The sequence below is a fragment of the Salvelinus alpinus genome, chromosome 34 (assembly GCF_045679555.1).
Source record: "Salvelinus alpinus chromosome 34, SLU_Salpinus.1, whole genome shotgun sequence".
NCBI classification, from domain to species: domain Eukaryota; kingdom Metazoa; phylum Chordata; class Actinopteri; order Salmoniformes; family Salmonidae; genus Salvelinus; species Salvelinus alpinus.
The window spans coordinates 22,345,950-22,418,038 of NC_092119.1; the positions used below are offsets into that span (position 1 = coordinate 22,345,950).

The 72,089-nt window shown below is 41.6% G+C and overlaps 1 protein-coding gene and 1 pseudogene across 1 annotated transcript in view; one reads left to right on the forward strand and one right to left on the reverse strand.

Annotated features, from left to right (window-relative positions):
* Nucleotides 1-9,030: 9,030 nt before the first annotated feature.
* Nucleotides 9,031-34,353, reverse strand: LOC139563762 (proton-coupled folate transporter-like; annotated as a pseudogene).
* A 36,999-nt stretch (nt 34,354-71,352) lies between these two features.
* The window catches only part of crim1 (cysteine rich transmembrane BMP regulator 1 (chordin-like)), a 184,881-nt gene continuing 184,144 nt past the window's right edge, over nt 71,353-72,089 (forward strand). The window contains exon 1 of the mRNA XM_071382060.1: nt 71,353-72,089. This exon is cut by the window's right edge and continues 188 nt beyond it. Coding sequence (XP_071238161.1) covers nt 71,977-72,089 — 113 coding nt within the window. The 5' untranslated portion in view covers nt 71,353-71,976.

Here is a 72,089-nt window from a genome sequence, read left to right on the forward strand (position 1 = left end):
TAAATGCACGGCCACTGATGATCAGCGTTTCCACTCCTCAAAATGCATCCTTGAAGTGGGAGGCAGGTAGCCTAGCGGTTAAGGTCGCTGGTTCGAATCCCTGAGCCAACTAGTGGAAACATCTGTCGATGTGCCCTTGAGCAAGGCACTTAACCCTAAATGCTCCTGTAAGTCGCTCTCGATAAGAGCATCTGCTAAATGACTGAAATATACATTTGTATCCATTATATCAGGGACTGTATTATTTTGTTGTCAACTGCTTCAGTGCTAATGTCTGGTTAGACCTAAAAAACAATGAATGACTAAATGGACTGGGTAATGGGCCTGCTGGCGTACTGACACACTTCACAATAGGCTACTTATCTACTTATGTTGTCAATAAAATAAGTGTAGGGATATGGCTGTATAATGACGTGAAAAGGCATAGTTCATCTGTAGCGTTAACAACAACATCCCTGTAGAAATGCAATATGCACATGCTGTAATACGGCAGTTGTTTTTGAAACATTTTCTCTGAAGATGAATGGAAAGGGCTCCCTGCTCTAGAAGCTATATGACAGGAAATTAAAACATTGTCATACCACAGCTATAAAGAGACAACATCAGACACTTTAACACTACTTGGTAGACCACCTAGAGTAAAGAGTGTACTGTAACTATGTGCTACTACTGTTACAGCAGTCTGTTGGATAGCTGGAATTGAATGCAACTTTTAAAATACAGGTAACTGACAAGATAAAGGAAACAATTGAGTAAATGAGGGAGTCAAAGTATTTTGAAAGCAGATGCTTCCACACAGGTGTGGTTCCTGAGTTAATTAAGCAATTAAAACATCCCATCATACTAAGGGTCATGTATAAAAATGCATTGCCAGTTGCCCATTATTTTGGCTACCATGGCTAGAAGAAGAGAGCTCAGTTACCTTTAAAGAGGGGTCTCATAACAGCATAAGGAGTTTAAATTGTGTGTGCACGTGTGTGTTTGTCTTCGTCACCAGATCTCAAACCAACTGAACACTTATGGGGAGTTTCTGGAGCGGTTCCTGAGACAGCGTTTTCCACCACCATCAACAAAACACCAAATTATGGAAGAATGGTGTTGCAGCCCTCCAAGAGAGTTCCAGATACTTGTAGAACATATGCCAAGGTGCATTGAAGCCATTCTGACTTATGGTGGCCCAATGCCCTATTAAGACACTGCCAATATTTTGGTAGTTACCTGTAGATGTTCCTCCAAGTTGAATTCTATCTCCTTAATTGGAGGCGGATATTTGTCTCTGTCTCTATAAAAGAAAAAAAAGCTGCATAATGCTTGTTCTCAGCTCTAATTGTGGAGTGTCAGTATGTGTGTGTGTGTGTGTGTGTGTGTGTCTGTGTCTGTCTGTGTCTGTGTCTGTGTCTGTGTCTGTGTCTGTGTCAGTATAGAGGCTTATCAGGGAGTCTAGAGAGAGGTTTTAATACAGCCTTTCTCAATGACCTTCTTCAGGTATGGTGTCTAACCTTTTAGTATTTTAAATGTATTATCCGGTTATTATTACTTCCTTTATCAGCTCAATCAGAACACTCCATTCTGTAAGACAAATTCAAAAATCTATCTTTCTCTCATCTCCCCTTCTCTCTGTCTCTCTCTCCCCTCATTTCCCTCTCTCCCTCTCCCACTCTTCATCTCTCCATTATCTCCCTCAATCCACCCATAATGCAACTTTATCTATGAAAACAATTCTGTCACAATAATTTGTACAGGAATGTGAGAATGTGATGAGAATAACTTAGTTTTTAGGATAGGCGTCCCGCTAGCGGCACACTCTCACACACCTCGACAACATCCGTTGAAATTGCAGAGTGCCAAATTCAAATGACAGAAATAGTAATATTTAACATTCGTGAAAATACAAAGTGTCATACATCAAAATAAAGCTTAACTTCTTGTTAACTTCTTGAGGGCAGGGGACAGCATTTTCACTTTCGGGAAAAATATCATGCCAAAATTCAACTGCTTGCTACTCATCCCCAGAATATAGTGTAGCGACCCGCACAGACAGCTGTGTGTTATGTGTTAGGCTAGGAGGTGGTTGTGTTGTACTGACCAGTGCCCAGTGTTCGCGGGGTCCGACATGTCAATCACCCTGCTATCTGCCAATCACGGGAATGCCTGGAATGTTCTGATGCCGGGCATCCTGGCGGTTGGCGGAGTGGCGTGGAGGGGGTTGGGCAGGGGGATGGAGCATGGGAGGTTAAGACCCGGTTTGGCCTTTGTTCTCTCTCTTTTTACGTCTGGGCTTCACAAGAGAAGGTCACGATTGGCTTGTGGGTTATCTGTCATTTATTTGGCGTGGGCTACGGCCAAACAGTAGCCTGTGTAAAGTTGGTTTAATAAACCGTCGATTCGCAAACTCAATCCTATGTCTGGACAATTGTTCATTTATGATCTAGTCAGGTCATTACAATAGGATATGCATATTATTAGTAGATTTGGATAGAAAACACTCTGAAGTTTCTAAAACTGTTTGAATCATGTCTGTGAGAATAACAGAACTTATGTAGCAGGCAAAACCCTGAGGACAAACCATTCCGAATTTGTATTTTTTTGATGTCACTGTCTTTTCAATTAGATTTTATAGAGACACCAGATTTCTAATGGACTTGCTTGCAGTTCCTACCGCTTCCACTGGATGTCACCAGTCCTTGGAAATTGGTTGAGGTTATTCCTTTGTGTAGTGAAGAAGTAGGGCTATCGTAAATGAGGGTCACATGAAGTAAATATTTTGAGAGAGTCACGTTACGAAAAAAGTTGCGTCAGATTGTTTTCTTTTTGTATTGAACACAGATCATACCGTCTTCAAATTGATCGATTATTAACGTTTAAAAATACCTAACGTTGTATTACCAAAGTAGTTTGAAATGTTTTGGTAAAGTTTACATGTAACTTTTGATATATTTTGTAGTGACTTGGCGAAAGTTGGAAGCTGTGTTTTTCTGGATGAAACAGTCCAAATAAATTGACATTTTGGATATATATCGACGGAATTAATCGAACAAAAGGACCATTTGTGATGTTTATGGGACATATTGGAGTGCCAACAAAAGAATTTCGTCAAAGGTAAGGCATGATATATATTTTATTTCTGCGTTTTGTGTCGTGCTTGCAGTGATGAAATATGCTTCTCTCTTTGTTTACTTTTGTGCTATCATCAGATAATAGCATCTTATGCTTTCACAGATTTTTTGAAATCTGACATGTTGGCTAGATTCACAACGAGTGTAGCTTTAATTTGGTATCTTACATGTGTGATTTAATGAAAGTTAGATTTTTATATCATGTTATTTGAATATGGCGCGCTGTATTTTCCCTGGCTATTGGCCGGTGGGACGTTTGCGTCCCACCTGCCCCAGAGAAGTTAATCCAGCCGCTGTGTCAGATTTCAAAAAGGCTTTACGGCGAAAGCATACCATGCAATTATCTGAGGACAGCGCCCCACTTACATAAGCAAACAAACATTTTCAGGCCAAGTAGAGGAGTCACAAAAGTCAGAAATAGCGATAAAATGAATCACTTACCTTTGATGATCTTCATCTGGTGGCACTCACAAGAGTCCCTGTTACACAATAAATGTTCATTTTGTTCGATAAAGTTCCTCTTTATGTCCCAAAAACTCTGTTTTGTTTGGCGTGTTTTGTTCCGTAATCCACTGGCTCAAAGGTGGTCACAACAGGCTGACGAATACATCCTAATAGTACCGGTAAAGTTTGTCGAAACATGTCAAACGATGTTTATAATTAATCCTCAGGTTGTCTATTGTCTAAATAATTGATAATATTTAAACCGGACAATAGCGTCTTCAATAGAAAGGAAAAACAATGAACGGTGCGCAATCGGTCATGCGCGCAAAACAGCTCTGGTTCATTCTACAGTCCACTTAGAAAATGGCCTCATTCTTCCTAATTTTTCAGAATACAAGCCTGAAACAATGTCTAAAGACTGTTGACATCTAGTGGAAGCCATAGGAGCTGCAATCTGGGTCCTAACCCATAACATACTGTATAGGCAGGCAGTTGAAAACTACACACATCAAAAATATCCTACTTCCTGGATGGATTGTCCTCAGGTTTCTGCCTGTCATATCAGTTATGTTATACTCATAGACATCATTTTAACAGTTTTGGAAACTTCAGAGTGTTTTCTATCCAAATCCACCAATTATATGCATATCCTAGCTTCTGGGCCTGAGTAACAGGCAGTTTACTTTGGGCACCTCATTCATCCAAACTTCCAAATACTGCCCCCTATCCTAAAAAAGCTAAAGGTCCAATACAGCCATTTTAATCTCAATATGAAATCATTTCTGGGCAACAATTAAGTACCTTACTGTGATTGTTTTCAATTAAAATGGTAATAGAGAAAAAAATAGCTTCTTGGCAAAAGGCAATTTTCTCAAGCAATAATTTTGCTAGGACTGTCTGGGAGTGGTCTGAGTGATGGACCTAATTTGAGGAGCCTAATGGGATGGATAGGTAACTTGAAAACTAGCTGTTATTGGCAGATAGGTTTGAAACTGTCTATGTTATTAGTCTATTACCGCCTGGTGATGTCACCAAAACTCCACCCAGCAAAACAAGCGTTTTCAAACAGCTCTTACACTAAAAGGGTATTCTCCTCATTTTCACAATTTCACATTATTATTAGAACCTCATTTTGTGGAAATATACAGCACCAGTCAAGTTTGGACACACCTACTCATTCAAGGTATTTTTTCAAACTCTGTTCTACATTGTAGAATAATAGTGAAGACATCAAAACTATGAAATAACATATGGAATCACGTAGTAACCAAAAAAGTGTTAAACAAAGTATCCACCCTTTGCCTTGATGACAGCTTTGCACACTCTTGGCATTCTCTCAAACAGCTTCATGAGGAATGCTTTTCCAACAGTCTTAAAGGAGTTCCCACATATGCTGAGCACTTACTTGTTGGCTGCTTTTCCTTCACTCTGTGGTCCAACTCAAATCAAATCCAATTTTATTAGTCAAATGGCCTGAATACAACAGAGCATTTCACCTTACAGTGAAATGCTTACTTACGAGCCCCTAACCAACAATGCAGTTCAACAAAACTACAGATAAGAATATGAAATAAAAGTAACAAGTAATTAAAGAGCAGCAGTAAAATAACAATATCGAGACTATATACAGGGGGTACCGGTACAGAGTCAATGTGCAGGGGCAACGGTTAGTTGAGGTTATATGTGCATGTAGGTATAGTTATTAAAGTGACTATGCATAGATGATAACAACAGAGAGTAGCAGCGGTGTAAAAGAGGGGGAGGGGCAATGCAAATAGTCTGAGTAGCCATTTGATTAGGTGTTTATGAGTCTTATGGCTTGGGCGTAGAAGCTGTTTAGAAGCCTCTAGGACCTAGACAGACTTGGTGCTCCGGTACTGCTTGCCGTGCGGTAGCAGAGAGAGCAGTCTATGACTAGGGTGGCTGGAGTCTTTGACAATTCTTAGGGCCTTCCTCTGACACCACTTGGTATAGAGGTCCTGGATGGCAGGAAGCTTGGCCAAAGTGATGTACTGGGCCGTCCGCACTACCCTCTGTAGTGCCTTGTGGTCGGAGGCCGAGCAGTTGCCATACCAGGCAGTGATGCAACCAGTCAGGATGCTCTAGATGATGCAGCTGTAGAACCTTTTGAGGATCTGACAACCCATGCCATATTTTTTTGTTTTCTCAGGGGGAATAGGTTTTGTTGTGCCCTCTTCACAACTGTCTTGGTGTGCTTGGACCATGTCAGTTTGTTGGTGATGTGGACACAACAACTTGAAGCTCTCCACCTGCTCCATTGCACCACACGGCCAGGTCTCTGACCTCCTCCCTATAGGCTGTCTCGTCGTTGTTGGTGATCAGGCCTACCGCTGTTGTGTAAGTAGGAATCAGGAGGATAGAATTATGATCAGATTTGCCAAATGGAGGGCGAGGTAGAGCTTTGTATGCGTCTCTGTGTGTGGAGTAAAGGTGGTCTAGAATGTTTTTCTCTCTGGTTTCACATTTAAAATGCTGATATAAATGAGGTAAGACTGATTTAAAGTTTTCCTGCATTAAAGTCCAATGCCACTAGGAGCGCCGCCTCTGGATGAGTGTTTTCCTGTTTGCTTATGGCGGTATACAGCTCATTGAGTCTGTGATGGTAAATAGACAGCTACGAAAAATACAGATGAAAACTCTCTAAGTACAGTGGGGAGAACAAGTATTTGATACACTGACAATTTTGCAGGTTTTCCTACTTACAAAGCATGTAGAGATCTGTCATTTTTATCATAGGTACACTTCAACTGTGAGAGACGGAATCTAAAACAAAAATCCAGAAAATCACATTGTATGATTTTTAAGTAATTCATTTGCATTTTATTGCATGACATAAGTATTTGATACATCAGAAAAGCAGAACTGAATATTTGGTACAGAAACCTTAGTTTGCAATTACAGAGATCATACGTTTCCTGTAGTTCTTGACCAGGTTTGCACACACTGCAGCAGGGATTTTGGCCCACTCCTCCATACAGACCTTCTCCAGATCCTTCAGGTTTCGGGGCTGTCGCTGGGCAATACGGACTTTCGGCTCCCTCCAAAGATTTTCTATTGGGTTCAGGTCTGGAGACTGGCTAGGCCACTCCAGGACCTTGAGATGCTTCTTACGGAGCCACTCCTTAGTTGCCCTGGCTGTGTGTTTCGGGTCGTTGTCATGCTGGAAGACCCAGCCACGACCCATCTTCAATGCTCTTACTGAGGGAAGGAGGTTGTTGGTCAAGATCTCGCGATACATGGCCCCATCCATCCTCCCCTCAATACGGTGCAGTCGTCCTGTCCCCTTTGCAGAAAAGCATCCCCAAAGAATGATGTTTCCACCTCCATGCTTCACGGTTGGGATGGTGTTCTTGGGGTTGTACTCATCCTTCTATTCCTCCAAACACGGCGAGTGGAATTTAGAGCAAAAAGCTCTATTTTTGTCTCATCAGACCACATGACCTTCTCCCATTCCTCCTCTGGATCATCCAGATGGTCATTGGCAAACTTCAGACAGGCCTGGACATGCGCTGGCTTGAGCAGGGGGACCTTGCGTGCGCTGCAGGATTTTAATCCATGACGGCGTAGTGTGTTACTAATGGTTTTCTTTGAGACTGTGGTCCCAGCTCTCTTCAGGTCATTGACCAGGTCCTGCCGTGTAGTTCTGGGCTGATCCCTCACATTCCTCATGATCATTGATGCCCCACGAGGTGAGATCTTGCATGGAGCCCCAGACCGAGGGTGATTGACCGTCATCTTGAACTTCTTCCATTTTCTAATAATTGTGCCAACAGTTGTTGCCTTCTCACCAAGCTGCTTGGCTATTGTCCTGTAGCCCATCCCAGCCTTGTACAGGTCTACAATTTATCCCTGATGTCCTTACACAGCTCTCTGGTCTTGGCCATTGTGGAGAGGTTGGAGTCTGTTTGATTGAGTGTGTGGACAGGTGTCTTTTATACAGGTAACGAGTTCAAACAGGTGCAGTTAATACAGGTAATGAGTGGAGAACAGGAGGGCTTCTTAAAGAAAAACTAACAGGTCTGTGAGAGCCGGAATTCTTACTGGTTGGTAGGTGATCAAATACTTATGTCATGCAATAAAATGCAAATTAATTACTTAAAAATCATACAATGTGATTTTCTGGATTTTTGTTTTAGATTCCGTCTCTCACAGTTGAAGTGTACCTATGATAAAAATGACAGACCTCTACATGCTTTGTAAGTAGGAAAACCTGCAAAATCGGCAGTGTATCAAATACTTGTTCTCCCCACTGTAGATTGTGTGGTCTACAGCTTATCATGAGATACTCTACCTCAGGCGAGCAAAACCTCAAGACTTCCTTAGATATCGTGCACCAGCTGTTGTTTACATATATGCATAGGCCCCCGCACCGTGTCTTACCAGAGGCTGCTGTTCTATCCTGCCGATAGAGTGTATAACCCGCCAGCTGTCTGTTCTTAATGTCGTCGTTCAGCCACGACTCTGTGAAATGTAAGATATTACAGTTTTTAATGTCCAGTTGGTGGGATATACTGTACGTGCTTTCAGTTTGTTCCATTTACTTTCCAGCGATTGAACATTAGCTAGCAGAACGGAACGCAAAGGCAGATTAGCCACTCGGCGCCTGATCCTCACAAGGCACCCTGATCTTTTTCCGCAAAATCTCAGTTTCCTTCTCCAGCGAATGACGGGGATCTGGGCCTGGCCGAGTGTCTGTAGTATATCCGTCCCATCTGACTCATTGAAGAAAAACTCTTCGTCCAGTTTGAGGTGAGTAATCGCAGTTCTGATGTCCAGAAGCTCTTTTCATTCATAAGAGACAGTAGCAGCAACATTATGTACAAAACAAGTTACGAGCAACTGATTGACTAAAATGCATTAAGAAGGAAAGAAATTCCACAAATGAACTTTTAACAAGGCACAACTGTTAATTTAAATGCATTCCAGGTGACTACCTCAAGAAGCTGGTTAATGCCAAGAGTGTGCAAAGCTGTCAACAAGGCAAAGGGTGGCTACTTTGAAGAATCTCAAATATAAAATATATTTTGATTTGTTTAATACTGTTTTGGTTACTACATGTTTCCAAGTGTTATTTCATAGTTTTGATGTCTTCACTGTTATTCTACAATGTAGAAAATAGTAAAAAATGTAAGAAAAACCCTTGAAGGAGTAAGTACATTTTTTGACTGGTACTGTTTAAAACACAGATAATCACGTTTTCGACTGCACTGACCCTTTAAAAAACAAGGTTAGCACTTGATTTTCACACTTGATTATCGGAAATATATATTTTTAATCGAGGAGACTCTATTTCTGGCCTCCTTCCCATTCCTATTCCTATTCCATCTGTGGTGAACACTAGAGTTACATCCCAAATGACACCCTATTCCCTATATAGTGTACTATCTGCAGTATGTGGTGTGTGTTGTATGTGGTGTGTGTTGCCTACAAGTGTGTTGTAGGCCTGTGTTTAGTCTTGTATGACTAGGTGGGTTTCTATGGCCGGCGTCTCACTGATCCACTTGTAAAGAGAGAGAGAGAAGACATTGTTTCCTGGAGGACCTGAGCACCTATTCGTCACACCAAATTATCCACCAATGAAACCCTTCCATTTTAATTTCTCCTGAGGGATCTCCTTATTCTCCCAACACAAGCCCTCTGAATCTCATATCCCGTATTTCGTCAAATGGGGGTTTTATGGATATTAAAGGGGGACATAAGATTACTGAGTATAAATTCTTAAAGGATATACCAATTGGGAGTGGTCCACAGATACAACACTTTCTAATACTGTAATCTATTATTAACGTAATCTAAATACTACTGTCATCATAGTGTTATATCGACCATCATGCATTTCAAGGGTTGTTCATTACGCTATTCTGTTGGAAACATTACTTCAATGTTAAGCTTCATACTAGATATTTGAGTTCGAAAACAACATGTAGCATAATTTATGACTTAGTAATATAACATACTGTATAATGAATTGTATCAGACATATTTCATTTTATTATTTTATATTTGAGCAAAAAATGTAGTGAAACTACAGACAAGCCAATATCACAGTGTGTATGATACTTGACCTTTACACACCTAATCATTCAAAGAATATCACCTGGATGAAATCCAATTTAGAGAAGTGTTGGCCAATTAACTATTTGCTTGTTGTCGGAGCTGAGATTGGCGGGGGTGACTGAATTGATAACTAATTGTTGCTGTCAGATGTGTATATGCCGGTGACTGCATGTGGGATCATTTCTTCCTGACAGGTCCCAACGATGTGCCTTCATTTCAGTCTTAATGAGAGAGTGTACATGCGGAACAGAAGAGCATTAGGATGCCAAAGCCACACAGCTAATCCAAACAGCCTTCTTTCTGTTGTCATTCCTTCGCTGTAATAACACGGGCACAGCTGAGGCCAAATTAAACCTGTAATTTTAAGTCATCAAAAAATGATAATTGTGGCGGCACGCTACAATGCTCTCTGATTCTGAGCCTGGTCAGACAGTGCAGTTGGTGCTGATGAAGTAATGTTCAGTGACATTATACAATATACACACAAAAGTATGTGGACATCCCTTTAAATGAGTGGATTTGGCTATTTCAGCCACAGCTGTTGCTGACAAGTGTATAAAATCGAGCACACAGCCATGCAATCTCCACTGACAAACATTGGCAGTAGAATGGCCCGTACTGAAGAGCTCAGTGACTTTCAACGTGGCACCGCCATAGGATGCCACCTTTCCAACAAGTCAGTTCATAAAATTTCTGCTTTGATAGAGCTTCCCCGGTCAACTGCAAGTGATATTGTGAGGTGGAAACGTATAGGAGCAACAATAGCTCAGCCTTAAAGTAGTAGGCCACAGAATCTCACAGAACGGGACCGCCAAGTGCTGAAGCGCGTAGCGAGTATAAATCATGTGTGTTGCAACACTCACTACCGAATTCCAAACTGCCTATGGAAGCAACGTCAGCACAATGACTGTTCATTGGGAGCTTCATGAAATGGGTTTCCATGGCTGAGAATCCACACACAGTACTAAGATCACCAAGCGCAATGCCAAGCATCAGCTGGAGTGGTGTAAAGCTCGCCGCCATTGGACGCTGGAGCAGTGGAAACGCATTCTCTGGAGTGATGAATCACGTGTCACAATCTGGCAGTCCGGCGGACAAATCTGGGTTTGGCGGATGCCAGGAGGGTGCTACCTACCCCAATGCATAGTGCCTACTGTAAAGTTTGGTGGAGGAGGAATAATGGTCCAAGGCTTTTTTCATGGTTCTGGCCAGTCCCCTTAGTTCCAATGAAGGGAAATCTGAACACTACAGCATACAGTTACATTCTAGACGATTCTGGGGAAGAACAGTTTGGGGAAGGCCCTTTCCTGTTTCAGCATGACAATGCCCCCATGCGCAAAGCGAGGTACATACAGAAATGGTTTGTTAAGCTTGGTGGGGAAGAACTTGACTGGCTTGCACAGAGCCCTGACCTCAACCCCATCATACACCTTTGGGATGAATTGGAAAACCAACTGCGAGCCAGGCTTAATCGCCCAACATCAGTGCCCAACCTCACTAATGCTCTTGTGGCTGAATGGAAACAGGTCCCCACAGCAATGTTCAAACTTCTAGTGGAAATATTTCCCAGAAGAGTGGAGGCTGTCATAGCAGCAAAGGGTGGACAAACTCAATATTAATGCCAATGATTTTAGAATGAGATTTTCAACGAGCAGGTGTCCACATACTTTTGGCCATGTAGGGTACCGTGTGAGTGTCATTGCATCCTTGTCATTGAGCGTGTGACAACTGCAAGTATCATGTGTGTCATCACCGGTCCAATTACCAGCTTGGTTTAGAGTTATTGGTTGTAGCCTAGTGTTTAGAGCGTTGGGCCACTAACCAAAAGGTTGCTGGATCAAATCCCTGAGCTGACAAGGTAAAAATCTGTCATTCTGCCCTTGAGCAAGGCAGTTAACCCACTGTTCCGTGGATGTCGATTAAGGCAGCTCCCTGCACCTTTCTGATTCAGAAGGATTGGGTTATAAATGCGGAGGACACATTTCAGTTGAAGGCATTCAGTTGTACAGCTGACTAGCTATCCCTCTTTTTACATTGTAATATCCTGGATTACAATACTGGTGTCGTTACAATATATTTGGCCAAATGTGTTGAATGCATGGAGTTGGTCTTCCCTTTATTATATTAGATTAAGGCTATGAAAGGCAATCTATCTCAACCTGTTTTTTTCTATTGTTGTACTAACCAGATTCTTAAATTGTTGAAATAAAAAGGATTTATCTATTCAACCAGTAGAAAAAATGCACAACAACTCACAACAACATCTCCTATGCCTGACATGTTCAATACCAATTGTATGACAAGTCTTTTGTCAGTCTTCTAAGTAGTTCCCCATTGAGAGTGGACTGTCACTAATCTACCAACAGTAGGCTGCCAGTCTGGCTCTGTATTATCCATGTCTAGCACAGGAAGATCCAGGCAATCAATCAATAGAGAAAAAGAGAGAGAGAGAGAAAGAGAAAGCAAAGAGAGGAGAAAGAGCAGGGAGTCAGGCAGCTATGGAAGCAACCCTGGCCTTACATCCAGCCCTTATTATCTCTGTACTAGTCAGCTAGAAGAAGAAGAAGAAAAAGAGGAAGAAGGCAATTACTGTAAACATAAAGAAAGAAATAAACAACTACAATAACAAGTCCAAAAGTATTGACCCAACAGCGATGCTTATTTTGCCTGGAAGCTGAGCAGGAGGAGCATCTCTCTGTCAGGCTGAAGGTTTGTGTCTGTGTCTTTAACAAACTCAAATCAAATTAAAGTTTATTTGTCACGTGCGCCGAATACAACAGGTGTAGACCTTACAGTGAAATGCTTAAAGAGTGGAGGCTGTTATAGCAGCAAAGGGGGACAAACTAAATATTAATGCCAATGATTTTGGAATGAGATGTTCGACAAGCAGGTGTCCATAAACTTTTGGCCATGTAGGGTACCTTGTGAGTGTCATTGCATCCTTGTCATTGAGAGTGTGACAACTGCAAGTATCATGTGTGTCATCACCGGTCCAATTACCAGCTTGGTTTAGAGTTATTGGTTGTAACCTAGTGTTTAGAGCGTTGGGCCAGTAACCAAAAGGTTGCTGGATCAAATCCCTGAGCTGACAAGGTAAAAATTTGTCATTCTGCCCTTGAGCAAGGCAGTTAACCCACTGTTCCGTGGATGTTGATTAAGGCAGCTCCCTGCACACAAACTGTATCAATCAATCCACTGTCTCAATCAATGCAATCACTTCAACAAATCTCCATTCAGCAGCAGCATGACTCTTCCCACGCACCACATAGTACGGTACACATCATAAAAAGACAGACAGACATACATGCTGTACACCACAAACAGACACTCAATTGTATAATATCTGCCTTTACCAGATGGCATTGTGTTACCACCACCAACCTAACAGATGCTGAAGAAGTCCTTCTAATTTTATCACACAGTTGCTATGGTATGTTTGTTATCAATTTGAAACCATGATTATCCAAACTATCTGTGGTCAACTTAGTTCTATTTTCTGGGACTTTGCTTTGATTGATTTTGACAAATAACATTAGAATATAATACATTACTTCATGTTTTGTATGGCATACTGTACCATTGCCACAGCATTAATTCTAGTCAAAGCTCACTATTTTGTTATGATAAATGTATATCTCGATGGGAATATACCACATCTGCATTCAATTTCCCGACCTGCTTAACCAATAAACAGAGTTTGATTTCCAGGCTGAAAACAATGATAAAACATGGGAGGCTTTCTTAAGCTCATCCATTTCCTCCTCATCAACCATTCAGGGTTTTTTACTCGTGGAGAAATGTGGGGTATGTATACTGTGGGTTGGATCCGTCTTTTTTTCTGAGTGGTGGAAGTAGACATTTCATACCATCTCCATCTCTATCACTCCCTCACATTATTTTGACAAACATAAAATATAATACTTTGTTTTAGGCCAAAATAAATGTCTTAAATGTTATCGCTCTTCTGTGTTCTGTGTTTGGGTAGAAAGATAATTCCTTTTTTTGCTGAGAGAGAGTGTTTTTTTCAGCACTTCTCTCAAACTGTGGTCTCCAACTAGTTACCCACCCATGTATGCACGTTCTCTCTCTCTCTCTCTCTCTCTCTCTCTCTCTCTCTCTCTCTCTCTCTCTCTCTCTCTCTCTCTCTCTCTCTCTCTCTCTCTCTCTCTCTCTCTCTCTCTCTCTCTCTCTCTCTCTCTCTCTCTCTCTCTCTCTCTCTCTCTCTCTCTCTCTCTCTCTCTCTCTCTCTCTCTCTCTCTCTCTCTCTCTCGATTATATTAGTGGATGCTGATGCGCGCACCCAATACCAGAGTTCCACCGACTGTCATTATCTCTTCACTGATTCCCTTTCATCGTCACTTCTTTCTCATCAGTATTTCATGGTGTCAAGATAGAATAATACAGTTAGATTGATAGAATACCCCAGTTAGAATTATATAATACTACAGTTAGATTGATAGAATACTACAGTTAGAGTGATAGAATACCCCAGTTAGAATTATATAATACTACAGTTAGATTGCTAGAATACTACAGTTAGAATGATAGAACACCCCAGTTAGAATGATAGAATACTACAGTTAGAATGATGGAATATACTGTTAGAATAATATAATTTTACTGTTAGAATGATAGAATACTACAGTTACAATGATATAATACTACAGTTAGATTGATAGAATACCCCAGTTAGAATGCTAGAATACTACAGTTAGAATGATGGAATATACTGTTAGAATGATATAATTCTACTGTTAGAATGATAGAATACTACAGTTAAAATGATAGAATACTGTTCAAGCTGCTGCATTGTCTATATTGTCTATCAAGGTGTATTGTGTCTTATGTTAGAATATAACCTCAATATTTGTTATTATGAAAATGTTTGACTTCAGCAAATGTACATTTTTGTTTTTGTATTGCTAATCCATTTCAAAATTTGACCTGTTTTTATCAGCACGTCTCTCAAAATGTGATCTCCAACTGGTTACCCACCCATGTATGCACAGGTGCACACAGTACACATACTCACCCACAGGCATTACCTTATATTTTCACATATTAGAGGGATAGACAATCATCCATAACCTGTCATTAACTTGTACTTCCTGAATTCCAACCCAGCCAGCAATACAGGGAGTAAACATCCCATTAGAGTTGTAATTACAGACTGGGCCTGATAACATAGCTGCTCCACTCCTCACTACACAGACACACACACATACATACACACACCACACACACACACACACACCAACCACCAGATCAGACCACATGGAGCTTTTATTACAGGGACCCCTACATTACCTAATCCCTCCATTACCAAACACAATGACTTAATTATAGTGTCAGGAAGAACATCAAATGGACCGTCACAATCAATTGGAGTTGGTAGTGCCTGTTTATTGTCAGACCTGACCCTGTAATACAACACATTTGGCTCCAGCCAGTCAGAATCATAAGACACGTACTAAATGGCACACTATTCCTTATATAGTGCACTACTTTTGACCAAAGCTCTACAGCCATAGACAAAGACTACTATACAGGTTAGTGTTTAATGGTAGCCCTATGCTTCACTGTTGGGATTCACTTATTGTAGCTTTTAAAGACAGAAGGTCATGTACTGTATTCAACATTCAAGCAATGGCACAAAAGTAAGCTAACAGACATTAATTAATTACATGACAAAATCTATAAAATCTATTTAAAAGCTTCAGAATAAACGTTTCACTGATAACTCAGCAATAATGATAATTCAATTTTGAGAAACCTTACAACAATTAACATTTTGATATGTTAATTGCGTTGGTGTTCCTTTAAGCCAAAGTGAATGCAGCTAAACCTGCATTTTTCCCTACGTACAGTACATAAAGTACACAAATTACTCTTCATCAATCTTTAATGTTCTTATATACTGTATGCCCATGCCAAGGCCGTTCAATCATCACGTGTCAAAGACGGACACTTTCTGACAACTAAAGGTTGCTGTGTGTGTGTCAGAAAAAATCTGTTTGTGAAACCATGCTATTTCATTGTAATATTTTTTGTTAAATTGTTATCAATCAGGTATATAAGGACAACCAGCAGGTGACTAACTGCATTAAGATGAAGAGAATGAGTGTAAAGCCTGCCATAACGATGAAGGGCATCCCTGGGAAGGTGAGCAGGGTACGAGGGTGCAGACCATAATACATGTGGTCTCTACAGACGCAGAGAAGGAGAACATCACACCTGCACGGGTCACAAAAGAGATAAGGGTTTACAAAGAGCGAGTTCCGTCAACTGAATTCATGAAGATTCAGAAGTTTAAATATTCAATGTTTTTGGATCATTGTACTTTCATTGAAAGTGTTGTTTACCTCTAAGTACACACAGTCCAGGCTGAATAACTTAGAACAGAGAAAGACACACAATGATATAGTATCTCTTTGTTACATTGTTAAGCTGGTGACTGTGCTTACAGTACCAACTAGAGCGGAATAAGATGAAGTACATAGAGCAGAGGAAGGGCAATCTTAAGTGGTTCCAACATGGAATACTTATTGATCCGAGAGAGAGACTGGCTGCTAGCTAAGTACTTTTGAATGTAAGCTTAAAAGTGGAAGTGCAATATGCCCTTCAGAATAAAAACAATGGTAAAATAAATGTTCAGAATAAAATGCTGTTGTTTCTGACATGAACACACATTTCTTACATCATTATACAGAGGCACTTGGTTAGTATCCAGACAAGGTAACTATTTAACTCTCTGAAATCTTGATTGCAACCCTAATGTTTTTTAGCCTTCAAGAGCAGGTTATTTGTGGTACAATGATCTGAGGAATAATAAGGGTTAACATTCTACATAGCATTTTGTTTAGATAAAGGGACTGAATAAGAGAAAGGAACAATAAAATGTCACTGTGCATCATTTGTTCATCCAACCATTCTCTGATGTGGCCATGACGGGCTTACAGAGAACACAGAACAGAACATCCACAAGGCTTCGCCATCTGGCCTTAACCAGGGATGTTCGCTGTGCTCAGGATTTCAATTTTCATGAGAACAGAATAACGTTCATCTTTGTCTCAGGAGTTGGACTTGAGGACAGGGGATTTCTGGATCAAGAGTCCAGTGCTAAACTGTCTCTTCATTTCAGTCTTCTTGACATGGGAGTCAAGGGGTGGTTCCTCTTGAGGTTTCTTTCATTCTATGAAGTTTTTCCTTGCCACTGTCATTCTTCTTGCTTTCTGGGGTCTAGGTCAGGTTACTGTGAAGTACTTTGTGAACACTGTACACTTGATGTAAAAAGGGATTTATAAATCAAATGTAAATTATTTGATTGTGCGGACTTCGTCAACCATTTTGAAAAGAAGGTCGACGACATCCGATCCTCGTTTGCTAAGTCAAACGACACCGCTGGTTCTGCTCACACTGCCCTACCCTGTGCTTTGACCTCTTTCTCCCCTCTCTCTCCAGATGAAATCTCGCGTCTTGTGACGGCCGGCCGCCCAACAACCTGCCCGCTTGACCCTATCCCCTCCTTTCTTCTCCAGGCCATTTCCGGAGACCTTCTCCCTTACCTCACCTCGCTCATCAACTCATCCTTGACCGCTGGCTACGTCCCTTCCGCCTTCAAGAGAGCGAGAGTTGCACCCCTGCTGAAAAAACCTACACTCGATCCCGCCGATGTCAACAACTACAGACCAGTATCCCTTCTTTCTTTTCTCTCCAAAACTCTTGAACGTGCCGTCCTTGGCCAGCTCTCCTGCTATCTCTCTCAGAATGACCTTCTTGATCCAAATCAGTCAGGTTTCAAGACTAGTCATTCAACTGAGACTGCTCTTCTCTGTGTCACGGAGGCGCTCCGCTCTGCTAAAGCTAACTCTCTCTCCTCTGCTCTCATCCTTCTAGACCTATCGGCTGCCTTTGATACAGTGAACCATCAGATCCTCCTCTCCACCCTCTCCGAGTTGGGCATCTCCGGCGCGGCCCACGCTTGGATTGCGTCCTACCTGACAGGTCGCTCCTACCAGGTGGCGTGGCAAGAATCTGTCTCCGCACCACGTGCTCTCACCACTGGTGTCCCCCAGGGCTCTGTTCTAGGCCCTCTCCTATTCTCGCTATACACCAAGTCACTTGGCTCTGTCATATCCTCACATGGTCTCTCCTATCATTGCTATGCAGACGACACACAATTAATCTTCTCCTTTCCCCCTTCTGATAACCAGGTGGCGAATCGCATCTCTGCATGTCTGGCAGACATATCAGTGTGGATGACGGATCACCACCTCAAGCTGAACCTCGGAAAGACGGAGCTGCTCTTCCTCCCGGGGAAGGACTGCCCGTTCCATGATCTCGCCATCACGGTTGACAACTCCATTGTGTCCTCCTCCCAGAGTGCTAAGAACCTTGGCGTGATCCTGGACAACACGCTGTCGTTCTCAACTAACATCAAGGCGGTGACCCGTTCCTGTAGGTTCATGCTCTACAACATTCGCAGAGTACGAACCTGCCTCACACAGGAAGCGGCGCAGGTCCTAATTCAGGCACTTGTCATCTCCCGTCTGGACTACTGCAACTCGCTGTTGGCTGGGCTCCCTGCCTGTACCATTAAACCCCTACAACTCATCCAGAACGCCGCAGCCCGTCTGGTGTTCAACCTTCCTAAGTTCTCTCACGTCACCCCGCTCCTCCGCTCTCTCCACTGGCTTCCAGTTGAAGCTCGCATCCGCTACAAGACCATGGTGCTTGCCTACGGAGCTGTGAGGGGAACGGCACCTCCGTACCTTCAGGCTCTGATCAGGCCTTACACCCAAACAAGGGCACTGCGTTCATCCACCTCTGGCCTGCTCGCCTCCCTACCTCTGAGGAAGTACAGCTCCCGCTCAGCCCAGTCAAAACTGTTCGCTGCTCTGGCACCCCAATGGTGGAACAAACTCCCCCACGACGCCAGGTCAGCGGAGTCAATCACCACCTTCCGGAAACACCTGAAACACCACCTCTTTAAGGAATACCTAGGATTGGATAAAGTAATCCTTCTAACCCCCCCCCCCTTAAAAGAGTTAGATGCACTATTGTAAAGTGGTTGTTCCACTGGATATCATAAGGTGAATGCACCAACTTGTAAGTCGCTCTGGATAAGAGCGTCTGCTAAATGACTTAAATGTAAATGTAAATTGTTTGATGTGGGGCTCTGGACCCACCTTGTTCATCTTGTTCTACGTTGGCGGAGGACAGAGAGCGGATGACAGCCTGAGGGTTGCCAGCAGGGGCAGACACTACAACCACTGCATGGGACACACAAGACAGAGGAGCCCTTAAAAAAACACATGTCAAATGTGCTGTTTCACATCTGAATAACTGCAAATTCGATTTTTACTTGCAATTCCACTTGTGAAAATGAAAATCAAATTTGCAGTTTCACATGTAAGAAAATGCCACATTCACTCAACAAAGTAAATGTAAACAAGCACTGTATAGTCTACATTTTTTTGTTAAAACTATAATTCTGATATCATGGAATGTCAGAGTTTGCATCAATAACGTAGCAAATGGATTTGAGATTGGTTGCATTTCTTCCGGCCCATCCCTCAGATTTTTACTGAAACTTTGACAGGGAGTACACTTTGTTAATGTTTCAATTAAAATTTGCCGCTTTAAACATCTTTATATGGTCTAGTGAGTGAGTTACTTTTGTGCCATTAATATCAAGCAAAACTTCTGAAGTCGAGAACAAAGTTCTTATTATTACAAAAGAAATGATGATATTGAAAACAAAAAATACTGTAACCCAGAAGTATTGATATCAAAACTGAATATTCGAAAGAAATCATTTTAAATGCGAGAGCAAATTAATTGTAAATGGCGGCAGCCTTTTATTTCAGTGATAAAAAAAATGATTAAGTAATTATATAGAACGCCTCCCTCTTTCCTTAAATTTTCACTATCTTTGGTTATGTTACCCTGGCCTTTGCTTTCGATACCTTTTTCCACCCTGCATCCCACTGCTGGTTCGCTTCTGAAACTAAGCAGGGTCGGTCCCTGGACCAGATGTAGATGGAAGTGGTGAAAATCACATGAAAAAGAAAGTATATAACATGTAATTTGTTCACACGTGTGTTCCAAAACCCACAGGACGACAGACAGGACTGGAAAACTGGACCAACAGGATAGAGGAGGACAGACAGGGATGAGGGCAGACAGAAGAGGAAAGACAGGACAGGAAGAGACAGGACAGTGCAGAACAAGACAGAGTTGTCTTTTTTTTTACATAATATAAGTTACTAAACTGCTTTATCGATGCACATATTTTAAGCAGTAATATTGTGTCAATTGCTTTGTTATTTTATAATAACATATTTGAAATTGTAAAACATCCTCTTCATTTCTGAAACTGTAGGAGATGCTGTGCGGTAGATAAATAGATGCCAGATTTAATAATGGTAGATCATCACAGCAATGTGCAATTATTGCACTTTATTCCTAATGACTGTAAAAACTAATGGGAGATATAATCTCAGGTTGATTTGGTATTCAGCTCAGGCATGGTAAAGGGGAAGTGAGGGGAAGGCATTCTCCTTTATTAGAACAAACAGTACAAAGCCTACTCATCACCAATGTGTGTGTGTGTGTTTGCGTGTTATGTGTGTGAGTGTGAGATATGTGTGCTTATTATGTGTGTGCACGCGTGTGTGTGTGTGTTAGTCAGACCAACCAACGCCTACCTGGCTATGGGAACGGAGGGGATGACTCTGAAACTGTGCTAACCCTCATTATCCCAGGCAGAGGAAGAGACAGCAGAATGCAGATATCTGGTGAGGCTGCAGCTGATTATTCACACAATGCTTAAAAGAGGGAGAGTGTGTGAGTGCGTGTCCACCTAACAATTTCAACAACAATTTATTTAATGAAGGATATCAATACCCATCCTGTCCATCTCCCACAAGGCCAGCACAATGCACTGTTATCTTAAAGGTGTCTGTGTTTAAACAACTCATCAGGAAAATAACAACTTTACATCCAGGATTTGTCTCTTTTTAATTAAAGCACAGCAGGATCGAAAGTGTATCAACATCATCACAACAACTCCTGTCTAAAATCCAATCCAGTGGCTGTAGTCTTAACTTTGCAGTATAAACTTAATCAGTTGTGAAACCTTTTAAAATTGTTTTATTTTAGATGAGGGGTGGCGACCCTCTTCCCAGTGGGAGAGGCCCTGAATATATAGACTTTTACTCAAACACAGGTTTTACTGTAACACACCTGATATAGCCAAGCAGGGTTCTGGTGAGAAGCCAATTCCTGGAATATGGTGTGCTAGATTAGGGCAGGAGCAAAAGCATTCAGGAGGGTAGCTCTCCAGGGGGAGGGAACCTCTATTTGAGAGCATCAGTCCCTGTCTCAGTGTAGGAGTACTGATCTAGGATAAGTTCTGCCTTTTAGATTACAATGAATAATATTACATGGACAGGGGGGACCTGATCCTAGATCAGCACTGAGATGCTTTGAATACAGGCCCAGAATTGAATATCTACATTCAAATTGTGTCACTTAGCAGGCACTATTATTCAGAGCATTCATCCTATGGTAACTAGGTGAGACAACCACATATCACAGTCATAGTCATATTAGGTCAGTACATCATGAATCCCTACATACACTGAGTGTACAAAACATTTTCAACCCCGTTTACCCTCACAACAGCCTCAATTCGTCAAGGCACGGACTCTACAAGGTGTCGTATGCGTTCCACAGGGATGCTGGCCAATGTTGACTCCAATGCTTCCCACATTCTTGATACACACGGGAAACTGTTGTGAATGAAAATAACAGCAGCGTTGCAGTTCTTGACACACTCAAACCGGTGCACTTGGCACCTACTACCATAACCTGTTCAAAGGCACTTAATAAATATTTTGTCTTGCCCATTAACCCTCTGAATTGCACACACACACACTCCATGTTCCACTTTTCTCAAGGCTTAAAAATCCTTATTTAGCCTGTCTCCTCCCCTTCTGATTAAAATGGATTAAACAGGTGACATCAATAAGGGATCATCGCTTTCACCTGGATTCACCTAGTCAGTCTATGTCATGGAAAGAGCAGGTGTTCCTAATGTTCCCTCACCTCGAAACACCATCTATGTGTTAGTGGAGAAGGCCATGAGGATGAAGACTGCTGTCCTAAAGAGGACACTCACCTTGGCCCGAGTCATCTCTCCTACCACTCTCATCAGCAGAGGAAAGATCACCAGCAGGGTAAACCCTTAGGACAAAACATCACATACCATTAGACATTCTTTATTTTTTAAGCATATTACCGACTGGTTTATGGTTGAATGTATGTTAAAATAATTGGACAGATTCTTGGGTAACACTTCATTTAAAAGGGGCCTTATTACATAAATCAAATCAAATCCAATCAAATTTTATTTGTCACATACACATGGTTAGCAGATGTTAATGCGATTGTAGCGAAATGCTTGTGCTTCTAGTTCTGACAATGCAGTAATAACCAACGAGTAATCTAACCTAACAACTTCACAACAACTACCTTATACACACAAGTGTAAAGGGATGAAGAATATGTACATACAAATATATGAATGAGTGATGATACAGAACGGCATAAGCAAGGTGCAGTAGATGGTATAGAGTACAGTATATACATATGAGGTGAGTAATGTAGGGTATGTAAACATTATATTAAGTGGCATTGTTTAAAGTGGCTAGTGAAACATCTTTTTACGTACATTTTTCCATTATTAAAGTGGCTGGAGTTGAGTCAGTATGTTGGCAGCAGCCACTCAATGTTAGTGGTGGCTGTTCAACAGTCTGATGGCCTTGAGATAGAAGCTGTTTTTCAGTCTCTCGGTCCCTGCTTTGATGCACCTGTACTGACCTCGCCTTCTGGATGATAGCGGGGTGAACAGGCAGTGGCTCGGGTGGTTGTTGTCCTTGATGATCTTTATGGCCTTCCTGTGACATTGGGTGGTGTAGGTGTCCTGGAGGGCAGGTAGTTTGCCCCCGGTGATGCGTTGTGCAGACCTCACTACCCTCTGGAGAGCCTTACGGTTGTGGGCGGAGCAGTTGCCGTACCAGGCGGTGATACAGCCTGACAGGATGCTCTCGATTGTGCATCTGTAAAGGTTTGTGAGTGTTTTTGGTGACAAGCCGAATTTCTTCAGCCTCCTGAGGTTGAAGAGGCGCTGCTGTGCCTTCTTCACCACGCTGTCTGTGTGGGTGGACCAATTCAGTTTGTCCGTGATGTGTACGCCGAGGAACTTAAAACTTACTACCCTCTCCACTACTGTCCCTTCGATGTGGATAGGGGGGTGCTCCCTCTGCTGTTTCCTGAAGTCCACGATAATCTCCTTTGTTTTGTTGACGTTGAGTGTGAGGTTATTTTCCTGACACCACACTCCGAGGGCCCTCATCTCCTCCCTGTAGGCCGTCTCGTCGTTGTTGGTAATCAAGCCTACCACTGTAGTGTCGTCTGCAAACTTGATGATTGAGTTGGAGGCGTGCATGGCCACGCAGTCGTGGGTGAACAGGGAGTACAGGAGAGGGCTCAGAACGCACCCTTGTGGGGCCGCAGTGTTGAGGATCAGCGGGGTGGAGATGTTGTTACCTACCCTCACCACCTGGGGGGGCGGCCCGTCAGGAAGTCCAGTACCCAGTTGCACAGGGCAGGGTCGAGACCCAGGGTCTCGAGCTTGATGACGAGTTTGGAGGGTACTATGGTGTTAAATGCTGAGCTGTAGTCGATGAACAGCATTCTCACATAGGTATTCCTCTTGTCCAGATGGGTTAGGGCAGTGTGCAGATTGCGTCGTCTGTGGACCAATTGGGGCGGTAAGCAAATTGGAGTGGGTCTAGGGTGTCAGGTAGGGTGGAGGTGATATGGTCCTTGACTAGTCTCTCAAAGCATTTCATGATGACGGAAGTGAGTGCTACGGGGCGGTAGTCGTTTAGCTCAGTTACCTTAGCTTTCTTGGGAACAGGAACAATGGTGGCCCTCTTGAAGCATGTGGGAACAGCAGACTGGGCTAAGGATTGATTGAATATGTCCGTAAACACACCAGCCAGCTGGTCTGCGCATGCTCTGAGGACGCGGCTAGGGATGTCGTCTGGGCCTGCAGCCTTGCGAGGGTTAACACGTTTAAATGTTTTACTCACGTCAGCTGCAGTGAAGGAGAGTCCACAGGTTTTGGTAGCGGGCCGTGTCAGTGGCACTGTATTGTCCTCAAAGCGAGCAAAGAAGTTGTTTAGTCTGTCTGGGAGCAAGACATCCTGGTCCGCGACAGGGCTGGTTTTCTTTTTGTAATCCGTGATTGACTGTAGACCCTGCCACATACCTCTTGTGTCTGAGCCGTTGAATTGCGACTCTACTTTGTCTCTATACTGACGCTTAGCTTGTTTGATTGAGGGAATAGCTACACTCTTTGTATTCGGTCATGTTTCCGGTCACCTTGCCCTGGTTAAAAGCAGTGGTTCGCGCTTTCAGTTTCGAATGCTGCCATCAATCCACGGTTTCTGGTTTGGGAATGTTTTAATAGTTGCTGTGGGTACGACATCGCCGACGCACTTGCTACTAAACTCGCTCAACGAATCAGCGTATTCGTCAATGTTGTTGTTTGACGCAGTGCGGAACATATCCCAATCCACGTGATCGAAGCAATCTTGAAGCGTGGAATTAGATTGGTCGGACCAGCGTTGAACAGACCTGAGCGCGGGAGCTTCCTGTTTTAGTCTCTGTCTATAGGCTGGGAGCAACAAAATGGAGTCATGGTCAGCTTTTCCAAAAGGAGGGTGGGGGAGGGCCTTATATGCTTCGCGGAAGTTAGAATAACAATGATCCAGGGTTTTACCAGCCCTGGTAGCACAATCGATATGCTGATCGAATTTAGGGCGTCTTGTTTTCAGATTAGCCATGTTAATTACAAGTATTGTAATTAATTGTAATAATTCATAGTTACACTGTAATAACAACTGGTGGTGATTGCAGTCTGTAATCATTACAATCCCTGTTACAATTAAGGATCCCTGCACAAACCACGTGATAAGTGTTACCTAATTGAAAACCGACCACCTCATTAGCATAACTCTGCAATAAAGGGCTCTAGAGTCAGATGCCCAGGCACAATGGCAAAAACGGTTCACATAAAAAATACTTGAATTTGTTACATTATTTAACGGTGCGTTTGACAATGGGTCAATTACTTTAACCAACATTTTTGGACACATTAATTAACAGTTGTGGTTAAAATTGTGAGATAGTCGTTTGTGGTTGCCAAATTGTAAGCCTATTAAGCTTGGTTGAATAATGGTTTAAATGCATTTAAACGATTATAAGACAAACTTTTATTCCATCATGTAACCTTGCAAGTGTTTCACTATCGAGGAACATTCTCACTTTTGGATGGGATGCATTGGTGGAAGTATTTATTTATGCCAGGAATTAAAGCATCATGTCAAGATCTGCCCATTTGTGCAACATGCTCGAAATAAGGACAACCTCGAATGTATCCACGTGTTGACACTGACGTCATGTGACAGTGTGCAAAGAATGGGGTTGAGAAGGTCAATGTGCAAAATCCAGACATGAAATATTGCTGTTGTAGGTCAAAAACATCAACACAGGCGAGATAAATTGTTTTCCATAGCATTTGCTAGCTAGCCTAGTGTTGCATAGCTAGCTAACTGTAGCCAGAGCCATATATTTAGAGTTAGGCCAACTTATATCATTCAGTTAGTTACATTGCATTATTTAAATATTCCCTATGCAATGTTAATAGAGAGCTCACATTTGTTGGTACCCTTCCTCAGATCTGTACCTCGACACAATCCTGACTCAGAGCTCTACGGACAACTCCTTTGACCTCATGGCTTGTTTTTTTTCTGACATGCACTGTCAACCGTGGGACCTTGTATAGACAGATGTGTGCCTTTCCAAATCATATCCAATCAATTTAATATACCACAGGTGGATTCAAATCATGTTGTAGAAACATCTCAAGGATGATCAATGAAAACAGGATGCACCTGAGCTCAAATTTGAGTCTCATAGCAAAGGGTCTGAATACTAATGTAAATAAGGTATTCCTGTTTTTGTTTTTTTATAAGTTTGCAAACATTTATTAAAACCTGTTTTCGCTTTGTCATTATGGGGTATTGTGTGTAGATTGCTGAGGAATTTGTTTTATTTAATGCATTTTAGAATAAGGCTGTAACGTAACAAAATGTGGAAAAAGTCAAGAGGTCTGTAAATGCATCATAATTCAGAAATCGCATTGGCCCAACTCTCTAAATATATGTCTCTGACTGTAGCTAGCTTGCAAACCTTTTTGGGGGAAAGTGCTAGCAACAACATGAAGAATGTGCATTCACGGGTAGGTAATTAGAGTCTATTGATCCTCCAACCTTTGCAATCTCAGACACCCAGCACACCTGTCCACAAGAGATTACAACCTTGTGACAGTTATTTCTGAATTGGATGCAGCTGGGGGAAAAAAACACTACATTTATGAATTTAGTGGAAACGTGCCCATTTGTAACAAGGATGGTAAGAAGTATTTGCTGTTACACCTCTGTAATTACAGACTGCAACCACCAGTTACATGTTGTTATTACAGTGTAACTATAAATTATTACAATTAACTGCAATACTTGTTATAGTAATTATACATTTACATTATACAATGTAAATGTGTTACCGAAAGTGTTACCGATTCTTGAGTGATAGGATAATACAGATTCTATTATTCCTAATAACTGTCAAACTGAAATTACAGTTGGACTATCAATTTAATGGCCCCTCCTAAAATTACAATTTGGGGGTAAGTCTGCTGTTTGGCTTTTGGCCCACAATCAGGCATTACAATCAGAACCTCAGATTCATTAGCTAGCCAAAATACTGCACCAATTTAAAAATTCTGGGGCTGCCTCTCGTGCACGTTACCTCGAGCCAATTCCTCGTAGTGTCGCCACTCCGCTCTAGCTGCCTCCAGCTCCTCTTTCGATACTCTCCCGGCTGTGCCAAGGGTCCCTTGCCGTCCAATATTTCCTCCCATGTCCAGGAGTCCATTACACGCTGCTTGGTCCTTTGGTTGTGGGTAGTTCTGTAACGAACGTCGTCGGGAGAAGGAGAAGAGGACCAAGGTGCAGCGTGGTAAGTGTCCATATTACTTTTAATAAATACGAAACACTTGAACAAAACAACAAAACGACAAACGAACAGTTCTGCAAGGTGCAATACACAAAACAGAAAACAACTACCCACAAACACAGGTGGGAACAGGCTACCTAAGTATGGTTCTCAATCAGAGACAACGATAGACAGCTGCCTCTGATTGGGAACCATACCAGGCCAAACACATAGAAATACAAAACATAGAACAACATGGAACACCAGACATAGAATACCCACCCAAACTCCCTAACCAATCAAAATAGAGACATAAAATGATCTCCAATGTCAGGGCGTGACACAGTCTTTGTTTTAATATCATACCAAGACAAGTAATCGACCCAGACCCATTGATGTGATCACGAAGGAGGAAGAGGAGAGACGCACAAACTCACACACACAGAGGGTCCCTTGACAGACAGGGAGTGTTAAAATCATTGCTGCTATCGTTTCAGATGGGTAAAGTGTAAATACCTGGTTTGGATGTTTTTTGTGTGCTTCAGGCGATTCAATGCATTTGGTTTATTTTAGTATTTTTGTTTCTGTTTTTTTGATGTTATGTTTCGATTTTAGGTTTTCTAAAGCAAGGTGAAAAGGTAAGTAAAATGTATTTGTAACAGTGTGGGGGCTTGGTGGTATAGACTCCAACTCTGAGCCATGTGGCATAGCTAGTGCATACCATGAAATATCCTCCAATCCATGGCCAGTCACGTTGACAATAGTTAAGAGGAGTCCTGTGATATTTGGTTTTCAAAATCACATGTGGGTAACTAACCTCACAGTAATGGTGGGGGGGTGGGGGGGGGGGGGTGAACTCTGGCTTTACATGGTCCTAGAGTACTGCCACTGTTCATTGCATAATACTACATATCGCAATATTATTTTCTGACAATATTATATGGATATTTGACTCCAAGTATTGATTTTTTTTTTTACTCTAGGTAGTGTTAGCTAGTGCTAGTCGGCTGTACCTGCGCCAAGTTTTTTTATTTCATCCTATTGCTTGTTTTCAGCACTTTTATTTCCCTGACTGATCAAAACTCATTTTCTCATGCTCTCTCTTGTCTCTGCAACAGACATATAGTGAGAAATATGTTTGGTTCATCAAATTGCAATAAAATCGCAGTATCGAATCGCAATACATATAGAATCGTGAGAATCGCAATACATATTGTATCGACAGTGAGAGGAGTGGACAGTGGAACATAAATTATGTGACTTGAGTCATGTGCAAATGTTTTGAAAATATTATGCAATGAACAGTGGCAGTACTCTAGGACCATATGAGGCTAAACGCCATAGGATCAATGTGTTTACAGTTAGAGTTAGTTTTATCAGTGCATCAGTTGAACAAATAAACAAATTGCGGCAAGTGGAAAATCAAACAAATGTAGCTTCAACTTGAAACATACAGTACAGAGCTGGACCTCTAGTTCAGTGGATCAGACTGCAACCATTTTTGCATCATATCAGCCAAATCTTTACATGTTATTGTCTTACTACAGTGTAATTGTCATTGCATTAAAATCTCTGTGATTTTAGTATTTGTTGCTGAGGAAATCAGTCGATGTTTGGGATCTGAAGCATTTCAAATCTTCTCAATCACAATCATGACCCTCTGATGAAGCAAAGACACTTACTAACAGCAGCATCTTTGCAGATTTGAACACGTCATACAGTTCAGTTGTGAACTCCCTGGGCTCGTACATCAAATAGAGCAGGGAGATAGCCTGCTCTCCTGGAGGGAGGAAACACACACGCACACATGCACACACACACACACAGTGAATGATTGCCATGGTAATTAGTGAGCAGGGCTGTTCAATTTGGGTCCTGGAGGGCCGAAATACTTGTGTTTTTTGTTTCTACCTGGTAGTTAATTGCACCGAATTAGTCCCTTTTAAGAAGGAGAGAATGAAAACCAGAAGTGTTTTGACCCTCCAGGAGCGATATTGAACAACCCTGGTTTAGAGAGACATTAAGATATACAGTGGGGAGAACAAGTATTTGATACACTGCCGATTTTGCAGGTTTTCCTACTTACAAAGCATGTAGAGGTCTGTAATTTTTAATCATAGTTACACTTCAACTGTGAGAGACGGAATCTAAAACAAAAATCCAGAAAATTACGTTGTATGATTTTTAAGTAATTAATTTGCATTTTATTGCATGACATAAGTATTTGATCACCTACCAACCAGTAAGAATTCCGGCTCTCACAGACCTGTTCATTTTTCTTTAAGAAGCCCTCCTGTTCTCCACTCATTACCTGTATTAACTGCACCTGTTTGAACTCGTTACCTGTATAAAAGACACCTGTCCACACACTCAATCAAACAGACTCCAACCTCTCCACAATGGCCAAGACCAGAGAGCTGTGTAAGGACATCAGGGATACAATTGTAGACCTGCACAAGGCTGGGATGGGCTACAGGACAATAGGCAAGCAGCTTGGTGAGAAGGCGACAACTGTTGGCGCAATTATTAGAAAATGGAAGAAGTTCAAGATGACGGTCAATCACCCTCGGTCTGGGGCTCCATGCAATATCTCACCTCGTGGGGCATCAATGATCATGAGGAAGGTGAGGGATCAGCCCAGAACTACACGGCAGGACCTGGTCAATGACCTGAAGAGAGCTGGGACCACAGTCTCAAAGAAAACCATTAGTAACACACTACGCCGTCATGGATTAAAATCCTGCAGCGCACGCAAGGTCCCCCTGCTCAAGCCAGCGCATGTCCAGGCCCGTCTGAAGTTTGCCAATGACCAACTGGATGATCCAGAGGAGGAATGGGAGAAGGTCATGTGGTCTGATGAGACAAAAATAGAGCTTTTTTGGTCTAAACTCCACTCGCCGTGTTTGGAGGAAGAAGAAGGATGAGTACAACCCCAAGAACACCATCCCAACCGTGAAGCATGGAGGTGGAAACATCATTCTTTGGGGATGCTTTTCTGCAAAGGGGACAGGACGACTGCTCTGTATTGAGGGGAGGATGGATGGATGGGGCCATGATTCGTGAGATCTTGGCCAACAACCTCCTTCCCTCAGTAAGAGCATTGAAGATGGGTCGTGGCTGGGTCTTCCAGCATGACAACGACACAAAACACACAGCCAGGGCAACTAAGGAGTGGCTCCGTAAGATGCATCTCAAGGTCCTGGAGTGGCCTAGCCAGTCTCCAGACCTGAACCCAATAGAAAATCTTTGGAGGGAGCTGAATGTCCGTATTGCCCAGCGACAGCCCCGAAACCTGAAGGATCTGGAGAAGGTCTGTATGGAGGAGTGGGCCAAAATCCCTGCTGCAGTGTGTGCAAACCTGGTCAAGAACTACAGGAAACGTATGATCTCTGTAATTGCAAACAAAGGTTTCTGTACCAAATATTAAGTTCTGCTTTTCTGATGTATCAAATACTTATGTCATGCAATAAAATGCAAATTAATTACTTAAAAATCATACAATGTGATTTGCTGGATTTTTGTTTTAGATTCCGTCTCTCACAGTTGAAGTGTACCTATGATAAAAATGACAGACCTCTACATGCTTTGTAAGTAGGAAAACATGCAAAATCAAATACTAGTTCTCCCCACTGTAGAAGAGAGGTTAGTATAGAGAATTGTGCCATTATGCAGTTGTTGGGTGGAATATGACTTGTCGGTTCTAACAGAGTCATGTAATTATACATGAACCATGACTTTTCATGATCTTTCTTTCACTGGATATTTTTTACGTGTAGGTGTACAGGGCAATTACGTACTTCTGTAAATACAGACTGAAATGGTAGATCTCATTTTCCATTTCATAAAGTAATGTATTGCTAGGACTGATTCTATAAGACTTTTGTGACACTTGCATTTCCATCACTGTTTATGGTTCTATTGCATATTACCTTCCTAGACCACATTTATAATGTCCTCTTGCATGCATTGGCATGAGTGCTGAAGTACATTTGCAATGTATTCATAACCAAGTATAAATTACTATGTGGCAACTATATGACTACAGGACAGAAATAACACACGTCACCGAATGGTGCTAGGAAAACAGACTCATTCCTAATGTGATATATTTTTTTTTAATGACATTAAACTTCAGAACTACACAAGATGACACCGGGCCCATCCACATTGACTCGGAACTAATAGAATCAGTTGAGCAATACAAATATCTTGGAACTATAAGTGACTCTCAAAACTCTCCTGGCCTGCAAACACAGATATACAATAAGGGAGAACAACGACTGTATTTCATGAGGAGATTAAATAAATATCAGGTCAATAAAAGAATAACAGCCATATTCTACACACACTTTGTTCCTAGTGTTCTCACTTTCTTTTGCCAAGCCTGGTACAATCAACTATCCATTGCAAGTAAAAACCAACTACACAAAATTGTAAAGCTGTTAAGCAAAATCATTGGAGTTAATCTCAAGAACATGGAACCGCTGTTCTTGGAGAGAGCAGTGAGGGCAGAAGCGAGAATTACTCCCGACTGTTACGCGGAGTGGAACAGGGTAACCCAAGAGCAGAGTCAGACGAGGAGACTGGGATGAAGTAATCAAGGTATTTATTGAAACACAGGGGGGAGATGGAGTGCAGGTCAGGGGAAGCTCGGGCGGTTGCTGGAAACCAGGTGCGGAGGCTGAGGCTGGAGCGAGAGGGGTTGAGACAGGGTAAGCAGGTCCGGAGGGCAATCCAAGGGAGTAGTGGAGTGGGGAATCCAGGACAGAGTAGCAGGATGACGAGACATGGGACTGGAAACAGGGACCAGAGTCAAAGCAGGCAGAACTGTAGTGGAGAGGAAAACAGTGTCAGGCAAGGAAAACAGGCACAACAGGATCTGAATAGTAACAAACGGCTAGAAACGTAGACTGACTGAGCAGAGATTATGATCTGGCAGCGTGGAAGTGGCAGGGCTGAGGATTTGTAGAGGTCTTGATTATGGAATAGGTTGCAGCTGGTGGGGATCTGCTCTGACTCCAGCACACCTGTCTCCGCCCACACAACCACACAGAGAGAGAGAGAGGGAAAGAGTACTGGGGGAGTGGCGGCAGGTCAAGGAAACACAGGATGAGCAGTAGAGGGCGTTGTAGGAGCAGATGTCACACCGACCTTTACAAACCGAATTACAAACTGTATCGACATGTGTTGTCTGCTGTCGTTATTGCTTGTGATTTATGAATGCATTTATGCACCTATTGGTGATCCTGTGCTGTTGTTTGTGGAGATGCAAGATGAATTTCCCAAAAGGGACACTCAATAAATAAATATTATGATATTGCCTTATTATTATAGAATTACAAAAAATTGCTATGTACTGTTCTACTATAGCTATCTAATAACCTTGCTAGCTACTTCAGTGGATGTTGAACACATTTCTACCTGCAAATGAACACATTTCTAGTGTTAAATGTGTTAAATTATAGCCATGATATAAAATTATAATTAACTTGGGGCTCGTTGCGTTCTCTGGAAAATAATGCAACTCTGTGGAAGGTCAGTTTCATTCTGCTAGCGCATCATGAAACACACCTTGCAAGTCATAATTTTTTTTCTATAGAATGCATAGCCCCTTTTTATTATCTCTTACATAACTGACAGCCTTGGCCATAGACAAAAGTACATTGGGTTTATTATGTAAAACTAAAACTAAATGCATGCTATTCAACCGATCACTGCCTGCATCTGCTCGCCCGTCCAGCATCACTACTCTGGACGGCTCTGACTTAGAATACGTGGACAACTACAAATACCTAGGTGTCTGGTTAGACTGTAAACTCTCCTTCCAGACTCACATTAAGCATCTCCAATCCAAAATTAAATCTAGAATCGGCTTCCTATACAGCATCCTTCACTCATGCTGCCAAACATACCCTCGTAAAACTGGCCATCCTACCGATCCTCGACTTCGGTGATGTCATCTATAAAATAGCCTCCAACACTCTACTCAACAAACTGGATGCAGTCTATCACAGTGCCATCCGTTTTGTCACCAAAGCCCCATACACTACCCACCATTGCAACTTGTACGCTCCCGTTGGTTGGCCCTCACTTCATACTCGTCGCCAAACCCACTGGCTACAGGTCATCTATAAGTCTCTGCTAGGTAAAGCCCCGCCTTATCTCAGCTCACTGGTCACCATAGCAGCACCCACTCGTAGCACACGCTCCAGTAGATATATGTCACTGGTCACCCCCAAAGCCAATTCCTCCTTTGGTCGTCTTTCCTTCCAGTTCTCTGCTGCCAATGACTGGAACGAACTGCAAAAATCTCTGATGCTGGAAACACTTATCTCCGTCCCTAGCTTTAAGCACCAGCTGTCAGAGCAGCTCACAGATTACTGCACCTGTACATAGCCCATCTATAATTTAGCCCAAACAACTACCTCTTCCCCTACTGTATTTATTTATTTTGCTCCTTTGCACTTCACTATTTCTATTTCTACTTTGCACATTCTTCCACTGCAAATCTACCATTCCAGTGTTTTACTTGCTATATTGTATTTACCTCGCCACCATGGCCTTTTTTTCCTTTACCTCTCTTATCTCACCTCATTTGCTCACATTGTATATCGACTTATTTTTCTACTGTATTATTGACTGTATGTTTTGTTTATTCCATGTGTAACTCTGTGTTGTTGTATGTGTCGAATTGCTATGCTTTATCTTGGCCAGGTCGCATTTGCAAGTGAGAACTTGTTCTCAACTAGCCTACCTGGTTAAATAAAGGTGAAATAAAATAAAATGTTCAGTACCATAACTGTACATAAATGTATTAAACATCTGTTCATGTATGGATGACAAACTATACATCAACATTGAGTTGCTCATGGGTATTTAAGATACATTATTCAATATGCAGGAGTAGGCTTACATATTCCAGAATTCAAAAGAAGATTACATGACGAGACAGGGAACGTAAACACGTAAACACATTCAACATTGTATTTGGGTGGCAGTCAGTGCACAGATGCTGTATTGCTAATACTGTGAAGGCCTACCATACTGTATATTTCAAATGGGAAAACAATGGCATTAGCAACTCTTTTGAAAACTCTCGGCTGACCAGCTCAGTGTTGAGACAATAACAAAGGCCAAAACTGCTTTCAGAATACATTTGCCAAAATCGGGGTGTTCCCCAACGATGGAAGAGGGGCCTGAGTGAAAAGGTTTGGGAACCGCTGGGCTAGGCTACACACCGCTGTCTGCGTTGAGCTCTGCTGTGGTGCACATTATAGACTATTTAATTCCCTTCATCTGAACATCAGAGTGTCACCAACAATCATGCTTGGCAGTTCAGTGGCCAAAAAAAATAAGAAAGAAAATAAAATATTTGAGAATACATTTATTTGGGAATATACAGACATCATCTCCAAACCAGCCCCCCACTCCCATTTTTATTGCGGATTATATCAAAAACGACCTCTCCAAAAGCCATATGTTGGAAATCCGTCGCAGTGACGGAGAACTTAAACTTCTGCATGATGGCCTTGTAGCTGGAGCGGTCAGCATTGCTGGAAGGATGGACACTAGGCTGGTCGCACATGGTTTCAGCAGGAAGAGGTAGGAGGAACGATCCTTGATCAGCTCCTCGTCATTCTTTTGGTCCTTCGTGATGCTGCAGATGTACTATAGAAGTCTTGAAACAGCTCATAGCACACCTGGACAGAGGAACAGAGACTTTAAGGGCCTGTTTCCAGACCAAGATTAAGCCTAGTTGTGGAATAGAAAGTGTGCTCAACGGGAGAATCAACATTTCATTTTTTGGGGGTCCAGGAATAGGCTTAATCTGGGTACAGGAAACCATTCCCTAATTGACATCTGCTTTGCATGCTTTTTCAACATGGAGATGCTGTCCTGCAGCACTGATGAGACAAATCAAACAGATCTGATATCAGTCTAAAATTAGGAAATACATCTGGACAAAAACAAGCATAAAAACAGAGCGAAATTATCCAGAGAAATGTTGGACTTGGATGTGAGAGACATATGTTACCTACAGAGTTATATGTACATACAGATGTTGTTTGAACTTTGAACTCTGTATTGTACTGTCATGTGCATGTGCTGCCTTCACCTTCACCTATACATGGATATTGAACTGAGTTAGGCAGAGGTAGGAGGGAGAGAGAAGAGGGAGCATAGACTGTATAATAATACAAAGGGAAGAAACTATGTGTCTCACAAGCAGACAGTAGCCTACATCAGATCAGTCCTCTGTTTGAGCTTAGAATTTTCTTGGAGTTCCATTGAGATAAAATGAAAAGAAATGTCATATACTCTACTCAGCATTTAGGTCTATCATATCTTATGAAACTTGTTTTCTTTCAAGCAGAATGTCAGGTAGATTGATTGATACTATTACAATTCATAATGTCACTGGTAAGGACTGTTTCACAAAAGGTTGGTCTTACTGAAAATGTACAAGCAACATAAATCAAGTAGAGCTTATGCTACTGAAAATAGCGACCCTATTTCTTCTAAAAGTTGAATGAATAGCCTAATAAGCAAACATGTGTAAGTGAACATGTGTTTTATAATGCCATGAGTGGATCGTTGTCTCACTGTACCTTTGCGATGATCAACTGTTGATAAGCAGGCGTTACAATAAACGTGCTGGTCATGTAGAAGAAAATAACCGGCTGAATGTTCGGTGAATGTTCGGACCCGGTGTCCCCATGTTGACATATACTTATTGAGCCCCTCTTGTGACAACAGAAGAAGGCAAACCCGATTCGTGTAACAGAAATGCGGAAGATAAGGTAACTCACGCTTCAGTAGGAGTCAATTTCACAAAATCCTAAACCCTAAACCTCAACTAAATGTAGCAAGTTGAGGAGAATAAACTGCTTGGTGTAACCCTGGATTGTAAACTGTCATGGTCAAAACATATTGATACAACAGTAGCTAAGATGGGGAGAGGTCTGTCCATAATAAAGCACTGCTCTGCATTCTTAACAACACTATCAACAAGGCAGGTCCTACAGGCCCTGGTTTTATCACACCTGGACTACTTCCCAGTCATGTGGTCAAGTGCCACAAAGAGGGACATAGGAAAATACAGTTGGCCCAGAGCAGTATGGTTGTACACGGAGAGCTAACATTAATAATATGCATGTCAATCTCTCCTGGTTTAAAGTAAAGGAGAGATTGACTGCATCACTACATGTCTTTGTGAGAGGTATTGACATGTTGAAACCACCGAGCTGTCTGTTCAGATGACTAGCACAGAGTTCAGACACCCATACATACCCCACAAGACATGCCACCAGGGGTCCCTTCACAGTCCCCAGTCCCCAGAACAGACTTTGGGAAATGCACAGTACTAGAGCCATGACTACATGGATCTCTATTCCACATCAAGTATGGGGCATTCTACCTGCCCTCCAGGACACCTACACCACCCGATGTCACAGAAAGTCCAAAAAGATCATCAAGACAACAACCACCGAGCCACTGCCTCTTCACCCCACTATCATCCAGAAGGTGAGGTCAGTACAGGTGCATCAAAGCTGGGACCAAGAGACTGAAGAACAGCTTCTATCTCAAGGCCACCAGACTGTTAAATAGTCATCACTAGCACCTTAGAGGCTGCTGCCCTATACACAAAGACTTGAAATCACTGGGCACTTTAATAATTGGAACACTAGTCGCTTTAATAATGTTGAAAAATGTTGCACTACTCATCTCATATGTATATACTGTATTCTATTCTACTACTATTCTATTCTATTCCGACATTGCTCGTTCAAATATTTTTATATTCTTAATTCCATTCCTTTACTTTAGATTTGTGTGTATTGTGTGTATTGTTTGATATTACTTGTTAGATATTACTTGTTAGATATTACTGCATTGTTGGAGCTAGAAACACAAGAATTTCTTTACACCCGTAATAACTGCATGTGACCAGTACAATTTCATTTGATTTGATTTACATGTACATTGTAACGTTTCAAACACCGACAGCGTCATTGCATTTTGCTACACCCTAATTATATTAATTTCCAATGAAACGCTGCGTTTACCTTGTAGCATTGCATTGCATTGCAGAGGCAGTTGCAGTGCGTTCGGTGTGGTGCAGACGTTCGATTTATCAAACGTATGCGTCAAACAGTATGCGTAGACGGCTTGGCAGAAATGGTAGCAGAAGGTGAAGGTTGAACTTTTGTTACATACAGTGGGGAGAACAAGTATTTGATACACTGCCGATTTTGCAGGTTTTCCTACTTACAAAGCATGTAGAGGTCTGTCATTTTTATCATAGGTACACTTCAACTGTGAGAGACGGAATCTAAAACAAAAATCCAGAAAATCACATTGTATGATTTTTAAGTAATTAATTTGCATTTTATTGCATGACATAAGTATTTGATCACCTACCAACCAGTAAGAATTCCGGCTCTCACAGACCTGTTAGTTTTTCTTTAAGAAGCCCTCCTGTTCTCCACTCATTACCTGTATTAACTGCACCTGTTTGAACTCGTTACCTGTATAAAAGACACCTGTCCACACACTCAATCAAACAGACTCCAACCTCTCCACAATGGCCAAGACCAGAGAGCTGTGTAAGGACATCAGGGATCAATTGTAGACCTGTACAAGGCTGGGATGGGCTACAGGACAATAGCCAAGCAGCTTGGTGAGAAGGCAACAACTGTTGGCACAATTATTAGAAAATGGAAGAAGTTCAAGATGACGGTCAATCACCCTCGGTCTGGGGCTCCATGCAAGATCTCACCTCGTGGGGCATCAATGATCATGAGGAATGTGAGGGATCAGCCCAGAACTACACGGCAGGACCTGGTCAATGACCTGAAGAGAGCTGGGACCACAGTCTCAAAGAAAACCATTAGTAACACACTACGCCGTCATGGATTAAAATCCTGCAGCGCACGCAAGGTCCCCCTGCTCAAGCCAGCGCATGTCCAGGCCCGTCTGAAGTTTGCCAATGACCATCTGGATGATCCAGAGGAGGAATGGGAGAAGGTCATGTGGTCTGATGAGACAAAAATAGAGCTTTTTGCTCTAAACTCCACTCGCCGTGTTTGGAGGAATAGAAGGATGAGTACAACCCCAAGAACACCATCCCAACCGTGAAGCATGGAGGTGGAAACATCATTCTTTGGGGATGCTTTTCTGCAAAGGGGACAGGACGACTGCACCGTATTGAGGGGAGGATGGATGGGGCCATGTATCGCGAGATCTTGACCAACAACCTCCTTCCCTCAGTAAGAGCATTGAATATGGGTCGTGGCTGGGTCTTCCAGCATGACAACGACCCGAAACACACAGCCAGGGCAACTAAGGAGTGGCTCCGTAAGAAGCATCTCAAGGTCCTGGAGTGGCCTAGCCAGTCTCCAGACCTGAACCCAATAGAAAATCTTTGGAGGGAGCCGAAAGTCCGTATTGCCCAGCGACAGCCCCGAAACCTGAAGGATCTGGAGAAGGTCTGTATGGAGGAGTGGGCCAAAATCCCTGCTGCAGTGTGTGCAAACCTGGTCAAGAACTACAGGAAACGTATGATCTCTGTAATTGCAAACTAAGGTTTCTGTACCAAATATTCAGTTCTGCTTTTCTGATGTATCAAATACTTATGTCATGCAATAAAATGCAAATTAATTACTTAAAAATCATACAATGTGATTTTCTGGATTTTTGTTTTAGATTCCTTCTCTCACAGTTGAAGTGTACCTATGATAAAAATTACAGACCTCTACATGCTTTGTAAGTAGGAAAACCTGCAAAATTGTCAGTGTATCAAATACTTGTTCTCCCCACTGTACATATCCAGATGATGCTGTGTACTATTTTGCGCAATGACGCTGTCGTTGTGTTCGAAGCGTAATGTTGTAATATTGTTGTATTGTGGTATTATACATTTTGTATTGTAGATATGTAGTGGTAGAGTAGTGGGTGTATGATGTAATATTTTATTTTTTACATTTTAAAATGTTTTTTTTAATGTAATTGCCTTAATTTTGTTTTGACCCCAGGAAGAGTAGCTGCTGCCTTGGTATCAGCTAATGGGGATCCTTAATAAATAAAAATACATGTTTATCAGAAGGTCTATAACTCTGTCATTACCTCATCCCTGGTTCCCTACGGTAAAAGTGGATTTCAATTCTGTGTTATGAAAATGAGTCATAGCAGCTCCTTGTTGTTCCCTAGTAAAGTAGAAGGATGCGTCCCAATTGGCACTCTATATCCTGTGCACTAGCTACTTTCGATCAGGGTAGGGCTCTGGTCAAAAGTAGTGCACTATGTAGGAAATAGTCTAGGGTGCCATTTGGGATGCAAGCAAAAGGTCAAACCCTGGCCACCATGGCTTTGCAGACTAAACAATAAGATAAGACCACAATAGGTATACAACTTCGATTTTGCTTTAGTGGAGTTGGAAAGAACACCACGCACAGATGACAGGGACAATCTGACAAAGAATCTGTTTCCTTAAGAAACTGGAAGCCTAGTTAATTTGTAGAACAGCAACAGGGAGATGTAACCTAGGTTATATAGTATATACCGAACCTATATACCAAACCTACCGAATATGCAGATAGGTCATATGGATAGGCCTACAAATGACCAAAAATTATGAAAAATAGTTGCTGACAAAAATACTTAAAGGGATAGTTCACCCCCCCCAAAAAATGTAATATTGGTTTCCTTACCCTGTAAGCAGTCTATAGACAAGGTATGACAGCAATCCATGTTTTGGTTATGTTTAGCTGGCCACTGTATCAAATGTTAACTTTTTAGCATTTGTGGCATTTGACTTTTTGTGAAACAAAAAGTCAATATTACGTATATTAGCATTTTTGCACATCATGTCCAGATCATCTACAAGTAACTTTGAGTTACACAATCAATTTTTTGATATTTTAGGATGATGTGGACAAGAAGCGCGAACATGCTAATATACAGTGCATTCGGAAAGTATTCAGACCCCTTTACTTTTTCCACATTTTGTTACCTTACAGCCTTATTCTAAAATGGATTCAACTGTTTTTTCCCCTCATCAATCTACACACAATACGCCATAATTACAAATCAAAAACAGGTTTTTAGACATTTTTGTTGAAGCACCTTGAAGCACCATTGGCAGTGATTACAGCCTCGAGTATTCTTGGGTATGACACTACAAGCTTGGCACACCTGAATTTGGGGAGTGTCTCCCATTCTTCTCTGCAGATCCTCTCAAGCTCTGTCAGGTTGGATGGAGAGCGTCGCTACACAGCTATTTTCAGGTCTCTCAAGAGATGTTTGATCAGGTTCAAGTCCGGGCTCTGGCTGGGCCACTCAAAGCCATTCAGAGTCTTGTCCCGAAGCCACTCCTGCGTTGTCTTGGCTGTGTGCTTAGGGTCGTTGTCCTGTTGGAAGGTGAACCTTCGTTCCCATCTGAGGTCCTGTGTGCTCTGGAGCAGGTTTTCATCAAAGATTTCTATGTACTTTGCGCCGTTCATCTTTTCCTCGATCCTGACTAGTCTCCCAGTCCCTGCCACTGAAAAACATCCCCACAGCATGGTGCTGCCATCACCATGCTTCACCGTAGGGTGGTATTGGCCAGGTGATGAACGGTGCCTGGTTTCCTTCAAACGTGATGCTTGGCATTCAGGTCAAAGAGTTCAATCTTGGTTTCATCAGACCAAAGAATCTTATTTCTCATGATCTGAGTCCTTTAGGTGCCTTTTGGCAAACTCCATCGGGCTGTCATGTGCCTTTTACTGAGTCATTTATGTCTGGCCACTCTACCATAAAGGCTTGATTGTTAGAGCACTGCAGAGATGTTTGTCCTTCTGAAAGGTTCTCTATCAGAGTGACCATCGTGTTCTTGGTCATCTCTCTGACCAAGGCCCTTCTCCCCTGATTGCTCAGTTTGGCTGGGCGGCCAGCTCTAGAAAGAGTCTTGGTGGTTCCAAACTTCTTCCATTTAAGAATGATGGAGGCCACTGTGTTCTTGGGGACCTTCAATGCTGCAGACATGTTTTTGTACCCTTCCCCAGATCTGTGCCTTGACACAATTCTATCTCGGAGCTCTATGGGCAATTCCTTCGATCTCATGGATTGGATTTTGCTCTGACATGCACTGTCAACTGTGGGACCTTATATAGACAGGTGTGTGCCTTTCCAAATCAAGTCTAATCAATTTAATTTACCACAGGTGGACTCCAATCAAGTTGTAGAAACATCTCAAGGATGATCAATGGAAACAGGATGCACCTGATCTTAATTTCGAGTCTCTTAGCAACGGGTCTGAAATACTAATGTAAATAAGGTATTTCTGTTTTCGCTTTGTCATTATGGGGTATTTTGTGTAGATTGATGAATAAAAACAGTAATTTAATACAATTTAGAATAAGGCTGTAACTTAACAAAATGTGGAAAGGGTCAAGGGGTCTGAATACTTTCTGAATGCACTGTAGGTACCATTGACTTGAATTGGATTTGTGCCACAAATGCTAAGCAAACAAACATGTGATTTTGTCATTTGGATGAAATATCCCTTTAGCAATAAATGTACTTTTATAAGTACATAAACAATAGTCTACTATAATGACTAGGCTACTCGAGAACAAAGGCAAAATAGCCTCAAACACAGGGTAAAACCCTCATAAATATCTGAGGGGGTAGCAGAGCTAGGCCTACAGTATGTAGAGTAGGCTACCTGCATGTTACCTCAACAAACTTCTCTCCCTGAATGAGGAGCACGGGCGTCCTAAAAGGACCTGCCCCAACCTGGCATGACCCATTCATACATACGATAGACAGTGATAATGACATATGAAAGGCATTGCTACTGAATAGTTTCCATTACAACAGACATTACTTCGCTTGTTAAGTCAAAACAAAGACATGATTAGCATAATTATTAAACATGCAGTCCAGGATCTTAAGCACAACAAATTCATAACATATTGTATGAATTTAATTTGTAACATATATGAATTGCAGTACGTTACATATACGAAATGGATGACGTAGTACACAATTGGATGACGTAGTACACATAAAACGGGGAGCTGTTTTGGCTCATAAGCACCACTTTCAAAACTACTGGCTGAAATTATACAAAAGTTCCTGAGCATCCTTTTAACGTTCCTAATAAGCAAAGAAAACCACCAGAAATGGGAGAAACCAAATAAAGAGAGGCTTGCAACCTGTGGCAAGAGCTTTGAACTTGCCGGCATGCATCGTTCATAGCCTAAGCAGCCAATAGTGAGCTCTAATTGTGCACTATCATCTAGTATTGATGTGCCCAGCCGGTAATACACTTGTGTACCCCCATGGACTGGATCGTACATAAAGCATCCTCTATTCAGGCTGCAAATGCATAATTTCCCTCCTTAACTAGTTTTAATGGTGAGAAGTCGGAAGAAAACATGAAAAATAGGTGTACAGTACACAATTTTCCACCACCTATTTTGGGATGATTTTTTTAAAGACAGTTGATAAGCTTGTTAAGGAGGGAAATTATGCTTTTGCAGCCTAAATGGAGGATGCTTTATGTATGAGACAGGCCACAGGGGACACGAGTATATTACTGACTGGGTACATCAATCCTAGACAATAGTGCAGATCTCTAGCGCCCACCATCGGATGCCAAGGCTACATCGTTCAATGAGAGCATACAGAGTTTTTCCTGATCTCATAACTAGGTCAGGTAAAACTCTGGGTCCTATTCGTAGGCTATGATGACAAAATATTATTATTATAGATAGCTCCCTTTTCATCTTTGCTATGACTATAGGGCTGGGGGTTTTCTTGTTGGGTCAGGTGAATTGGAAACACTCATAGCCTAAGGTGGATCACAACCAATTATTTGTTCATCTGATTACAGTGCTCTTCTGCAATTATTCATTCTGTAAGCTTTATGTAAGGCAGAGTTACATTTAGTACTATACACAGTAGACTTTGTAATAAGGCAGGGTTACATTTAACACTATGCACAGTAGACTTTGTATTAATGTTTTTTTTTATATGTAAGTCATTAAACCACTAACCTTGTGTTGTTGTCCTCGGCACCATCTGCCCACCAGAGCTTGGTTCCCTGGTTCTCACCGTAGGAACGGATTGCCTGTAAAATCCATATATTCAATCATTAAATCAACTACTTTCAAAATTTTTCTTGAAAATAATATCCTCCTTTTCATGAAGTAGATTTTATTGAATGTCACTCATTCTACTGCACTCTAATTTTTTATATATATAATTTTGGGCACTTTTTAACCTTTTTTTTCAACCTAATTGGTACTTACAGTCTTGTCCCATCGCTGCAACTCCCGTACTGACTCGGGAGAGGCGAAGGTTGAGGGCCATGCGTCCTCCGAAACACGACCCTGCCAAGCCACACTGCTTCTTGACACACTGCTCGCTTAACCTGGAAGCCAGCTGCACCAATGTGTCGGAGGAAACACCGTACAACTGGCGACTGTGTCAGCGTGCATGCGCCCGGCCACAGGAGCCGCTAGAGCACAATGGGACAAGGACATCCTGGCAGACCAAACTCTCCCCTAGCCGGGACAACGCTGGGCCAATTGTGCATCGCCTCATGGGTTTCCCGGTCGCGGCCAGCTGCGACACAGCCCGAGATCGAACCCAGATCTGTAGTGACACCTCAAGCCCTGCAGTGCCTTAGACCGCAGTGCCACTTGGGAGGCCCCTACTGCACTCTATTCTAACCAAACCTGCATTACCAGTTCATATCATTAGATGTCACCATGCACTGTATTTGTGAAAGTTATGGTGGTGCTAGAATCCCTCAATTCTCTCTTTCTGCATTAGCCATCCATCTGTTATGGTTGGACAAATGTGTTCATTTTGTCTGTGCAGACTGCTCTGTGGCGAAATTTGTAGGTTTTTTACTTTTAAGAAGGTGAAATTTGAACCACAAATGTTTGTGAATAAATTAAATAATAACAAACATTACTGGATTAACTGGCTGCATGATTGCATCAACCTAACTAGCTAATGTTAGCTATCTACCTATCTAGCTAGGCTATTCTAAAGCTACCGTTAATAGTTTTGTTTGCTAGCTATAGATTGGATTATTCTAGATCGTTTTAGAGGATGACTAAACTTCTTTTAAGTAATTCCTTTTATTAGCACATGCCTTGTTTTCCATGAAAATGTGTGTTCACTCTATCATGAGGCAGGCACCAAGACAGGCAAGAGAGGAGGGTTTCCAATAGATAACACAGTCACAAAGAAATATTTAATTTCAGAATTTCTTAGGTTAGGGTAAGGGTTAGGGTCATGGCTAAGGGTTTGGTTAAGGTTAGGGTTAAGGTAAGGGTCGGTTTTAGTTTTTGGCTTGTCAGTTTAAGCGCCAGCTGTGTCCTTATAGTCTCTCCCAGTCAAACAACGGGGTGCTGGTACAACCAAACTATACTGAACAAAAATATAAACGTAACATGTAAAATTTGGGTCCAAATGTTTCATGAGCTGATATAAATTATTCCAGAAATGTTCCATATGCACAAAAAGCTTATTTCTCTCAAATGTTTGTTTACATCCCTGTTAGTGAGCATTTATTTCTCCTTTGCCAAGATAATCCATTGTACTGACAGGTGTGGCATATCAAGAAGCTGATTAAACAGCATGATCATCACACAGGTGCTCCATGTGCTCGGGACAATAAAAGGCCACTCTAAAATGTGCAGTTTTGTCACACAACACAATGCCACAGATGTCTCAAGTTTTGATGGAGCATGCAATTGGCGTGCTGACTTTAGGAATGTCCACCAGAGCTGTTGCCAGAGAATGTAATGTTCATTTCTCTAACATTTTTTATTTATTATTTATTTTTAACAGCTTTACTTAACTAGGCAAGTCAGTTAAAAACAAATTCTTATTTACAATGATGGCCTACCAAAATGCAAAAGGCCTCCTGCTGGGACGGGGGATTCAAATAAAAATTTAGGAGAAAACACACATCATGACAATAGAGACACCACAACACTACATAAAGAGATACCTAAGACAACAACACAGCATGGCAGCAACACATGACAACACAACATGGTAGCAATACAACATGACAACAACACGGTAGCATAAGCCATAAGCCACCTCCAACGTTGTTTTAGAAAATGTGGCAGTATGTCTAACCGGCCTCACAACCATAGCTGAGAATCAGGTTTGTGTGTTTATTGCATTGGACTGCCTTTTCATATCATTACTGAAAGGTTGTTGGATCAAATCCCTGAGCTGACAAGGTAAAAATCTGTCGTCCTGCCCCTGAGAAAGGCAGTTAACCCACTGTTCCTCGGGTGCCGAAGACATGGATGTCGATTAAGGCAGCCACTCGCACCTCTTTGATTCAGAGGGGTTGGGTTAAATGCAGAAGACACATTTCAGTTGAATGTATTCAGTTGTACAACTGACTATATATCCCCCTTTCCCATTATAATAGTGAGTCGACAGCACTTTGAGGGATCCTAGCAACTTGTGATTGTTCCTGGAAATGTTATCTTTACTGGTGCAGTGAGTTGTCGTGGAGGAAACATGGAGAAATGGATTCTGGCTTGTTCTTGGATATGGATAGGGGTGACAATGAGTTTTAATAAGAAACAATATCATTTCTAGATCGTATAGAACATGTTTTTGACTAGGAATTTGAATTAAAAGAGATTCTGTCAATTTATGAAACAGAGAATTGTGAATTTATCAGACAGAACAGGGCTCTTAGCCCCCACACTGGCATGCATCACACTGGGAATACTATCTGACTTGGCATCAGCATCCCTTTCACTACACTGTTCCTGATAGATAGCCTACACATCAGACGTCTCTTTGCAGAGCATAGTGCATGGGGACAAAAAGGAACTAGCTAAGGGATGAGAGTCTCACTAATGAACCTGACCTTTAGTGAAATGCTGTTTGTATTTAGTGATTTTTACGGGGGATGATGGTGATACCAATCTATAGATCTAATAATGAGAAAGTGACCGGTAGGCCAGCCGCTATTATTAGTCTACTGCTCCTTTTCTTAGTGGTAGTGACTCATACATCTCTTTAGCCTTCAAGTGGCTTGGGGTAAACAACAAGACAATGAGATACAATGATAGGAGGAAGGAGTAGGAAGGAGGCTTCAGTAGCAAACACACGCACACACATACACACATATACAGACACACAGACACACACACCCTGCTCCCAGGAGAATCCTGTCAGTAAATAGTAGGTCAGAGTTAATGACGTGTGTCTGTGTTTCACTGTCAAATGAGGAAAGAAATATAGTTTCTATGGACCACTTGGTCTCATCATACGTCCGCTTCATTATTTGCACATAAATGCATGTTCATTATAAAGTATTTGATGGTTAAAATCCCTCTTTTTCACTGTACCAGCAAACAATATCATTACAAGTAATGTTCACATGTTTATATGAAACTCTCTTCAAGCTATCACGTACAGAGCAGCTTACAGTTGTAGATCTTATGATACAATTATGATTTGACTCGTGTGAGAAACTAAAAACAGTGCTTTTATTTGATTTGTTGTTTTTACCCCTGGGGATGTCCCAGTCTACAGAGTCTAACACACACACACACACACACACACACACACACACACACACACACACACACACACACACACACACACACACACACACACACACACACACACACACACACACACACACACACACACACACACACACACACACACACACACACACACACACACACACACACACACACACACACACACACACACACACACAGGTAAGCACTTTCCAGAGACATGAAAATACATCTCTCTCTCTTTTCTTTTCCATCTCTTCATTCAGCCTTGATGGAAAGGGGAAAAACACTTGGAGTGAAATTGAACCATACAAAGATCAATTCTTGGAAATGCAGCAGACTGAGCATGCATACAGTACAGCCTTTATGCCTTGATATTATTATGTGATTCATACTAGAACACAATTGCCCCTAGGTAATGACTGTTTAGGGTTTGCTCTTGAGTTGCTTGACTTTCTTTACTGATTCAAAATCAGACGTCCCCAGAGGTAAAAATAAGAATGCTGAGAAAAAAGACTGCCGGTCCCACGGTAGTTCACCGTTCATTAATATAAACACGTTTAGTACCTCCAGGCCTCCACACATACAAGCTGCATACAAGCCACTGATGGTCTTACAATTTCCCCTGGTCTCCCCTAAGCGAGTGCGCGTCTCTCAAACAATTTTCCCCAGTCTCCCCTTCCAGGGGAGCAAGGAAATTTCGAAGAGTGTGAAGATTTGAGGATATGTTTCAATAAAAGTAAAGGACAGTAGTGTTATGAGTAAAGTAGAAAGCCCAGGTTTTAATAGGCTATAAGACACAGGTATAAATGAGTCATGAAAGGAGTGTGGATCTCTGGCCTGGCAAAGCAGTTTTAAGCACTGACTGAACAGGGGCTAATAATTCTGAGATTTAAAAATCTTGGGAACAAACAAAACATTCCCCTAAACATGCGTGTGCCAGTTTTCATGCAAGAGTTGGCATTTATATAAACTTGACATGAGAATGTGCTTATCCTCCTGCAATTTTTAGACCATGCGTACACACAGTTTCTAGCGGTTGAAGTATTGCAAAAAAAACACTTGGAGCTTTGTGCAAATGGGGAATATACATTGAGTGTACAAAACATTAGTAACACCTTCTCTTTCCATCACTTCGACTGACCAGGTGAATCCAGGTGAAAGTTATTATCACTTATTGGTGTCACTTGTTAAATCCACTTCAATCCGTGTAAATGAAGGGGAGGAGACAGTAATCCTTAAGTCTATTGACGCAGCCGTGCGTCAATCTAAGTGAAATAATTTAAAAAATCCCCATCACAATCTGTCAGTTTAAGCTAGAGATATCTGGGCTGCGTGTCAATCCACCGTATCCACCTATGTCGGCCTTCTGCATCTGTGGTTAAAGATAGCCGAGCTACAGTGGTGTTTGTCAGACCATGAGACATCCCGAAAATCGTCTTGTCATGAAAAAATGTAAGAACGGTTTGGCCAAACTAACATGATCATAGAAAGATGAGACTCTCACAAACACAATGGTGTCCTAGGTTTTTCTATACAAGGGACTCGTCTGAAATAAATGGAAGTGTGGAGGTAGTTGTAATATGGTTAAATATGTGTCCAAAAAAACTCTTATATCTCCTAGATATTGGACAGACACTTCAAAACCTTATTCCTTCTTATTTATTTTCACCATTTATGAATGTGTTATTAATTGCGTTACTATGGGTTATAGTAGTAAAGGCCAAATTCTATATTTTATCAAATACAATTTTTTTTTTTGATACCTAAAGGGTCCTAAAATTGTAAATCCCCCCCACTGGCTTAGACTTTTAGAAGCATTTTAGAATGATTTTGAAGCCTTGAGACAATTGAGACATGGATTGTGTGTGTGCCATTCAGAGTGGGCAAGACAAAAGACACAAGTGCCTTTGAATGGGGTATGGTAGTAGGTGTCAGGCGGTTTGAGTGTGTCAAGAACTGCAACGTTCCCAGGTTTCTCATGCTCAACAGTTTCCTGTGTGCATCAAGAACGTCCTTTACCCAAAAGACATCCAGCTAACTTGACAAACTGGGAAACATTGGAGTCAACATGTGGCAGCATCTCTGTGGAATGCTCTACTGAGGGGAAAAGGAGGTGTTTTGTACACTCTGTGCATGATGACACTTTTATTCACAACAAAAAAACAGGTAGCTAAATATAATAACAAGATGCAATCGTTTGCCGTTAGTGAGAAGGCAGTTATATATTTTGTCTTGCCCACTCTGAACGGCACACACAGACAATCGATGTCTCAATTGTCTTAAAAATCCTTCTTTAACCTCTAAAAGTCTAAGCCGTTGTGGGGGTTAACATATGGCATTGTTTTAAGATGGTCATACCATGGATAATTTAGCTATTTGATTTAGAGGACCCCTTTAGGTATCAAAAATATATTTAAAAAAATGATTTGATAAAATGAAGAATCTAGGCCTATTTATTTTATCTTTGGATTCTAAAATAATTTGAAATAAGCATCTAATTCCTATTATATATTTCATTTCCATGATCATTGCAGAATAAATTCCTCACCTTTTCTGACCGTGAAGAGTTCATATTTACGAAGTAGCCATACAACAAAATACCATTGACATCTCTCATTTAATTGGACCTATTAGATTGGACCTATTATATTTGGTTTTTGCTCTATGCATCCGAAAGGGAGTGCGGTTATAACATAGGCCTACAGTAGAATTTGACAAGTGAACAGACAGTTGATCTTTTGCGTTGGTGTGGGCTACCACTGTAAGTAGGCCTACTATAGTTTTCATTTTTTTTCAGAGTAGACAATGTTTCAGAATTCGCGGGCAGTGCAGCATATTTAGGTTCGGGGAAAAAGTAAATGCAAAACATTAGTGTATGCAAATGATCTGTGTACTAGTCCAAAACAATTTGCAAATGTTTTTCTCTTTCGGAGACGGTAAGATACATCAAAGACATTTGATCAAGTTCGCCAATGCTATTTTTTGGCCTTATTCCAATACTGCAAAAGTATACAGCAAAGAAGGGCATTATTGTCAGCATAAAAGGGGAACGATGGGCATTTTTCAGGTGGAGTTATAATGCTTGTTCATGGGCTCACAGTTTTACAACAGGTCTGATATATAAGGGAAACATGTATATGCATGGCTTGCAGTTTCGAGTACTACAACAATGATTCTAACAATTAGCATTTTTGAGAATCCCCTCCCCCACAACATATACAGTGCATTTGGAAAGTATTCAGACCCCTCGACTTTTTCCACATTTTGTTACGTTACAGCCTTATTCTAAAATGTATTAAATTATTATTTTTTCTCCTCAATTTACACACAATACCCCATAATGACAAAGAAAAAACATATTTTTGGAAGTGTTTGCAAATGTATTAAAAATCTATAACAGAAATACCTTATTTACATAAGTATTCAGACCCTTTGTTATGAGACACCAAATTGAGCTCAGGTGCATCCTGTTTCCATTGATCATCCTTGAGATGTTTCTACAACTTGATTGGAGTCCACCTGTGGTAAATTCAATTGATTGGACTTGATTTGGAAAGGCACACACCTGTCTATATAAGGTCCCACAGTTGGCAGTGCATGTCAGAGCAAAACCAAGCCATGAGATCGAAGTAATTGTCCGTAGAGCTCTGAGACAGGATTGTGTCGAGGCACAGATCTGGGGAAGGGTACCAAAAAATGTCTGCAGCATTTAAGGTCCCCAAGAACATAGTGGCCTCCATCCTTCTTAAATGGAAGAAGTTTGGAACCACCAAGACTTCCTAGAGCAGGCTGCCCGGCTAAACAGCAATCGGGGTAGAAGGGCCTTGTTTAGGGAGGTGACCAAGAACACGATGGTCACTCTGACAGAGCTCCAGAGTTCCACTATGGAGATGGGAGAACCTTCCAGAAGTACAACAATCTCTGCAGCACTCCACCAATCAGGCCTTTACAGTAGAGTGGCCAGACGGAAGCCACTCCTCATTGGAAGGCACATGACAGCCTGCTTGGAGTTGCCAAAAGGCACCTAAACACCTAAACAACAACAAGATTCTCTGGTCTGATGAAACCAAGATTGAACTCTGTGATCTGAACGCCAATTGTCACGTCTGGAGGAAACCTGTCACCATCCCTATGGGGAAGCATGGTGATGGCAGCATCATGCTGTGGGGATGTTTTTCAGTGGCAGGGACTGAGAGACTAGTCAGGGAAAGGGAAATGGAGTAAAGTACAGAGAGATCCTTGATGAAAACCTGCTCCAGAGCGCTCAGGACCTCAGACTGGGGTGAAGGTTCACCTTCCAGCAAGACAACGACCTTAAGCACACAACCAAGACAACGCAGGAGTGGCTACGTGACAAGTCTATGAATGTCCTGGAATGGCCCAGCCAGAGCCCAGACTTGAACCTGATCGAACATCTCTGGAGAGACCTGAAAATATCTGTGCAGCGACTCTCCCCATCCAACCTGTCAGAGCTTGAGAGGATCTGCAGAGAAGAATGGGAGAAACTCCCCAAATTCAGGTGTTCAAATCTTGTAGCGTCACACCCAAGAAGACTCGAGGCTGTAGTCGCTGCCAAAGGTGCTTCAACAAAGTACTGAGTGAAGGGTCTGAATACTTATGTAAATGTCATATTTCTGTTTTCTATTTTTACTAAATTTGCAAACATTTCTGAAACCTGTTTTTGCTTTGTCATTATGGGGTGTTATGTGTAGATTTATAAGGATGAATAAGGATGTAATGTAACAAAATGTGAAAAAGTAGAGGGGTCTGAATACTTTCCGGAATGCACTGTAAGGGAATTTCTGAGCTACACTTTGGCAATGTCATACAAGTACTTGTGAGATATAGCTAGCTAGATAATATTTCTCAGCGCCTCTTCTTTTTTTCTAAGTCTGCTGAAGTGCCCTAGCCGCCAGAAGGAGCAGTAGGCTACAGGCGACGATAGGGTGAACGAGATGCCATTACAAAACTCACACAGGCTTATGCTTTCTCTGACACTTAATGAACAATGTCACCCAAGCACAAAGCCATAATCTGGTAATGTGTTTGGTTTCCCATAACAAGTTCCAATGGGCAGGCTTTGTCACCTCAATACCGGGGTTGCTCTGAACAATATATAGCGATTGTGTTCATAGCCAACATAATTTATAGTTGTAAAAACCATATAATGTCAATCTAAATCATCTAAACCAAAACTGTCAATCTAATTTCAGCATCCCATAATGATGACAGATAAACTATCATTACTGTTGCCCTGGCAACCACATTGTTTCTTCCAGATTATAGCCTATGATTTGTTCATTGTTTGTTCTCTACAAAAACATCTGGCTGTGATTTCAGTTTCCCTTGTGATAGCAGAAGAGAGGGAATCGTTTTGAACATCAAATAATAGTTAGGGAGAAAGCAAAAGAAATACATAGTTGGCCACCTCTGTATAACATGAATATAGCCCATGTACTTTATCAATAATGCTTTCACTAGGTGTCATTCCCAAATGGAACCCTATTACATTTCTTTTTTACATTTTAGTCATTTAGCAGACGCTCTTATCCAGAGCGACTTACAGTAGAGTGCATACATTTTATTACATTTTTTTTTTTTTTTACATACTGAGACAAGGATATCCCTACCAGCCAAACCCTCCCTAACCTGGACGACGCTATGCCAATTGTGCGTCACCCCACGTCGCCCCACGGACCTCCCGGTTGCGGCCGGCTGCGACAGAGCCTGGGCGTGAACCCAGAGACTCTGGTGGCACTGCTAGCACTGCGATGCAGTGCCCTAGACCACTGCGCCACCCGGGAGACTGTGACTATTGGCAATGTAGTGCATTACTTTGGACCAGATTCCTATGGGTCCTGTTGAAAAGTAGAAGGCCTACAGGGACCACGGTGCCATTTAAGGTTTTACTTCCCCCTATCCATCTTTCCATTCCTTCAGGCCATTTAAACTCATTTCCCTATTCCATTATTCTCGTGTACTTTCAGACCCTTAAAGGCTTATGTGTAACAGAGATAAGTATTCCAAATGCCACCTCATTGAACTGGGCTCAAGAAAACATATAGGAGCCTACCAGACAGACTCTATTGGTAAACAAAAGGGTCTTGGCCATTTAAGAGAAGTGGTCCTCTGTAGCTCAGTTGGTAGATTATGGTGCTTACAATTCCAGGATAGTGGGTTCAATCCCAGGGCCACCCATACGCATAAATACTATATATTATAGGATTCACCCCGTGGAAATGAAGGTCTGAATGGATTGGAGCCATGATGGAGGACTCCATCAAGCTGGGTGACACCATGGTGGTGTCCCAAATGGCACCCTATTCCCTATAAAGTGCACTACTTTTGTCCAGAGCCCTATGGGAATAGGGTGCCATTTGGGACACAATACGTGGTCTGGATAACGTCCTCTTTGGCAGAGCCACCATGACATGATGGAGCAAGCTAAGTTATTATCATGGCTGTCTTGTTTCAAAGATAATCATTTTATGCAACAAAAAAACTGTTATTATAGTGAACAAAAATATCAACACAACATGAAGTGTTGGTCCCATGTTTCATGAGCTGAAATAAAAGATCCCAGAAATGTTCCATACGCACAAAAATATTATTTATCTCAAATTTGGTGCACAAATTTGTCTGCATACCTCTTGGTGAGCATTTCTCCTTTGCCAAAATAATCCATCCACCTGACAGGTGTGGCTTATCAAGAAGCTGATTAAACAGCATGATCATCACACAGGTGCTCCTTGTGCTGGGGACAATAAAAGGCCACTCTAAAATGTACAGTTTTGTCACACAACACAATGCCACAGATGTCTCCATTTTTGATGGAGCGTGCAATTGGCATGCCGACCACAGGAATGTCTACCAGAGCTGTTGCCAGAGAATGTAATGTTCATTTCTCTAACATAAGCAGCCTCCAATGTTGTTTCAGAGAATTTGGCACTACGTCCAACCGGCCTCACAACCGCAGACCATGTGTAACCATGACAGCCCAGGACCTCCACATCCGGCTTCTTCACCTGCGGGATCGTCTGAGACCAGCTGATGAAACTATGGGTTTGCACAACCAAAGAATTTCTGCACAAACTGTCAGAAACCATCTCAGGGAAGCTCATCTGCTTGCTCGTCATCCTCACCAGGGTCTTGACCTGACAGCAGTTCGGCGTCGTAACCCACTTCAGTATGCCAATGCTCACCTTTGATGGTCACTGGCACACTGGATAAGTGTGCTCTTCATGGATGAATCCCAGTTTCAACTGCATCAGGCAGATGGCAGATGACATCATGTGGGTTTCCTGATGTCAGCGTTGGGAACAGTGCCCCATGGTCGCGGTGAGATTATGGTATGGGCAGGCATAAGCTACAGACAATGAACACAATTGCATTTTATTGATGGCCATTTGAATGCACAGAGATACCATGACGAGATCCTGAGGCCCATTGCCGTGCCATTCATCTTCCACCAGCACCTCATGTTTCAGCATGATAATGCCCCCACTGGAAGCTGAAAATGTCCCAGTTCGTCCATGGCTTACATACTCAACAGACATGTCACCCATTGAGCATGTCTGGGATGCTCTGGATCGACGCGCATTCCACTTCCTGCCAATATCCAACTCCGCACATCCATTGAAGAGGAGTTGGACAACATTCCACAGGCCACAATCAACAGCCTGATCAACTCCATGTGCAGGAGATGTGTCGCGCTGCATGAGGTAAATGGTGGTCACACCAGATACTGACTGGTTTTCTGATCCATGCCCCTACCTTTTTTTAAGGTATCTGTGACCAACAGATGGATATCTGCATTCCCAGTCATGTGAAATCCATAGGTTGGAGCATAAGGAATTTACTTCAATTGACTGATTTCCTTATATAAACTGTAACTCTGTAAAATCTTAGAAATTGTTCAGTGTATTTTGTACTTCTTTGAGTGTACTTTTGCCATTGTCGTGTAATCTGTAAAATGCTATATGACAATGTCCCCTCATGTAAAGTAACAATATGAAGATGTATTGCTACTTTACATGAGACCTATACTCAATTAAATGTTCCCATTGACATGCAGAACCACTCTATGTTCTCCCATTTAATTTACAATCTACTGTGACCTTACATTTACATTTACATTTAAGTCATTTAGCAGACGCTCTTATCCAGAGCGACTTTTGACCCAGAGTAAGTTAGCACACTCTCCCCTTTCAAACAGTCACCTCTTCCAGTGCAGGTTGAATCCCCAGCAGGACCTTTCCTGGCTAAGGTCCTTAAACAATAACAGAACTTTGGTCCAAAAGGCTTAGTGCAATATTGCAGGTATTAATGTTGTTATGAAGTATATATTTTCTGCTAGTCCCAAGGGGGTGCTTGTCAGTCGCACAGCTGTGATTCATTTTTTTGTGAACATTGTTTGCTAAATTTAAAGTAATGATAATTTGGGATGTGTCACAGGGGCTCCGGACCTTGACAGTATGCAGAGTACATGTGTAATCAATCTCAGCTAATGCTATCCTGGGCTGATGCTAGACCTACCAACAACGTGTCTGACCTTGCAGAACATTTAGGCAGCTGTACTGTGCTGTGCTGGTCTCATGGATGCATGCAAGTTGCATAGCCTACACATGGCTAAGCTTTGTTAATTGGAACTATAGGGGGTGCTGTTCCGCATTAGCATATTTGTGTCTCCAAATTAAACTGCCTCGTGCTAAATTCTTGATCGTACAATATGCATATTATTGTTATTATTGGATAGAAAACAGTCTATAGTTTCTATAGGAGTTGAAATTTTGTCTCTGAGTGGTACAGAACAATTTCTACAGCACTTTTCATGACAGGGTTCAGATTTCAGAAATTTTTACCTCTGATCTGGGGTCTGTTTATAAGGCCACAGTGAATGCTATGAAGAAACCGACACTACCTACGTCTTCCTCTGGGTGTCTGTACGTCATCACGTTTTCAATGAAGTCTATGGGACGTTCACAGCCATTATAAATGACAAAAATGTACAGAGACCCCTCTTTCTCAACGTGCGCCTCAAGCGTGAAGGCCATCGGACCTGCCTCGTTCCAAATCGTTTTCTAACCAGCAGTATTTCTCCGGTCATGTTTTCAGTCGTTATAGTTGTTAAAAACATCATAATGTAGTGAATTTTAACCGTTTTATATCAATTTATATCCGTTTAGTGCGATTTTGAGGAATTTCTTTGTCGTGCACTCTGAAAGTTTGGACACGCTTTAGGGTGTCGGTCGTTGGTGATGGACATTTCGAAGGACAGAGGACATCTATCGACCAAAAGACGTTTATAACATAGAAAGGATACATTGCCCAAGAATATGATGGAAGATCAGCTCAAAGTAAGCAATATTTAATATGATAAACCGTGTTTCTGTCGAAATATTTTAAACGCATACATCGCCATTTTGTTTGGTATAGCTTCACTTGGCCAACCCTGTATTGAAAAGTAAGGATAATTTTAAAAATGTAAATCAGCGGTTGCATTAAGAACTAATTTGTCTTTCGATTCCTGTCAACCCTGTATTTTTTAGTCAAGTATATGATTAGCTTTTAATTAAACTAGATCACTCTGATAGATGACGTCAGACATATTGAGGCTTGATTTCCTAGTATTTTCATTGTGTAACCACGGTTTTGTATGGCTAAATATGCACCTTTTCGAACAAACTGTATATGTATGTTGTAAAATGATGTTACAGGAGTGTCATCGGAAGAATTCTGAGAAGGTTAGTGAAAAAATTAATATCTTTTGGCGGTGATTACGTTATAGCGCTCTTTGCCTGGAATCGATGCTCTGGTAACGTTTTCACATGTGGTATGCTAACTTATCGATTTATTGTGTTTTCGCTGTAAAACGCTTAGAAAATCTGAAATATTGTCTGGAATCACAAGATCTGGGTCTTTCCATTGCTATGCTTTGTCTATTCTTATGAAATGTTTTATGATGAGTAAATTGGTCATACACGTTGCTCTATCTAGTAATTCTAGTGGATTTGTGATGGTCGGTGCAATTGTAAACTGTGATTTCTACCTGAAATATGCACTTTTTTCTAACAAAAACTATCCTATACCATGAATATGTTATCAGACTGTCATCTGATGGTTTTTTTTATAGGTTATTGGCTATCAATATCTTAGTTGAGCCGAATTGGTGATAGCACCTGAAGGAGTAAGAAACTGATGGAGTTAGAATAGTGGTGTATTTTGCTAACGTGTTTAGCTAATAGATTTACATATTTTGTCTTCCCTGTAAAACATTTTAAAAATCTGAAATGGTGGCTTTATTCACAAGATCTGTATCTTTCATCTGGTGTCTTGGACTTGTGATTTAATGATATTTAGATGCTACTATCTACTTCTGAAGCTATGCTATCTATGCTAATCAGTGTGTGGGGGGTGGGGGGTGCTCCCGGATCCGGGTTTCTGAGGCAGTAGAGGTTTAACCTCTCTGTGTGATACATAGTTGTAATGATACACCCTATTCACTTAGTACAGGTTCATAGACTGTAGCTCTAAAGGACGGATGGCCCTTCCTGAACTCCAAGGCCCTGTGATAACATAGTCATTGATAACCATCATTGAACTCCATTGTTAAACATTCATCTTGCCCCCTTGAGCCTAGGGGACACCACATACCTCCCACTACACCACACAACAGAGCTTCTTTGTTCAGTCATGTTGTTTCATGACCGACTCCATAAAAAGCTAAACTAAGTTTGCATCCCAAATGGCACCCTATTCTCTATATAGTGCACTACTTTTGGCCAGAGCTCTATGGGTCTTGGTCAAAAGTAGTGCACTAAATAGTTAATAGGGTGGCATTTGGGCCTGCATCCCAAATGGCACCCTATTCTCTATATAGTGCACTACTTTTGGCCAGAGCTCTATGGGTCCTGGTCAAAAGTAGTGCACTAAATAGGTAATAGGGTGGCATTTGGTACACACGCCTAAATAAAAATTCTCTCTCTGGGTGCTTCTTTGTTATTCCCTTCATCACATTATGCTTCCAGTCAGGGCAGTGATAAAGTCTCCATCTCTGTGGTTCTTAATGGGAGCCATGGTAATGAAGTCTCTCAGCTCGCTTGGTGAGCCAAGACCAATGTAATTTTGAGTGGGCATTAAGGTCTGAGCAGTACAATGACTGCAGTGGGCTGTACTTGTGGCTGGCTAATTGATATGTGAGGACAATACTTTTATGAGAGCTCGCTTCCTAATGGTAGCAATAAAAGTGTTAAGAGCTTCAGCGATCTAAAAGGCTCACTTTGTGGAGCTGTTGCCGATGTTATTCTATACCGCAACTCGGCAGGGTTCAGCACGAGTTGTAAAGAAATTAAACCTATAAAATGTTGCAGAAAACAAACTCCAATCAAAAGACATTAAATACCACAGCGAATTGTCATCAAAAGACATTAAATACCACAGCGAATTGTCATCTAGCCTATCTCAGGCATCTTCTCATTATCTTTTGTTGGATCAGCAGAAATACAGTTATTGAGCTAAATAAAAGCATATATATCAAAGTGACAGGAAACAGTGCAGTACCTATTTCTCTCACGCTGGTTCATATACACACACACACACACACACACACACACACACACACACACACACACACACACACACACACACACACACACACACACACACACACACACACACACACACACACACACACACACACACACACACACACACACACACACACACACACACACACACACACACACACACACACACACACGCACGCATGCACACACACACATGCATAAATAAAAGCACACACACAAACACAGCTCAATGAAGGTACAAAACTGTAGTTTCCTATATACAGCAAGGGCATACCAGGACTGATTTTCTAAGTTTTACCATTTTCTTTTCTTCAGAGCTGAAGCAGGTGGATATCTCAATAAGGTTAAAACATTTATGCTTTGAAGGCTAGAAACTGCAATCACCCAGGAAAAGGTAGCAAATTACCCCCTTCAAAGGAAACACATATCCAACACAGTATGTTAAAAAGCTGGGATAATGACGAGAAATTGTGATCTGAATCTTGGAGGCTTAAATTGAATTTCCTTATAAGGGTTTGAATTTAGAAAAGAAACCCATATCTGTGTCTATAATGGAGCAGCAGATTGCACCAAAGGTTTTATGGGGGTATAGCCTAAGTGAATTCTCTCCTTGCATAATGACTGCCTTTTCTCCGGCATTTATGAAGCGGTCTCTTTTGTGTGTCCCTCCATTCTGTGTCAGCTTCATCACAACCTGTGGTGCCACCTGCTTAAGGCTCAGATACCAGCAGTGGTGGAAAAAGTACCCAATTGTCATACTTGAGTAAAAGTATAGATGCCTCATTAAAAAAGTTACTCAAGTAAAAGTGAAAGTCACGTAGTAAAATATTACTTGAGTATTCCATTTAATTTTTTTTTTTTTAGTAAAAGTCTAAATTCAAAAGGCACTCGCAAATCTGAGCAATCTTTTTTGCAGGTGCATGATAACAGTTGGACAAGATGAGGGAAAAAGGAAACCGCACACTGCTCTTGATAGTATCACTGATCTTTAATAAGCTTACGTATCGGCCTCACGGCCTTCAAAGCTTCTTAGTAAAAGTCTAAAAGTATTTCGTTTTAAATATACTTAAGTATCAAAAGTCACTTTAGTTGCTAAAATATACTTAAATATCAAAAGTAAAAGTAAAAGTTTAAATCATTTAAAATTCCTTATATGCAGCAAAGAGGACGGCACCATGTTCATGTTTTTTAGACTTACGGATAGCCAGGGGCGCACTCCAACACTCAGACATCATTTACAAACTAAGCATTTGTGTTTAGTGAGTCTGCCAGACCAGAGGCAGTAGGGATGACCACGTGTTCTCTTGATAAGTGTGTGAATTTCACAATTTTCAAGTTCTGCATACAAAATGTAACGAGTACTTTGGGTTGTCAGGGAAAATGTATGGAGTGAAAAGTACAATATTTTCTTTAGGAATGTAGTGAAACAAAAGTAAAAGTTGTCAAAAATATAAATAGTAAAGTGTGTGTGTATGTGTGTGTGTGTGTGTGTGTGTGTGTGTGTGTGTGTGTGTGTGTGTGTGTGTGTGTGTGTGTGTGTGTGTGTGTGTGTGTGTGTGTGTGTGTGTGTGTGTGTGTGTGTGTGTGTGTGTGTGTGTGTATTCTTTTTTTAAACTTCAGATTCTGGCATTAAATCTAATGTAGGCTACTGTTGTTGTTCATAGTGTTTGAAAGTTGTGTCCCTGAGGTGTTCTTCCCTGGGGTTGGAGTGTACGAGGGCCCCAGACATCCCCTCACATTCAGGTTGTCACATTGAGCAGTGGAGCTGAAAATGACATGGAAACACCCTCCTGCAGTGCACAGTAAGTTATGGCAAATTTCTCCCTCCCTCTCTCTCTCTCTCTTCTACGAGTAGGGGGATTAGTCTACTTGCTGAGGCTGTGGTATGTGCACTTCTTTATATGGAAAAAAGCTATAACTTCCCTAAACACAGTAAAAAGCCCAGACTTCCAGGACCCTCCCCTCCCCTGCCTCCCAGTTCTCACAGGCGGGTGCTACTGCAAAGGCTGCTGGCGCCGTGCTCACTGGCATTCCCAGCATTCTTTCATCATGTGCTCATGAAATGAAAACGGAAAAATGGAGACAGGGAATAGACAGAGAAAAATTGCAATGAGTTAACCATTGCATACTTACAGTGCTTAGTGGATAGTGGATTTGGTTCGTGTTTAGTATACAGTATCTGTCTGTGGGGCACCATGTGAAATGAGGGATCCAATTGAAAGAATAGAAACTACATTTCATGGTATTAAATTAATGTTTGGGAGAAAAGGGGGAAGATACAGAACACGAGATAGAGATGAAATGAGACAGAGAGAAAGAGAGAGAGAGCTGGGTAGGGAGAGAGGAATAGAGGGAATGAGACAGAGAGAAAGAGAGCGATAGAGGGCTCCACTTCCAGAAAATATGCTTTGTGTTTGTGCACATAATCAGACACAGTTATCTGCAGTTATTTCATAAATCAATACCAATTATCAAACTAGTTTTGGGAGAATTTTAACAGCCCAATTAAAGCCCACAGCAATTGAACATATTTGTCATATTTGGAATGTTCAGATGATGACTTGGAACGTCCGGTGAATAATACAGTCTGTTAGTTAGTTCCCATGCTATGCATGCTTCATGGTCGGACAATGCTTATAAACTCCAGTTCTCTAAGACTCTATTAACACAAACAAATGACTTCATAGCTGAAGTTTAATGGAGGAATTCTTTCCAACTCAGTTTGGGTAACTTTATGCCCTGACTCCTGATCCATGTGCCTGTGCTTCATCCCTGCGAAAACAAACCTTCATGAACTGACATTTTCACGTCAGACAGGCATCTCTGCATCAGCCACAACGTGGCGTTTATAACCATTAACCATTGTCTGTCTATGGCAAGGCCTGTATCTGTATCCCTTTAGTGCACTACTTTTAACCAGAAATCGCATATAGCATTTACAAAAACATCAGCCCATTTTATTCCTCGAAGTTCCCACACCAACCCATTTTTTAATGGAAGCCCCATTTTTTGTCAAATAATGATAGTTTTGCGGCCCCAAAAAACAAGTTAGACAGGCCCACAAATGCTCCAGCCTATCAGGCATTTGTACAAAATGCCAAATTGCCAGTCTGCCCTTGCTAGAGCCCTATGGGCCCTGGTCACCCTATTCCATAGTGTACTACTTTTGACCACTATATGGGATAGGGTGCCATTTCAGAAGCAGAAAATGATTAATAAAACATGATATGAAATGACAAAAAATAACATAATTTATAATAATGGCTGCCTTTCTTATGTAGTCTGAATAATGTAATGTAATAACACAGGATTAGGCTAGTGAGAAGGGTTTGACGTTGCATTTAATGTGATAATGCTAATGATTCTGACGCATCTATCTTCTGCTTTTAGACTTTAAAAGCAGGGCTTCTTTTTCTTGAGTTTGTTTTAAGGTCTATGTTTTAATGTTTGATGTATGTATCACTTTTTAGGGAAGACCCAGATGCAGACAGTGTCAAAGTATCAAAAGTGTATTACTAGAACGGGGCAGGCAAAACGACAGGTCAAGGGCAGGCAGAGGTCTGTAATCCTGATCAGAGTCCAAAAGGTAAAAAACGGCAGGCAGTGTCAGGGTCAGGGCAGGCAGAGGTCAATAATCCAGTGTGATGTGACAAGGTACAGAATGGCAGGCAGGCAGGCTCAGGGCAGGCAGAATGGTCAAAACTGTGAAAACTAGAAAACAGGAACTAGAAACAGACAGGAGCAAGGGGAAAAACGCTGGTAGGCTTGACGAACAAAACGAACTGGCAATAGACAAACAGAGAACACAGGTATGAATACGCTGGGGATAATGGGGAAAATGGGTGACACCTGGAGGGAGGGTGGAGACAAGCACAAAGACAGGTGAAACAGATCAGGGTGTGACAGTATGAGTGCTTAATTGGAAAACACATTAACAGAATAACAATGTGCCAACAATGAAGGTGTTTGAATTCCCACGAACAAAAAATGTCACTTTTAATAGAATTAGTCACACAAAGTTTCCAGGCATCCCATGGTGAGGTGTTTGAATGTAGCCCCTTCAGTAGCTAGGGCTCTCAGATAAATATGTGGTGCTATAGGATGGTGATGTGTGGTGTGCTTTTGCAGAAACAGCAGCTACTCTTCCTGGGGTCCACAAAAAACACAAACATGACAAATAACAAAACACTGATACACTGATAGACAACGACAGTCACACAAATTTGAAATATAACGATATACAAACAATACAACCAAATAATAATGTGTGTGTAGATTGTGTGTGTTAGAGTGTGATGGACAGTGTCTGTGTGTGTTTGTGTGTGTGTCATTTCACAGTATCTATTGTCCCATGAGATTATGTTTTATATATATTTTTTAAAGGTAATTTTGCTGTTTGCTTGAGTAATTGGAGATGGAATCGAGTTCCGTGCAATCATGGCTCTGTATAATATTTTGCTTTGAATTCATTTTGGAGTTTAGTTTCCTCAACTTGCTCAATGCTCACTCCCTTTATACACAACTCCAGCTGATGTTTAGGTCTTAGAGAATGTTTAGAACCAAATACAATGCTTTTAGTTTTAGATGTATTTAAGACCAGTTGATATTAATCACACATTCTGATAATGACTGTAACTCCTTTTTCAGTGAGCTCACTGGCTTTAGGTGCTGAGATGTAGAGTGTGGAATAATCCGAATACATAGTCATTCTAGCTTTTGTAAGACCAGTGGCAAATCATTTGTAAAAATAGAGAAGAATAACAGCCCAAGGCAACTGCCCTGACGGACACCGCACTGAACATATCTGATGTTAGAGAAGCTTCCATTGAAGAACACTCTCTGGGTTCTATTGGATAAATAACTTTCCAACCATTTGATGGCCGGTGATGTAAAGCCATAGCAAGTAAGTTTTTTCAATAACAATTTATGATCAATAACATTAAAGGCTGCACTGAAATCTAACAATACAACTCCAACTATCATCTTATTGTTTCCCTCCCTCTCGCCCCTCTCTCCATCTCTCTCTCTACCTCTCTCCCTCTCTCTCTGTGTTTCCATCTCTCTCTCCCTCCCTCTCTCTCTCTCCTCTCTCTCCCTCTCTCTTTCTGTGGATGATTAATGGGGCAGTTAGCTCAGTGCCTGCAGAGGCGTTCCACTCTCCATGGCTCTATGGCCCCCGTCATCACAGCACCAACGTGCCCAACACCAGCCAACGCCAAGCTGACATTTTACAGTTGATGTGTATTGGAGAGGCTCAGGAATCAAATTGCCTCATGAATCTTAACCCGCCACTTCTTATTGTGAGAATATTACTTATTTGTTTTTTGTTGTAGTCTGTTTTTTTCTTCTTCGTCTACCCCACTTTGTTGGAAATAAAGCTTATTGGTAGCTTAAGTGTTTTGTTATTTAATTTAAGATACACCATTAATCTAGAGACAATTGTTTCAGGCGTAAGTGGAGAGAGAGACAACAAGCAAACAGAGTAGCAAGTGCCAAGGTAAACAGCAGTGGGTGGTAAATAATGTATTATACACACGTACTGAATGTGGTTGGGGCCTTATCAGAGCTTATTTGAATTTCTCTGGGATTGGAGTGCTAACTGAGCAAACAGTTCCTGGCTCAGTTCCTCTCGGAAAGCCATCATGTACAAATGACACAGAGGAACACAACTTTTTCCAGCATTTAAAATAATATAATTTGATTACTTCTGATGTCACATAATCACCACGTCATAATCCAGTAACATGAATTTCCCCCCACTTTTAGACAGAGAAAATATTTTGCAGTGCACCCAGTGACATTTCTAAAGGCTCTTCTCATATTTTCCTGACGTTCTCCCAATATTAACAAATATTGTTGTTGTTGGGCACTCATATATAATGATTTGGAATTAAGAAATTGATATTACATGTATTTTACTGAATAGACTGCAGTTCCAATTGCATTGGACCTTACCCTTTACACATCATTTTGTCAGGAACGTGAACGGCTGGAAACCTTTCTCTACAGTTGAGAAAGCTTCCAAAGACAGATATTTTATTCAGATTTCCATACTTTATCAACACAATATAGGTATAACAAATGACACTTTTATATGACAAACCATCCTTGATTTTGAGGACATGATAGGGCTGCCAGGGACCTCATGTTGCTATATTATCAGGTGCCGGTGCTATATTATACTTAGGTGCCGATACTATATGTATCACGATTCTATATGTATTGCTTTTATTGTGATTCGATGTTCCAAACATATTGCTCACTATATTTCTGCTGCAGAGGAACAAGCGAGAGCCATGAGAAAATGAGTTTGAGATAAAAGTGCTCAACACATATTGACTCAGCATTTGAAACGTTTAAAAAGAAAAAGGAGAAGTGATGAGAAATACTGGAGTTTTTATTATTGAATTTTTTAACATATCAATACTTGGAGACACAGTATCGATATAAAATCTGCAAAACTAATATACTCTACTGTATAATAATTTTTACCCATCCCTAGTAAATGACAGATCACTGCCTGAAGGTAATTCAATAGGGACTGGTGCCTATTGAATCACAACCAAAACAAACACTTACAGTCATAACTGTTTGTTCTCACTTTAACGATTTGATTTAGATTTATTTATTTCCGTAATATACACCAACTGGTGCCCAACCCAGATGGACTTATAAGACACGATATCATGTATGTGTGCTGTGCAGAAAACACAAACCAAATTGTTTACATTAAACAAATGAAATGCATTTAACAATTACATGCATAATTAGCACTCATGACAAAGTACAGTTTTCACCTTGTCACATTACACAAACAATACACCTCTCCTTCTCTCCCAGGCTTTGAAAATAAATTGTGCAATGTCAAAAAGTCCCTTTCTGAAAAATAACTGCAGCCTGTGTTCATCCCATAGCCAGAACACTTCAGGGTGAGCACCAACAATTTTACCAAACAAAACATGTCTCAAGTCATTGTGCAGAGAGCAATACAACTTTACTTTCTATTTCCCCAAGATCAAACAATACATATAATCTTTCCTCTTCGGGGATTCTGTTGAATCTAAATTGTCTCTAGTGCCAGAGGGAGGAGGCAGGATCTTAGCTCAGCACAAACTGTCCTTTTGAACTTTTGTTAGATTCAGATTTATACTGAACAAAAATATAAACTCAACATGTCAAGTGTTGGTCCCATGTTTCATGAGTTGAAATAAAAGATCCCAGAAATGTGTAATAGAAACAAAAAGCTTATTTCTCTCAAATGTTTTGAACAAATTTGTCTGCCTACCTCTTAGTGAGCATTTCTCCTTTGCCAAAATAATCCATCCACCTGACAGGTGTGGCTTATCAAGAAGCTGATTAAACAGCATGATCATCACACAGGTGCACCATGTGCTGGAGACAATAAAAGGCCACTCTAAAATGTTCAGTTTTGTTACACAACACAATGCCACAGATGTCTCAAGTTTTGAGTGAGAGTGCTGCCTGCATGAATGTCCACCAGAGCTGTTGCCAGAGAATTTAATGTTAATTTCTCTACCATAAAACGCCTCCAAAGTCATTTTAGAGAATTTGGCAGTACGTTTGGCAGCCTCACAAGTGCAGACCACGTGTAACCATGCCAGCCCAGGATCTCAACATCCGGCTTCTTCACCAGTGGGATCGTCTGAGACCAGCCACATGGACAGCTGATGAAACTGAGGAGTATTTCTGTCTGTGAAAAACAACCCCACAGCATGATGCTGCCACCACCATGCTTCACCGTAGGGTTGGTGCCAGGTTTCCTCCAGATGTAACGCTTGGCATTCAGGCCAAAGAGTTGAACCTTGGTTTCATCAGACCAGATAATCTTGTTTCTCATGGTCTGAGAGTCCTTTAGGTGCCTTTTGGCAAACTCCAAGCGGGCTCTGGAGCCCTTCTCCCCCGATTGCTCAGTTTGGCCAGGTGGCCAGCTCTAGGAAGAGTCTTGGTGGTTCCAAACTTCTTACATTTAAGAATGATGGAGGCCACTGTGTTCTTTGGGACCTTCAATCTTGCAGAAATGTTTTGGTACCCTTCACCTGATCTTTGCCTCGACACAAACCTGTCTCGGCACTCTAAGGACAATTCCTTCGACCTCATTGCTTGGTTTTTGCTCTGACATGCACTGTCAACTGTCACACTTTATATACAGGTGTGTGCCTTTCCAAATCATGTCCACTCAATTTAATTTACCACAGGTGGACTCAAATCAAGTTGAGAAACATCTCAAGGATGATCAATGGAAACATGATGCACCTGAGAGCAATTTCGAGTCTCATAGCAAAGGGAGTACTTATTTAAATAAGGTATTTCTGTTATTTATTTTTAATACATTTGCAAAAATTCCTAAAAAACGGTTTTAGCTTTGTCATTATGGGGTATTGTGTGTAGATTGATAAGGGACATTTAAAAAAAATCTATTTTAGAATAAAGCTGTAACGTAACAAAATGTGGAAAAAGAGAAGGGGTCTGAATACTTTCCAATTGCACTGTAGGCAACAATTCTGTAGCACACAGATAGTTATGAGTAAGGTCCCAGTCAAACACTTTTTTAGTGATTCTGTCTTATTTATCAATCTGTTCCATAGACGTGTACCAGATAACAATACATAACCTGATTACACAAGAACACGGAAACATTACAAAATCCCTCTTGTTGGGGAGAGCTAAGTGGACTGTCATTTCATAAGTGGCTTAAAAATGTGTTCGCTCCCAGGTTTCGGCACCAAATTAACTAAATATGAATTTGCTTTCTCCACATCCTTTTGTACACCTCTTCTCCCAATTATACACAATACCTTCAACAATAGGGCTTAGTAAAGTGCACATTGTCACTATATTAAAGATGAGCAGACTGTTGAATGTGTTAAGTGTTTGGTTTTTGTTCCATTATTCTAACCAATACAAAAATAAATACTTATATTTAACGAATAACCCCAAATAACTTGCTCTCAGCTGAGTGATTGATGGCCCTGTTATAATTGGTCTACACTAATTGCTAGACTATCATTGGCCGGCTCTGCTCGCAGCCTGGGTCAACAGTTATTTTGTCTCTTTTCTACAGAGCAGGATTCTGTGCGGTGCGAAAGCAGGGTAGACTGATTGTCCCTGCCAGAATTAAATGCCTGGTGTCCTCTGTCCTTCTAAAAATGCATCTCCGCTGCCAACCGGTTAAGAGCAAATAGCACCTAGCTAGGGATGACATACCACATTTCATCAAACTATAGTAAGAGAATCATACACATACAGTCTTCCTGATCAGCCGCATTCGCATACATAACAAATTACACATCCAAATCTCTGAGAGCGATACGTAGATCAGTAAGCGGAAGGATAGGGTATAAATAAAGCTAGAGGACATTGGGCTTAGGGGAGATCCCTCAGAACTGCCTCCTGGAATGAAAGACTGTCATCCCGTGGTTTGGTTTCATGCCCAACCAGCCACAGAACCACGGAAACCTGACAGTTCTTGGAAGGGAGAATAAAAAAGAGGAGCAAAAAGAGCAAAAAAGATAGTGGTTTATTGATCCATAAAAAAAGGCCTTTCACCCCATCAACGCCGAGGTCCCCTCTGACTTGCCTCCAGGGATATAGATGTCCAGCTCATACATGGTCAAATACAATGGAATCAAGGGAAAGGGGGTAGCCGGCTCCATTTTACCACCTCTTGCCCTCCTGTCACAGATAAAAGATAGAAGAGTGCCCTGAATAAGATGAGCACATCCAGAAGAAATGACAAGATCAGTAGCTAAGTAGTCTGGGAATATATGACCGCAAAAGCTCTTGGGTCTAGGCTACTGTAGATGTTTTTAAACTGAACACCTTGGTGGTACAGGCTGTAAGAGTTGTGTTCTTCAGGCTTTTTCAAATATGCTTTTTTTTTTACACAAAGCAATAGATGCTGCTAAAAACACCTAAGCATGTCTCCACACTAAATCACAGTGTTAGACAAAGCAACTCAAGGACAATAATGCTGACAAAAGAGGTGTGGGAGCCTAGTATTGACTCCATGCACAACACAATTAAGGTAATTAGGATCCTATACTACAATGCAGATAGATTTCAGCGCAACTGACGATGCAGTGGTAGGCTAACAATCAATGACCATGGCGAATCTCTGATGATTTTGTCTTCTTATTAAATATTTATTAAATAAAATATTGTTTTAATTACTTATAAATAATGTTTTTATATAATGGCATAATGTTTTAATGACTTGTTGAATGAATTAGAGAATACATTATTTCATCATTATCACGAGGGAAGGAATCCATCATTTCACTTCTTGAGTATCCTATGCCTAAATGTTTAAAAGACCACATCACATGCACATGACCTTGCCATGTCAACTTAAAGTGTAGGGGAATCAACCAAACCCATCCCTAGACATTAACACTTGGATCAATAATCACTTTGAGCCGTTATAATGTGAATTGTGGTTATCAACCATGTTATTAATGAAAATTGCTTTGCTACACACCGATCTGGCTCTATAGCAAAATGGTCTGTACTTATTCATTTTCCACATCCCCTAAAGTGTATTACAATTAACCCATCAATTTATCTCAAAAGGCATTTATAAAAGAATGAAACACACATTTGCCTTTTACCTGATTGATGTTGAGAATAAAAAACTATTGTAGCCTATATTTGGATAATTTGTCTAGTGAACAAAATAATTTGGTTCTTGGTTCCAAGATTAATATTTGGGTTTGGGCATATCAGTTATCGTTAATATTGCGTTATAAACATTCGACTAATCTGTTATAACCTAGTTATAAGTTACATATTTAGTTATTATGATGAATAGGTTACATTATGAATAGTGCCTACATATTAAATAAATAGGCACAACTGGCTACATTGTTTTTGTAATAAGCATGTAATAAGCCTTGCCAAAACAACTAGTTGATAGTCTAGTCCACTATTTACACTTCAAATCAAATCAAATGTATTTGTCACATGCTCCGAATCAAATAAAATCACATTTTATTAGTCACATGCGCGGAATACAACAGGTGTAGACTTTACAGTGAAATGCTTAGTTACGAGCCCCAAACCAACAATGCAGTTTAAAGAAAAAATATGAGTAAGAATAAGAAATAAAAGTAACAAGTAATTAAAGAGCAGCAGTATAATAAAAATAGTGAGACTATACACAAGGGGGTACCGGTACAGAATCAATGTGCGGGAGCACCGGTTAGTTGAGGTAATATGTACATGTAGGTGGGGGGGGCAATGCAAATAGTCTGGGAAGCCATTTGATTAGATGCTCAGGAGCCTTATGGCTTGGGTGAAGAAGCTGTTAAGAAGCCTTTTGGACCTAGACTTGGCGCTCCGGTAACGCTTGCCGTGTGGTAGCAGAGAGAACAGTCTATGACTAGGGTGGCTGGAGTCTTTGACAATTTTTAGGGCCTTCCTCTCACACCTTCCTCTGACACCGGTGTAGAGGTCCTGGATGGCAGGAAGCTTGGGCCCAGTGATGTACTGGGCCGTACACACTACCCTCTGTAGTGCCTTGCGGTCAGAGGCCAACCAGTTGCCATACCAGGCAGTGATGCAACCAGTCAGGATGCTCTCGATGGTGCAGGTGTAGAACCTTTTGAGGATCTGAGGGCCCATGCCAAATCTTTTCAGTCTCCTGAGGGGGAATATGTTATGTCGTGCCCTCTTCATGCCTGTCTTGGTGTGTTTGGACCATGTTAGTTTGTTGGTGATGTGGACACCAAGGAACTTGAAGCTCCACTACAGCCCCGTCGATGAGAATGGGGGCGTGCTCAGTCCTCTTTTTCCTGTAGTCCACAATCATCTCCTATGTCTTGATCACATTGAGGGAGAGGATGTTGTCCTGCCACCACACGGCCGGGTCTCTGACCTCCTCCCTATAAGCTGTCTCGTCGTTGTCGGTGATCAGGCCTACCACTGTTGTGTCATCGGCAAACTTATTGATGTTGTTGGAGTTGTGCCTGGCCGTGCAGTCATGAGTGAACAGGGAGTACAGGAGGGGACTGAGCATGCACCCGAGGGTCCCCTGTGTTGAGGATCAGCATGGCGGATGTGTTGTTACATTCCCTTCCCACCTGGGGGCGGCCCGTCAGGAAGTCCAGGATACAGTTGCAAAGGGAGGTGTTTAGTCTCAGGGTCCTTAGCTTATTGATGAGCTTTGAGGGCACTATGGTGTTGAACGCTGAGCTGTAGTCAATGCATAGCATTCTCACATAGGTGTTCCTTTTGTCCAGGTGGGAAAGGGCAGTGTGGAGTGTAATAGAGATTGCATCATCTTTGGATCTGTTAGGGCGGTATGCAAATTGGAGTGGGTATAGGGTTTCTGGGATATTGGTGTTGATGTGAGCAATGACCAGCCTTTCAAAGCACTTCATGGCTACAGACGTGAGGGCTACAGTCGGTAGTCATTTAGGCAGGTTACCTTAGTGTTCTTGGGCAAAGGAACTATGGTGTTCTGTTTAAAACATGTTGGTATTACAGACTCGGACAGGGAGAGGTTGAAAATGTCAGTGAAGACACTTGCCAGTTGGTCAGAGCATGCTCGCAGTACACGTCCTGGTAATCCGTCTGGTCCTGCGACCTTGTGAATGTTGACCTGTTTAAAGGTCTTACTCACATCGGCTGCGCAGAGCGTGATCACACAGTCTTCCGGAACAGCTTGTGCTCTCATGCATGTTTCAGTGCTATTTGCCTCGAAGCGAGCATAGAAGTAGTTTAGCTCATCTGGTAAGCTCGTGACACTGAGTACAACCTTACCGTGAAATGCTTACTTACAAGCCCTTAACCAACAATGCATTTCATGAAATAGAGTTAAGAAAATATTTACTAAATAAACTAAGTAAAAAAATCTAATCAAATTAAAAAGTAATAAGAAAATGACATAACAATAACGAGGCTATATTCTGGGGTACCGGTACCGAGTCAATGTGCGGGGGTACAGGTTAGTCTAGGTAATTTGTAAAGTATGCATAGATAATAAACAGTGAGTAGCAGCATTGTAAAAACAAAGAGGGGGTGGTCAATGTAAATGGTCTGGGTGGTCATTTGCATATCGCTTGAGGTCAGTGCCGACCTGTTGTGTAATTACAGTGTCCTAATATGCAGATATTCACTGTGTAGTCTCTTCTGGTCTAAGTATTATCCTCCCATGCAAAGCAGGACTGATTAACAGTGTAAACTGCTGTTTTCCTGAGACCATGTTTGGACCAAACTACACCTGCCCTGTTCCTAAACTACATCCCCAACCCGCGTATCACTAAACATAATACGAAATGCTCTGAGACCAGGTTGCACTGACTCTGCGGCGTCCTGTGTTCCATATCTGGAATGAACTATCCAATGGAGCAAAGAAATGCAAGATGGGAGTGGTTCCGTTATGAGGTCACAGTGGGGGGACTGAACTACCAAGTGGGCGCAGCAGCAGGCGTAGAGAGCTACACTGGAGTACGATAACATGAGAGAGACACACTGAACCTGCGGTATCAGGGATTTTTTTTTTTCAATTAGGCAAAGCGAATCTCGCATAACAAAACGAGTAGAGTAACCTATTGCGCTTCCACGAGAGGGAACGGATAGATTATAGAGCCTCTCTGTTGCAGTTATGGACGAACTGAATAGGAAGAATTCCCTTGCTTTCTGAGAGCGAGACGGAGTGACTCGAAGGGGAAGGAGAAGGAGACATATGAGTACAGTGAAGAAAGTTGCCATTTCTTAAAACAAACTGAAACTCACGATTTACAGTGCGTAACGAAGAAACCATGTACGGGATAGTTGCGGTTTCATGAGCATTTTAACGGATCCTTTACTTTCCTGGTTTACAAGCACCGTGACAAAAGTTTCTCTAACGGAAAGTATAACAACCTACAGCACAAATCTAGACGGTTTACCGGAACTTTGAGCCTCGTTAGAAGATCTGCGTGGTGCTTTTCGCGTTGCATAGTTTAGCTGGGGTTTTCTACCTCGCTGGACTGGTGATTGGGGGTCTTGGGGGGGGGGGGGGGGCGTTGTGGATATATATAAATCAAATTCTACATGGCCTCTGCCAGGATGTACCTTATAACGAGATGCATTCTGATCTCCCTGGTTTGGAAGAGCAGTCTGGCACTTTTATGTCTGCCGTGTGATGAGTCTAAATGCGAGGAGCC